Below are 62,994 nucleotides of genomic sequence, written 5' to 3' on the forward strand. Positions count from 1 at the left end.
GTTTAGACCACAGCACCACACGCTCCCTAAAGATGTCATGATGGTAACATCCTTTGAAGACTCCCATATGCCAGCTTGCAGTAGGGCAGGGGATCCTCAGGCCTGGGAGTCAAAAGTGGGTCTCCCTCTCTGATCCCTGGAGCTATCCCAAGGTCAAGCACCTTAACCAGGCCACATCCCTCACAGGTGTAGTTTGCCACCTCCTCAGGTGCTTTTGCTTAGCTATAATATGTTAGCTGTGATCATGCTTCTTCTTTGCCTAGATGGAAGATGGACAGTCGGATGTATGTGTGTGTTTTCACGGGTAGAAACCTCTGATTTATGTGTGCCTTCTGCACACGACAGGCATGATGGCATTCTGGAGTGACAAGGGCAGGCTACTCTGAGTAACCCAGCTGCTCCTACTACTAATCTGCTTATTTTCATTTATGAAGCCACTTCCCATTTTTAAAAAATAATCACAGAGCAATTTAAAAAGAAAACCATCAACAAGAAAAACATATATAGAAATGCTTTGAATTCTAATGCAGACACAAGCAGCGGTTTAAAACAAACAAACAAAGCCTCCTTTTAAAAGGCTTGTTGAGAAAAGAAAGTCTTCAGTAGACTTTGAAAAGATAGAGATGACGCCTGTCTGATATGGTCAGGAGGGAGTTCCAGAGAGTAGGTGCCACCACATTAAAGGCCTCATTCCTACAGCAGAGGCAGCAGACCTCCTGATGAGATGGTATCTGCACATGGCCCTCTCCTGCAGTGTGTTTTGTGAATCAATCCCCAAGGAAGTTCCCCCTGAATTATAATTTTTAAAAACTACTGAAGGAATCCATTTGAGGCAGACTGACGGTCCGCCAACCTTTTAGGCAAACTCTTGCACCCATGTTAACCCCAGAACTATTGATGGTTGGCTCGTCTTTCGATTCCCCCTGAAAGGCGAGACAGAACTTGAGTAAACTTGGGTCCCCACATAATAGAGATGACACTTTGTCCTTGTTTCCCCTGAGAGAAAAACAGAATGCCTATCAATACCTGCAAAGATGGATGGCTCCTCCAATGAAGGGTCAGCAGCTGTTGTTATTTTTAAACAATGCATGCGGCTGCTGAGGACACATCACATGCCACTCTGAAAAGTGTGCCTATAAAGTCCAGAACACTAGAAATTAAGACATGTCCCCGATTTTGATAGAGGGATTCAAATAAATGCCCCATTTTCAGACTGCTTTTCTATACAGTATAACAGAATTTTATGTGCCAAATTCCAGCTTCCTAGCTGATGGAGAAGTATTGTAACTATTTTGGGAAGTAGCCTAGAAGCATCTTTTGCAAGCATATTGTTTACTATGACACTATTGGAACAACTTATGGAGAATGACCCTAGTTCCTTGCCCTCCTCCATAGCCACAAGTATTTTCACTTCTGGAAATACATTTCCGGTAATGAGAATTCTGCTGAATCCATAAAAAAAAGTCTGAGTCCATGTTTAGTTAGGTTTGCACACCAGAAGAAAGAAGTAAAATTGCTCGAACAATATGTGTGTCCTGGTATCTTCTAATGCGTCATTCCAAGCTACAAAGCCCTATGTAATCAATGAGAGTCTTTAGGAGAGTTAAGGAGCAATGTCCAATTTCAAGGTAAGTAAACTGGAGAGTTTCCATTGACTTTAAAAAAAAAAACCAACCCAACCATTTAGATTAGGTCTTGCAAGAGTTTTCAGTAACCACCCTCTTAAGAACTCAGAGGTGAATGGAAAGCTGACACTGTACATTTCAGGGCTGGCTGAGGGTTTCTTCAGATCCTGCTTTATATATAAAAATCACTCTTCATTTTCTATCTTTAAAATGGGGAAGGGAAATCAATTACTCATCTTGCAGGGCTGATGTAGGAATAATAAAAAGTGGAGATGATAAAGTATTTTAGGGTTTAAGAGTGCCATGTGAATGATCAACAAATAGTAACGCTGGTACTGTAATAACAAAGTGTTGCAGCTTTTCAGGTACACTGAGACAAAGAACATAATTATTTTACTAAATTTTGTAGAGTAAATCAGTGGCAGAGATCAATGTTCCACTCATCGTCAGTTCCTGGCATTTCACACTTTCATGACACTAGACGGCGCTAGTTCTAAGCCTAAAATTACAATTCAAAGTGTAATTACTTCAGAGTAAATATTGCAATCAATGGGACTTGCTTTTGAACAAACATGGCAACAACTGGGAAGCAGGCACCACCAATTTGTGCAGGTTCGTGTCAAGGGATGGAGCATTTTATTCACAAATAGATTCACAGGTGGGAGTTGAAGAGATCGGGCAACCTGCTTCACCATTCAGCGAGCTGCAACTCTTCTTCAGAAGCAAAAGCAGCAGTACTGACACACAAAAACCTCCATCTTCCCTTTGCAAGTGTCAGACAGAGGCATTTGCTCAAACATAGATCTGCTACGTGGCAGAACACAGTGAAACTCATGGGTGGGGCATCAGCCTTGCATGCAGAAGGTCTCAGGCTCAACTCCTGGTATCTCCAGGTATGGCTGGGAATGTCTCAAATGCTGGACAGCCCCTGTCTGTCAGACTAGCCAGTACTGAGCTAGATGGACTAATGCCCTGGCTTCCTATGTTCCTGCCCCATGCAGGAAACAGCAAGTTGGGGTGCCTCCCTTCGAGTAGATGTACTCTTACAAGACACTGCCCTGATTCAAGCAACTAGACTACAGTTGCCATGTTCATCATCCTCATACCTGTCCATACATTGAAAGGAACACTTTCTTGGAGAACTGGATTTCCCGCAGCAAAACACTGTACCTCCGAGGCAGGGCCAACTTCACACCATGATGCAGCAATGCAAGAACACAGAGCTCCAGTATTTGTTTTGCAGCAGGAGCCATTATCAGTGGTAGACGGCTGGTGGGAGGTGGTTATGGGCCTGGCACAAGGTCACCCAGTAAGCATCATGGTTGATCTGGGATGTCAGCCCAAGACTTTAACCAAAGCTTAGCATGCTTTGCAAGCTCACTATGCTATGACTGTCACCTGATCCTAATAAAATAAGTGTTATGCTGTATACCTCTATGCTCTGGAATATGGGGTTTGGGTGGGTGTGTATGTATGTGTGAGCTGCTGTTTGGAGTTAACACACAATTCGGAAGCTTAGCTGAATCATTGTTAGAGGAGCACACTTTACCCTGGATATCATAACACCGAGACTCTGAGTTTAGAAAATAAGAAAGCTAAGTTTATTAAAGGAAGCACATACTTGATAAGAAAGATCCTAGTTCTGTCTGAGTAAGTTGGCGATACAAGGAACCAGAGGAACACATCAAGATGTCTCCTTTCCCAAGATAAGAATGAAGAACAGGGTAGAAGGAAATGAAGTCAGCAACCCTCAAAGCAGTGCTTTTTTCTGGAGGGGAGTCAAGGATAAAGGAAAAAGGGACCCCTGACCGTTAGGTCCAGTCGTGGAGGACTCTGGGGTTGTGGCGCTCATCTCGCTTTACTGGCTGAGGGAGCCGACATTTGTCCACAGACAGTTTTTCTGGGTCATGTGGCCAGCATGACTAAGCTGCTTCTGGCGAACCAGAGCAGCACACGGAAACGCCGTTTAACTTCCCGCCAGAGTAGTACCTATTTATTTACTTGCACTTTGACGTGCTTTCGAACTGCTAGGTTGACAGGAGCAGGGACCGAGCAACGGGAGCTCACTCCGTTGCGGGGATTCGAACCGCTGACCTTCTGATTGGCAAGCCCTAGGCTCAGTGGTTTAGACGTCAGGGGTATGCAGTACCAACACTTTTCTTTTTCAAATGTTTATAGTGTGGCACTCACTGTAACAACTTCATGGTGAGTACTGGCACCTTTTTCCTTTTCTTTTTAAAAAAACACTGCCTCAAAATATCAGTCTAGCCCCTGAGGGAAGGTCAGCCCAGGTTAAAGGACCACCTAGGAAACTTGGAGGTTCCTCTCTCTCTGCTCGTTCCCCTGCGGACACATCAGCCTCCAGCGCAAGCTGAGTTGCATTTTGGGCAGACTGGCTTCCAGCTTATGAACCTCAGCTACACTCCAGCCCAATATTGGCTATGCAATTTTGAAATGGCTTCAGTTTGGTTCCCTTTGTAAAAAAAAAGGCTGCAGGACTCCTGCTGGAAATGTAGCTGGAGGAGTTAAACGGATCACCTCAGTGTGACCAATATCACAAGTCATATGCACTGCGCAGGAAGTGACTTTTGGTGATCCAATCAATGCAACCCAAAAAAACACTGCAATTGTATGGCCCTCGGGAGAGGAGCTCATTGTTCAAAACTAGATCGAATCAAACTATAGCTGAAGAGTGAATGCCACCACCTGTCTCCGCAAAAGAAAACACTTTCACACGTCTCATACTAAGCACAGGAAATGAGGAACACCACCCTGCTCCAATTAATGTTGGATTTTGCTATGAAGCGTATATACAAGAGTATAAAAAACTCCAGACTTCACGGGGGGGGGGGGGGGGATGATTCTAGTTACCTTGTTCCACTATAAGAATAAATTTTATTTATTTATACCCTGCCCTCCCCAGCAAAGACTGGGCTCAGGGCAGCTAACACCAAATATAAAAACAATTGAAATCACTTGATGAATCATTTAGCCAGTCAGAACTCCTCAGCTTTCCCTTCACTATCTCTGGTTCCCCACTTATTTCAGCTGCTTCAAAGCCCATTTTAATGGCTCTGTGGTTCCCATTTGGTCATTTCCTGCAAACCGCAACAACCTGTCCCCACCTGATAACACATGGGACTTCAGAGGTGGGGCAGGTAGAAGTGCAGCTCTTGTGCAGTTGATCCCAGCCAGAAGTCCAACCTTGCTTCTTCACTATCTCCCCCGTGGGCCAACTTTGACAGGTGGGCACAACCACCTACTTGTTAGCCACCTGACATAATTAGGACATCAGGTGATGGACAGACAGGTGGTTCCTCCACATGTCAAAGTAGGCCGGGGGGGGGATAAAGATCTGGCCCACCAGGCCAAAAAGGTCCTGGCCCCTCTGTATCAGTATTGTCTACAATGCCTGGCAGTGGCTCTCCAGGATTTCAGACAGAAACATTCCCAATTCCGATTTGGAGATCCCAAAAACCTTCTGTATTCAAAGCATGCACTCTGCCACTGCACTATGATCCCTCTCCATAACTCATATCTTCCAATGTTACAGCAGCTCCCAACACTGCCATTTGTTGTGGAAAGAGGGGTTAATTTCAAATTGGAAATTAGGAAACCTGCCTTATACTGAGTCAAGACCACTGGCTCATCTTGCTCAGTATGGTCTGACTAGAAGCAGCTCCCCAGGGTTTCTGGAAGTGGTTTGTCCCAGCCTTACCTAGAGATACTGGGAACTGCAGCTTGCAACCTTCTGCATGCAAGGCAAATTAGCTACGGCCCTTCTCATCATCATTGTCAGCAAGCAAGCATCATGCTGGGTCAAGCCAACCTCAGCCTGACACCCATGTCTTGGACAGTGCAATAAGCAGAGTTTTGGACCATGTCTTGGACCGTGCAATAAGCATAGCCCTGCAGATGGGAGAGGAACTGGTGTTTTATAGGCTGAAAACCCACAATATGGACGGAGGAGGGTGGCAGGGGAGCGTCCCATAGCTGTGTGAGAGAGCAAGGGAACACGAAGCAGAGTGGAGCGCTGCTCTTTAAAGCAAAGCTACCCTGAGCCCATTCTTTTCCAAATTCCAGCCTTCAAACAAAACCAAATGTCCAGAGAAGCCTGGACCAGTGCTTCCCCTTTGAAGTCAGGAGAGGCAAAGCAAAGGAAGAAGGCCCAGCCCAAAGGCAAGGACCAGAAGAGCTCACAATGGCCTCTGACATCAAAGAGCACCTGGAGGATGACAAAGGAGCCTAGGATGCTCCCAGGGAAGGAGGCCCTTGGGTTTTGTATGCTAAGCATGTTTGCTGCTGCCGTGTGTTCCCGCTCCGATTGCCTGACCTTTCCCCCCTTCGATGTTGCTTCCTCCTGCCCTCTTGCAGCCAGGACTGTTAAGTGATTGGGTGCTTGCTTGTTGTTGAGCCTGCTTTTTTGCATTGGGGTAAAGGAGCTCTGAGAGTGTGCTAATTGTGCCCGATGATATATATATGCTGTGACACTAATTGTTTCCAGTACTAGGGGTCAATAGATTGTAAATGGCCAGCTGGAGGAAGAAGGGCACTTCTGAAGAAGGGGAAGTCACTTCTGTTAATTAAGAAGAATTGAATGGATGGGTCACTTCCATTGCAGATAGGATTAGGAATTATCTGTAATGGATAACCATCCAGAGCAAGATTAAAGGGCAGGGAGGTGAGGCCTTCTTCTGGACACACACAGAGGCAGGGTCTCCGCAAGAACTGTGTGGCTTTGGAAGTGTGAACACCAGTGCTCTATGCATTTGTTGCTGCCAAAGTGCTAATGTGTTACTTAGGAACGTTTTCAGCTCATAAGGAGCCCGGTTCATAAAGAGTTCTATCAACTTTTTCAATGAATCCACATAATGAGGATGCAAATGTATAATCAATCAATTAATCATTTTATTTGCATGACACCTTTTTAAAGTTAAAACCACGCTGAAGGCGGCTTACAACATATTAAAAAAATTACACAACCACAAACCCTACCAAAGTACTCATAAACAATAAACGTTACAAAGTACACAACCAAACCAAACAATTTCCACATAACATACAAAAAAAAAAAAGGAACAGGAAAAAAACCCTAAACCCGGGGCCAATATTTTGCACCTGAGAATATGCCCCACTGAACTCAATAGACCTTACTCCTGAGTAGAAACATACAGAATTTAGCTGTTAGTGCCTTGTAACGGGCTCCTTTAAAACATATGTTTAGCCAAGCTTTTCTGCAATGTGATTCGTAATTTTGATTTTTTTGCTTTGTACACTGCTCAGGTTTATCTGTGTATATAACTTTGTTCTGTTTTTACTTAGTTCTTTGGAATCTCATTGAATGTTATTGTTTGTACTTTTATTATTCCCTATGTAAACTTCTTGGAGATCTTTATTAGATTAAGTGATACAATATTTCAAAAGTAAATAAAATGCATGGCATTATTATTCTTACATTTAGAACATAATGGATGAGGCCCGTGGCCCATCTAGTCCAGCATCCTGTTCTCACGGTGGCCAACCAGACGGAAAACCAGCAAGCAGGATTCATGAATGAGAGCACTCTCCCTTTCTGCAGTTTCCAGCAACTGGTATTCAGAAGCATTGCTGCCTCCAAATGTAGAGCATTGCCATCATGGCTAACAGTCATCAACAGCCCTCTCTGTGAATTTGTCTAATCCTCTTTTAAAGCCATCTAGGTTGGTGGACAGCACTGCCTCCTGTGGCAGAGAGTTCCAGAGTTTAACTGTGAACTGCATGAAAAAGTACTTTCTTTCGTCCTGAATCATTCAGCGTCGTTGGACATCCATGAGTCGTAGAGTCATGAGAGAGGAAGAAAAACTTTTCTCTGCTTTCTTCGCACCATCCTTGCATATTTTCATATAAACATTGGTGTTGTCACCTGTCTCTTACACCGAACATCTACAATGTGGGGACTGTTGGCATTCACAAAGGAATGTTATCAGTCCCGCATGTTGTCTTTGAACTGGAAAAACCACCCACTTGTTTTCTCGGGAGCTGCTCATTCCACTTCTTTGGTTCTGTTTGCAAGACTTTGTATTTGGGTTTCTGGGTGTTCTACAGGAAGAACTAAATGACCAGAAAGGAACCAGGCCTGCTGTGCCTTTAACAGCAATTTACTGCGCAGAAGCCAGGAGACTGAGCTTTTCACAGCTTCAAGACAAATATATTTGCTAATATTTGCACATCAGGCTGCTCTTTTCATGTCAGCCAGAAACTCTCACTCTTCTATATTTTGGTTTCTTTTCCATTATTATACTGTTTCGCTGATTGTGTCTCCTTTTTTGATACTGCTCCTTTATTTCTTTATATTGAGCTTTTGTATACTGCTTAGAGACATTTAATTATTTAAGCTGTTTTGAAACACCTTTAAATAAATTAAAAATATAATTATGTATCCTGGCATGGGGAGAGCCATGGAAAAGGGTTAAGTCGGAGGGTGGAAGGGTATTTATTGATGGATGGATGGATGGATGGATGGATGGATGGAGACGAAATGGGCTGGTGGCAGAGGGATTTCAATCTGCTGCAGTATTGCCTACATGCTGATTGTTTTGTTAAAATACTGTTTTTTAAAACACGTACTGATAAAAACCGGTATGTACATTTAAAAAAATAAATCAGCAGCTGGATAATTTTGCAGCATGGAGACAAATATTTTCATCTAATATCTACAGATCAGCCACTGCAAATGATGCAAGAGCAAGGACTGGGTAAAAAATAAAAGTTGGTGATTCCATGAAAGTTCAGGAGTGAGACATTTCCTTCTGCTCCTCTTGTAGGAGAAACTACATCCCCATTTGCCTAGTCTGGAATGAATGTGTACAGCTCTGGGGTTATAACTATGAAACAGTGGACAATAAAGCACATTGGTTCCCAGGTGACACAAAAAGGCCAGGAATGGAAACAGGGATCTTGGAAACAGAGAAAGCACATACGTATACCCCAAATCTGTTAGTACTCAAAATAGCACTAAAGTGACACTATCTAGAGGGGATGGAGAAGTATCATATGAACCCTAGCAACAACTCAAAAGGGAGCTTGCACAAAGAAGCTCTGATTTGTCACAACACCTGCACATTCCTTGTGCAATAAGCAACTTCTGGACAGATGCACAATCCGCCCTTCTCGTATGGCTCTCAATGGATGCCTATTAGGCTGGCCATGTGTCCTCCTTTGCAGAGAACAGTCCTCTCGTTTGAAGGGCTTTCCTGTCCATATCCAGTTAAAATATACAAATCCATAAAACTGGATATCAGAAGCCTTGGAGTTAGCACCTGTTCATGTCTACTTACATTTTAGTTCTTATTCCTGAATTTGTATCTCCCTCTACAAATTAGCATGTGCAAATTATATGCAAACAGGCATCTTTTTATGATGCATCGCCTCCTTTTCTGGCCATGCTTAAGTAGCCACCCTAATGGCTGCCGGTTCAAAACTGAAGTCCCACATGTTCAAAACGCCTAAGCAGGACGATAAAGCCATAATCCTATGCACCTGTCCTTACTCTGGAGTAAGGCCCATGGGACTCACAGCAGGGCATATATTTCTGAGTAAACAGGCTTAGATCATGCCGCACCTGGAGCTTTAATAAAACCGCTTGCTTTCGATCGATCGTTACCAGACCAATCCTATGCATGTTTACTTAAGAAGGAAGTCCAAAGGAGTCCAGCAGATCTTGTTCCCTGGATTTAAGTGTACCTTGGGTTGCAGCTTTGCTTTGTAACCCAGTTTGCCTTAAATCACATTACTGATGAACCTCAGGGTCCCTTCCAACTCTATAGTTCTGAGATTCTTAGGTCCTCATCCTGAAAGGCAGGAGGCATCTGGGGAGCTAAAGGGCCTTGGTTGAGCTCTCCCCCGCCTTGGAAACTCTGAAAGGGTGCTTCACTTTCCCTCTAAGAATAACAATAACCAGTGTTTTTTTTCCGGGGGTGTGCACGGGTACGCATACCCCTAAACATTTTGTGAATCTTTGTACTTTTGTCTATTTACTGTATTGACAAAAATACTGTACTGTATTTATTTTTCCCGATTTGAACTATAAAATTGTGATTTTCTTGAGTCAAAATGAGAGCAACCCCAAACATTTTTTTGGGGGGGAGCACTGATAATAACCATAACGATAAGCTGCTCAGCGAGCAACGCTGCTACGGATTGGTATGAAATTATACAGGAAAATTCCAGGTCATTATACAGGAAAATTCCATGTCCCAGAAGCCTTTTCGCGCCCTGGGTCGATTTTGCGCTCTTCGCGGCCTGCTTCCTCCAGAGCGCGCTTGCTGCGGTCTTCCAGAAGCTCTTGCGCCGGCGCTTGCTCTCCGGCTGCGGGGCGGGAAGCGCGGGTGGCCGCGGCCGGGGCGCCCTCGAGCTCCGGCTGCGGAGCCTCCTGCCTCGCCCTCCCCCCGCGAGCCCCGCTGCCAGTGGGACAATGCCGACTTTTGCACCTCTAACCACTAAGCAAACAGACCTTGCGCTTCGCTCCACAATCCAAACACGCTTTATTGACCTGCGTTCCATAGCAACGGGGGCACACGAGACTTCCTCCGTCGCCTGCCTGCCTTGCCTGGCCAGGCTCCGGGTGTGGCTGCGGCGGCTTCCAGAGCTGCCGAGCAGGCCAGCTTCAGCTGCGCCTGCCCTTGGCGCCCTGCACCGCTATTAGGCGGTTATTAATCCCTTTTTAAAGAGGTGCCGGGGCTCCAGCTTGCCGGGCAGAAACAAATGGGGTTTGTTTTTCCATCCTATATTATGGCCCTTCCTCCCCCGCTTCTCCGCCACAGGTCTCCTTCAAAAGGGACAGAAATTCAACAGGTGAAGGTTTGGCCTCTGGTAGTAATGGGGGAAGTTGCACCTGTTGGATTTCAGCATGTCAGGCGGTGGGAGTGGGGAAGATGTTGATCCTATTGCAGTCGTTTGCTGCCAGGACTCGGATGAAACTCAGTAGGGAAAACGTGGCACTCTGCACCTGCCTAGAGGCAGTATTTTCTTGCTCCTTTTTACTCCAGTGCTGAACTGGTATAGATGACTTACTAGGCAGATCCTGCTTACTGGGCAACTACATACAGATAACTGGGTTTAAGTCACAAAGCACATCCTCTGCGATACTATGAAAACATATAAAGTGGTTTTTTTAATCAGATCAATTTAACCAGAGGTATTTATTTTATTTATGCTATCCGTATACCACTTGGTTAACAAAGTTAATTAAGGAGCATGCCAGTTTCTTAATTTGGAAGAACTAGCCATGTGATGAAGAGCCTGGGTTCAAAACCTTGCTGGGCTCTGACCAGTCGTGATCAGTCTAAGACGGCTTCGCAGGATCGTTCTGACAGTGGAATGGCACATAACTGCAAGTGGTGAAATCAAGTGCTCCTTTGAGGATGTAGGGGGTACAAATGTGGAAAAATACAAACTGAACTTGAACATAAGCACCCTACTAAATCAGTAGTCCATGTAGGCCAACATTTCCCCCCTTACACTGGCCAACCAGATGACCATAGGAAGCTGGCAAACAGAACTCAGCAGTCTCCTTCTCATGTTCGCCAGCAACTGGTGTTAAGAGTCAACCTGCCTCTTAGACTGGAGGTAATATAACCATCACGACTAGTGACCACTGATAGCTTTATCCTCCATTAATTTGTCTAATCCCTGTTTAAAGTCATTCAAGTTGGTGGCTGTGGCAACATCCTGTTAACTATGCACAGTGTAGAGAAGTACTTTCTTTTCTCCTGAATCTTCCAATGTTCAGCTTCATTGAATTTCCCCGAATTCTAGTGTTATGGGAGATTGAGAGAAATATCTCTCTCCATGTTCTCCACAGCATGCATGATATTATAAACCTGTCATGACCACCCCCCACCTCACATTTTTTTAAACTAAAAAGCCTCGATAACTTTGCCCCTTCACGAGTTTTCCCAGCCCCCAGTAATTCTGCTTTCTCTTTTCTGCACTTTTCCTAGCTCTACAATAACCTTTTTGAGGTGTGAGTGACCAGAACTATACACAGTATTCTTTTATTTTTATTTTAAAAACAAAAACAAAAAACCCCCCTTGGATATTAGCTGGAATTTTGGGGACCAATTTGGTAATCTCATAATCTCCATTTTTTAAAAAACAACCTTGTTCCAAATAGATCCGGTGAAATCAGTACAAACTTAGGCTTGGATTCCCCATGGATGCTTCTCACATGATAACTGTAGCATCGAGTTATGACTTGCACATGTGAATGAATCAATCATAGATACAATATCCCAGATAATTATTTTCCTGTCACCCAGTGTTGTATAATTTAGGGTTGCCATATTTCAAAAAGTGAAAATCCAGACACAAAAATTGTTGAGCTTCTTTTGCAAAATCTCAAGATACAAAAAAGAAGAAGTTTTGGAGCTATTTTTAAGGAAATTTGTCACTTCTGACATGGATTGCCATACATCAAGGTTTTCCTGGACATTTTTGACTGCTGAATCCTGGCTACGTTCAGGAAATTCAAGATATATTGCAGCCCCAGTACAGTGGTACCTCGGGTTACAGACGCTTCAGGTTACAGACGCTTCAGGTTACAGACTCCGCTAACCCAGAAATAGACCCTCAGGTTAAGAACTTTGCTTCAGGATGAGAACAGAAATCGTGCTATGGCGGCTGCGTGGCGTCAGCGGGAGGCCTCATTAGCTAAAGTGGAGCTTCAGGTTAAGAACAGTTTCAGGTTAAGAACGGACCTCTGGAACGAATTAAGTTCTTAACCCGAGGTACCACTGTATAATTTAAGCATGCCTCTTACTCCAGGTTGGCCCCCAAATAATTTACAATTTAAATCCATTGCAGGGTGCAATATAGTTGTACAATTCAATGTAGGAGCTGGGAAGTGAACTTGGGATGTTCTCCATGCAGTGCAGATGCTGTACCGCTAACTGTGGTCCTGAGTGCCTCATATAAGTTATCTGCAGATGTAAACCCTGTCTTTTCAAAGCATTTGCTGCTTGAGTACCACTTCCTGAACAAAATGGATTTGCTTCTTTCCAGTTTGCAATGCCACAAGAGATGCATAAATCTGAAGAGATGGCCTTCAGCGCCAACTTTGCGATCCCTTGTGCAAACAATTAGTATCAAGCCATTTCTTTGGAGCATTTCAGCTGCTCCTTATCTCAATCTTCCCCGCGATCTGTCATGTAAAACAGTGCTCCTTTTAATATATCTAGAGTACCAGGAAAACAAAGTGAAATATGCTTTAACCCCCTCCCCCACATTTTCTTTTGCCCATTAATATTTATCATTTGCTCAACAACATTGGTAATAAAAAAACAGGAATGACAAGAACAAACAAACAAACAAACAACAACAGAAGGCATTCCAGGCCCAGTTCCCTGAGATAGCAGTGTTTTTCATTTGCAAAGAGGAGTGTCAGTTGCGTGGCACCTACCACAAGCGTGGAAACAAAGTGAAGTAAATTATGGGGGTGAGGGGAATCAACTCCCCTCCCCTCCCCTGTTGCCGCACAATGTGGGTTGATCACAGTACATTTTGTACAAATGCGCAGGAAACCAAAAGGTGGGGTGTGGTGCTGTGTATAGATGTCCAGGTGGGACGCAGAGCCACAGTGTCCCCATATCGATTTCACCAATGAACCAGTGGCCTTTCCCACCAGGGGCTGGTGTGCATGTGTGCCTCCCCTTCAACGAAGGAGAGCAGGACGTATCCAGCTGCTCAGTCTTTTCTCCCCAGCGGCTGTCACTGTGCAGTGGCTGACACTAAACCGGGAGCACTCAACACTCCTCCATTGGGGCCAGAGCCGGTTGTCCCTGGCTGCATGGAGGACACTGGGCTCATGGGTTCTGATCCACTGTGCACACCCCCTGGCTGAGACTGTTGCAACTTCTTCTTGTTGATCTTCCTCTCCTTTGCCCGCCTGTTCTGAAACCAGATTTTCACCTGGGGGAAGAGGAAGACAAAATAAGTTCCAGCAACTTAGTGCTATAGACCCATGAGAATGGCTCTCCCATTATCCCACTTGAAGATACTGGAGAACTGAACCCCAGAGCTATGGTCCTTCTGCATTACGTGTTTCCTCAATGTGTACTAAGAAGGTACTTTATGGACTACAGCTAAGACTGCATTCTTGTACATGCTTACCTGCGAAGGAGGTCCACAAATACAGTGGGACTTACTTCAAGAAAAGATTCAGAGGATTGGGCTGTTTGAGCAAAAAATCTTCCTGTCCTGCAGAAAAGGACAGGGAGTGGAGAATGTGTAGAAAGAGGGTGGGCTCCTCATAAATTCCTGAGAATCTAAGCTCTCCTTTTCAAAGCAGAAAGATAACATGTTTTTCAGGGGGAAGGAGGGAGCAAACAAACTTGTATTGTCATGGAGATGGAACATAATTTCCATATTGGTAAGTTTGCATCTTCTTAGCAGAACTGATAGGATCCTGAATTATTAAATTAGAAGTATCTCTTTTTCTTCACACCAAAATGTAAAGATTACAGTCTGGCCCAAGTGATACACTTCTAAGCCCCTTTAATTCAGTGGAAGGGTGTTAAAGAGTGCATTCGGACATACCTAAAACACTTTAGTGTCTGCACTCTAGAATCGCACTCATCCCAGTTTGAGGCCAACCACAGGCCTAATTAGGTTCCCCAGCCCAGGTCATTTTTGGGCTAGCCACACCCATATTTCTCAGGCATTAAGTCCAAGCAGGCTAAAGGAAGACTGGACTCAGGAGAAACTGGTTCTGTAGTGTGGAAGAAGGAGCCAGTTACTCACAGAACACATTGGCTGATGGGTGTGGTGGTCCTACCCCCACCTTCTCCCAGAGCAGTTTTGCAACTTAAAAAAAAAGATTGAGGTTTACAGTCAATAAATATGTTTTCCCAAAAAGCACCCAGTGAACTTCTAGTGACATAAATGACGGGCACTTTTTAAAATATAAAATGACAGGACATGATCAATCTGAAGCACAACAGAGGGGTAGACATGATGACCAACCCACTGTTAGAGGATTTAGGCCAAGGGCTCCCAGACTGTGATCCGGGGACCATCAATAATCTGCAAGCTTCATTCAGGTGGTCTGCAGCATGTCTGTGGATTTGTGGTTGAAGATAAGAGATAGCACACTATTTGCATTAAATGCTTACACTGCTTTTAAACTGAATTTCAACTGCTTTTATTTCTTATGTTGTATCACTTTTTCAATTCTGTGGAATAGCATTCCTGTTGAAATACGACAGATGCTCACTAGGTGCACATTCTGGAAATAATTAAAGACATTTTTGTTCTGAGGTACTTCCAAGCTGGATAAATGAGTCTTTACCATGAGTGTCCACTTATTAGGGTTTTAAGTCTTGTTTTAAATGTATTTGTTATTGTTGTGCCTTTAATTGTTATTAATTATATGTAAATCACCTTGAGATAATAGTTTAGAAGGCCAGTAGTAAATTAATCAAAATGGAGATAACAATAACGACACTAATACTAAATGCATAGATAAGAAATAAAAGAAGCAATAAAAAATACAATTAAAAATCATACAGCATCTAGCACAGGGCATTACAATTGCTATCACAGTTAGGAAAAACATTAAGTAGTCCACCAATACCCTCAATAATTTAATTTTTTTTAAAGTAGTCAGTGGGTAAACATTAATTGTGGGGGGCAATGATTGGGAGGCTCAATTCACTGGACTGAAAAGTACACACCCTTGTTTTTAGATACATATGCACATAAACTTAAGCATGTTCTTAATTTTCCATGGAAATCAAACAAAGTCAAGTCTAATTCACTTGGACTGAATTGTGCTCCATGTTTATAAACTAATGTGTGAGCCTCCAGCGTTAAAATTTCAAGCAAACCAGGGCAATATTATTTATTTGACTATGACATGTTCTTCAACAACAGCTGTTGAAAAGCTAATAAAATATAAATATGACATTGTTATCAGGTGTTAAAATATAATATCAGAAGCAGAATTCCAAAATCTGTTGCAAGTCAATGCCTATATTTGGCGGGTATCAAAAGCAGAGAGTATATGTTCAGCACAGGAAATTACCTATGTCTCTAGATGACCTCCTTCCCACTTCAAGGGTCAGCCCTGTAGAAAAGAGCCTTGTCATGTGAACACAGGGAGCTGCCTTATTCTGAGTCAGAATTTTGGTCCGTCTAGTTCAGTATTATCTATATGTTCACCTTTCCCCATAGTGAGGAAGACCTAAGGTGCCCAAAAGTATGTTAGTTGTGGGATGTGATACATAAGTAGCAGTCAAGTACAACATTCCTTGTTTCCCTAGAGTGGACATGCGAGGGAATATCCTGGTTGGGATATACTTCCTTTTGCATGTGACTAGAGGTGGGTGTGACCTTACCTGTCCAGGTAATCTAAAGGACAAGGCATGCTGCCACTCTCTCTCTCTTTGACTTCCTGCATTTGTTGGAGCAGCAGCTTTTTAGCTAGAGACACTGGAACTATCTTCATATGGGCTAGATCCACATGTATACACTTTGTAACTAAGTCTGCCTTCAGGGATCCAACTGTGAACTGAATGAGTGAGTAAACTACTTTAATACACTTTACTCAAGATTGTGGAGTGTTTATTCTTTTAAGAGGGATATAAGGGAACTTACAATGAATCTAATATTGAGAGGCTTAAACAAGCCTGCAACCAACTATCTGCTGTGCTTTTAAAAGGGGAATGTAAAACTCTGCTAAATTATAGAACTTGCTAGCGCAAGTTAGGAAGGATATTAATAAACAACATATCCTCTCCTGCCTCCCTGAACATTCCCACATTAGTGACCCCAGTTCCAAGTATAAGATCTGTATTGTGTTGTATGGTTACATTTTACATATATATTTTTCTGCTGGCATTACACATATTATATTTTTTATTTAATTTTTACAGAGGTTTCTGTCCTGTAAGGATTTGCTGACACTTTCTTAGGGCTACCAATGACTGTATCTATCTTCTTGTCAACCAAAGCATTTGGGATATAATAGCCTGTTGAAAGAAAAATGCTATGCATTCTTGTGTTTTGATGTTGTAAATAGCCCTGTGATCTTCAGATGAAGGGCAATATAGAAATTTAAGAAATAATAATGTTTATGGGTAATTCTTGTACTTCTCTATTTTCAAAACAGACTAGAACCAGGCAGCCTTTCAGACAAGGGACTGTCCTCTCTAAATTAGGAGACATGCCAACGCTACCTGCATAAGAAACATCCTTTATTCAATTATGGGGGGTTATAATAAGCCTTCCATTTAAATTTCTCATTACTCATTACTTTAGGAAGCTTACTAAGGGGACAGGATGAGGCATATCTATATTTAGGATTGGAAATTGGCTGGGCACGCTGAACATTAGTTTCAATTTAGAATGGTTTGCTCATGGGGACTATTTTTTTCAAAGTGGTTAAGCTGGGTTTCCCTCACCCCATTTTAAGGGAATATATATTTGGAGTGGGAAACTAATGGCAAGCTCAAAACAGGAAGAGTGGGAATGGAAAATAAATCCCAGGTTTATATCCAAAATACAACCGCAGTAGCAAACGGATATGGTACATTAGAGCTTAGCTGATTTCTTACGGCTTTCATGGCCAAACAGGGACTCTAGAAATCAATGCAGCCATCATCAAAACACCAGCCCTTATATAAGCGACAGAAGAAAAGAAAAGCCATTATGCACATGGGAGCCTGACTCAGAACTAATGCATTTCCAGGAAACGCAAGGACACTCGGAACAGGGGTGGCACTCAGAAAAGCTAGAAACACAACTCTCTTGGACTTTGAGAACGAAGGTGTGTGACTTTTGTAATATCTGCAAAGACTGCACTTAGGGAGGCTGCCTGGAAAGTCTCTTAAGGTGATCGGAATGGAATAAACAAACTCTCCCTCCTGAGCATGTTGATATATACAAAGCAGCCTCATAACCCAATATGTGAACTGGATATATGAGCACACATGGAGTTGTCATTTCCGCCTTAAACCTAAAACACTGTCCAGGTGTGCCAAGATTCCATGGACACCAAAGGGATTTAAGCAAGTTCTCAGTGCTGCAGCTAGGTCATTTCAGACTCTGGACTTAAGGGTCAGAATGCCTCGTGAGCGTAGGCAGAGCATACCTTCTCAGCACTGAATAACCACAATAGATTCTCCACACTGCTGTAGGATCACAGGAAAAACATTCCACATCAGAGGTTCTTTCCCCATCTCCCATCTTGCATGAAATGGGAAATGAAATAGTATAGGCAGTGAAATGGCCCTCATCGCTTTTAGATTGGCCACATTGTGTTGAAACTTTAATCCAATATTTCATATGTTTCTGGAGCTAAGCCCAGTGGCTTACTTTGGTGAGCCAGTAGCCACTTGTTTCAAAGTAGTGCTGAAGATCTCTTAAAACTAGGGAAGGGGACCTGTGTCCCTCCAGATATTGATGCCAAGTTAAATGCATGTAAATTGTGCACAAGTTAAATGCATGTAAATTGTGCACAAGTTAAATGCATGTAAATTGTGCACAAGTTAAATGCATGTAAATTGTGCACAAGTTAAATGCATGTAAATTGTGAATATGTGTATCACTATTTGAATGAAAAGCAAGTGCAATTCTCAAGCCATGGACTCCAGAAAGGGGGGGGGGAGGCGACGACGACAAAGGGACTTGCCCTCTTTGTGCATTTACCTACTATATTTATAAAGCCTCATTGAGTGTATCAATACACTCGGGAGAAAGTCCAACCGGTGAAAATAGAATACTCGAAAGCAAAAGAAAAATGGTTAATACTGCTTAAAATTACAAATTATAATCTCTACACACACACACCCCTACCTCATTTTTATGTTTTGCCCAGAAATCATATCCTCTAAGGAGAAAGTGATGATACCTCTGGGTTTTGTGTAGTGAGTGAGAGTAAAGCTACATATCATATGCTGAAAGGCACTTTTATCTTGGATGACTTCTTAAATTCCATAGCCAACATCTGATTTTATAAATAGGTTATGGGCCAGTCAGGAACCTTGCTTGCAGTTTTGATTAAAGGCATTCAATTCTCTCTCTCTCTCTCTCTCTCTCTCTCTCTCTCTCTCTCTCTCTCTCTGTGTGTGTGTGTGTGTGTGTTTAATCACCTGGGCCTGATCAGGTCTATCAGACATTAGACCTTGGGACCTTTTCATACAAAAGTCTTCAGTGCAGCCCACAACACTCCCAACACATTCCGCATAAAATTGTGAAGCCACACAATGAGTGCTCGCATGGAATGAGTGCTCAGCCACATACCGTACCTGTTTTGGTAGTTGGCTCTTGGGGTGACAGTGCTACGTTGCACAGCAAAGAAAGTCCATGCGTACATAACAACTTTTTTTGTTATCATGCTGAATGTTTAAAGAACAAATAACCTGCCAGAACTAAAAGGTTAGTGATGCTTTAAAAAGGGGTGTGTGTGTGCGGATTACATCTAATTGGAGTGGATTGAACGGCTTGCCATCAAATTCATGGGGGGTTGACACTGTTCACGAAACATTGTGATGTGGTCTCTGCAGGGTGGTCTGCCGACCAAAATGTGACACCAGGACACTTGCCCTAGATTGTGGCATTCTCTTGGAGATAGATACATTCAGGGAAATCCTATGATTACAACTGATTGAAGTAACAGAAGTGCTGATTTGCTCAAAATCATTTCCTTTGACTTGAGCTGGTTGACTCTGGAGTGAATCTTTGTACAAAATACTGGAAGTGTAGTGAGTTGTTCAAACCCCCATTCAGCCTTGAAACCCAATAATCTCCACCAGTTAGAACCTCATAGGGTCATTATGAGGATAAAAATGGGAGGTGGGAGAGCTTAGTACAAATGCTGTGAGCTCCTTGGAAGTGAGATGATATAGCCATGTAAATGAATGCCCCTCACTTCCATAGAACTTAGCCTCATACCTACCTAACACTTTCAGCACAAGGACTTGAAAGGATGTTTTCAAAGAGGACACATAAACATGCCTTTTAACCCGCATTTCTAAATGCATGCATTTCTAAGTTCATGCAGATGAGAAAGCCATTTTGAAATCAATTGCATGCTTTAAATCAGAGGTGGGGAACCTGTGGTCCTCCAGATGCTGAGGATGCAACCCCATCAGCCCCAGTCAGCATGGTTAGCGGTAAGGGATGATGAGAACTAGGACCACCCCTGCCATTAGACAGAGTGAGGTAGCTGCCTCAGGCAGCAGATTTTAAGTGTCCGGAAAAGGAAGCAAATTATTAAGTTTATTTACTATGATTTTGCTCTCCAAGAGGCACTTAAGGGATTTATTTGCTTCAGATGCTAAAATAACTTAGCTGGCCTGGGGTATTGTATGGCTTCATCTTTTCTGGAGCAGGAAAAAACATTGAGCTAGCCCTGATGGGAGTTGTAGTACAAAAAATTATAGAGGACTAAAAGTTCCCTGCTCCTGAACTGAATAGTGTTAGGGTTAGCATTACAGGAGGAAGGGGTATAAACAGCTGCAGTTTGTTGGAAGTTTTGTTCCTCTTCAATCAGACCTTTAGCTGATTAATATTCTATGGGCTTTTGAATGTGTTTGTGGGAGCGGGTTTTTTTTTGTTTTTTTTGTTTTGTTCTAACTATTTAGTTGTGCTTTTATCTTGTATTTTTATCTTGTAAACTGCCCTGAGATCTTTGGATAAAGATAGTAGTAGTAGTAGTAGTATTTTAGCAAAAAAGAAGTATAGCACAAAATATTTTATAAAATACATTTTAAAGTTAGATTTATATCTTCCAATACGAAAGTGAAAGCTGTGGTTTACAATTCCCTTGAGCCAAGCAATTTCTCTCGTTCCTTACAGAATCCAGCTTTGCCACTTAGCGTATACACAATAAGCAGCCATAGCCAGCTCCTGGCTTGCTGGCAAATATACCTATAGAATAAGGCCTCTCTAGACAGAAAGGCCAGAGCTTAATGGGAGAGCACATCCTTTGCATACAGGAGGTCACAGGTTCAATCCCTGACTGGAAAACACCCCTGTTCAAAATCCTGGAGAGCTGTTGCCAGTCCGTATCACCCTTAATGACTTAGGTGGACCAGTGTCTGATTCAACAGACGGCAGTTTTCTAAAGACACCATGTGCAGGAAGTCCCATGCTTTTGTTCTTGGAAGGACATTAGCTGACATACTTTTTTAAAAAAACATGAAGCTTTTAAGAGAGCAGGTGGCACAATGAGTCAGTGCATCTGGCTGTTAAACAGAAGGTTGGTGGTTCAAGCCCACCCAGGGGTGGATTCCTGCATTGCAGAGGGTTGGACTAGATGACCCTTGGGGTCCCTTCCAACTTTACAGTTCTATGATTCATGGGAGGACCTTGGCCTGACTGCTTAATGGATTGTACTGATAGGTTTTTTTATGGACTGAAGCTAAAGCACAATGGCAAAGAGGATTTTCTGGGAGGCTGCAGGGGCCTTGGACATCTTACAGAGCAAAGAAATAGCCAAAGTCGCACCTGTCTCTCTGACAATCCCAGATTGGCTGCCAGTTCAGCTTTCCTCCGAATCGTGATGTAGCGGCTGTAGTGAAACTCCTTCTCCAGCTCCAGCCGCTGGTGATCTGTGTAGACCACGCGGTACTTGTCTTTCGTCCTGGTTTTCACTGAGGAGAGAGATGCATGTCCGTTAAAGGAAGTGCGATTGCAGCACCATTGCTTTGGAGCATTCTTTGGACGGTATATTTGGAGAACGTTTGGCTTTAGCAAGAAGCTAGCCCCTGTGAAAAATCCCCATTAGTCTCTAGCAACTGAGGCTTCTGTAGACAGTTGACCAAAGCAAAACAAAACAAAACATTTCAAAATATCCCTGCTTGGCATGTTCATGCAGGAGGGCTTCCAATGACCCTGGGCCTTTACGGTTTCCAAAACTTAGCTGTTGCTTATTTCCACCCCATCCCCCAAACACAGCAGGTTAGAAGGGATCCCTCTTCTTCCTGATAGTTTAAATTATAAGCCCTCAAACGTCTGGCTTCAAGAGGAAGTGATTTTCAAACAATGCATGCTTGTAAAAAGGAGGCAGCTGCTGGGTTTATGGCCCCCAAGCCAAACACACACAAAAACACAACCGTAAAGCAATGCATTGAGGGGGGGGGTGCACCTTGATTTGTGCATCTATATTATTATTTGGCACTCTGTAATTTGGCCTGTTATGACTTCTACAAACTTCTACTTACTAGGAATGGAGTCCCAAAACTTCAATAGAATTAATGGGTGGTATTGCACTAAGTGTACTCAGAGTAGACCCATTAAAATTAATGGAACAAACTTAGTCACATTCATTCTACTACTTTTGAGTAAAACCTAGTGGAGTGCCACTTCTCCAAGTAAATGTGTTTGGGAGAATAGCTCTCTGATATGCACAACCCAGATAAACAGGCACTTTAAACTTTAGTGGGAGGTATTTAATGCACATACTTCATTTTTCATTTTACTTTCAACATGCTTGAGTTTGGTTAGGTCTTGTCTCTGTGGTTCAATCCAGTGGGAGATTCTCCTGCACTTATAAACCCCCTTGAAATGAATTGAAGCTGCAGGCAAGCATAGTTCATTTCATGTGCGTAGTCTCACTAGATCATTTACAAAGTATCAAAATAAGCCTAGGTACTGTGTTGTTTTTTTGGTAAAGGCTTGTTAACAGTTTTACCTTTGTCCCCAAACAGATCACTTCATATTGGAGATCAAAGTATCAGTCATTCAAATTGTGCTTAACTTATATCACAATAATAAACATTTTTAGAACCTGGGAATCAAGTCCCAACCGTTTCATCACTTATACAAATATGTATAAACTCAGGCCTCCCCTTTCCCAGGCCTGATGCTCAACTCTCTGTTAAGCAGTGCTGTCTTAAGTCACAACCAAACTGATGTTTGGCCATTTTAATTCCCACTTATTTCAAAGGCGTGGGTGGGAGAGTTAAATACATGTTTTGCCCTATTTCCAATGAATTATATTTCATAGAATTGTAGAGTTGGAAGCGACCTTGAGGATCATCTGCAATGCAGGAATATGCAGCTGCCCCGTATGGGGATTGAACCTGCGATCTTGGTGTTATCAGCACCACGCTCTCACCAACTGAGCTACTTCATTGCCTTTTCACACAAACCACCACCAACAAATTGTGTGTCAGTGTGCAATTTATAAAATATATATAATTCATTACTTGGTCAAGTTGTAATGTGCTATACTGTTTATTTTCTCATTAAACTGCATATCACATATATCACATTTCCCCATAAACTATTCCCTCTTTAGACATGGGCTATCTACACTACTAAGATAGGAGCGTATACGGTAGTTTTGTGGTATTGTGGGGAGAGTCACAGTTGAATTGGATGTGGGGTGGTGGAGGAGGAGTGTACACCTCTAGTAATGGAAATTTTACACACATAAAATCTGCAGACACTCCAAGGAGGAAACTCACACATTTCTCACACATCTGATGTATGATGTGTTGTCCTTAGTTTGCAGGTGTATACATGGGTACAGAGGCGAAAGATGTAAACAATGGGGCCAAAGGTCATGACATGCAAGAGGCATAATAGTCTGCAACATTTCAGTGCAAAGATCAAGTGCCTATAAAGATAAGTACGTTCACAAAATGGTCATTTCCACAAACACACTACAGTACAATAAATCTATTCACATTTTAAGGAGCCACAAGACTGTTGTTGTTTTTCCTGGAAAAGACTAGCATGATCCCCCTTCTGGAAATGGTGTTGCCCTGCTCTCCAAGTGGGTAAGCAAAGGCTGTTTGTTTGTTTGTATTTAAACTGTGAGGCAGCTTCTTCCTGGAAAAGAAAGTAGCTGGCTGGTCCTTGAAGGCAAGAGCTCTGAAACGGAATCCACAAATTAAAACTTCGGATACACGTACTTTGTTATTTATGAGCAGTCAAATACAAATCCCCATTAAATATGACTCTTTTTTGGCAGAGGCTGCCTTGCCATGGTTATCTGTGCCCTGGTAACCTTTAGATTAGACTGTGGCAGTTCAATGTAGGTGAGGCTGCCTTTGAAGGTTGTCCAGAAACAATGGAGATGCACGATAACTACCTTTATGGAATGCTTTCCCCGTGAAGGCTTGCCAGGCACCCACTTTGTAACCTTTTTGGTGTTAGGCTAACTGAGCAATCCAAACCAGGTCTACGCAGAGGTTAAGTCCCATTGCATTCAGTGAGGCTTACTCCTGGGTAAGAGAGGCTAGGATTGCAGCCTAAGACATAAATGCTTACCCAGACATTTGAATCTTATGTATGCTTTAAAGAGTTTCCTCTGTTGTATTTTATATTTCATTGATTGTACACTACCCATCAGTTTCTTAGTAACATGAAGGGTGGTATAAGAATTGTTAAGTGTCGATTAGGAATATACCACACCAGCTCTTGAACAGTTGCACTGGACCCTAGTTCATTTGCAGGGCAGAATTCACAATGCTGGCATTGATGCTTCAAGCTCTTCCTGACTTGGCAACTTGAAGGACCTCCTGCCACCACACCAAACTGTCAATAGACGAAGGTCATGATCATGGAAGGGTGTTCTGCAGGTGCCTTCATCAAAGGAGGTGAAGTGGATGGGACCAGGAAATACAATCTTCTTGGTGGTGGTACTCCACCTTTGAAATCTCTCTCCAATGAGAGCCTTTTTAAAACTTGGAATTAAGTCACAACAATTTCCTTCCTTTCTTCCAAGGCACCTATATTTGGCTCCGTGTGTGTGTTTTTAAAAGCCCTAAATTTGCGTTGATTATAAATCACACTCTTTCCTGTTCTATTTCTATTATTATTTTATAGCTGTAGTTATTTGTATTATGCTATTTTAATTTCATGTTGTTTAAACTGTGCCTTTTAAAAATTTAATTGAAAGGTGAGATCAGAGCTTATTAGTAATTATGAAGTGATTTATGTGGCTCTATAACAAGCACTCTTGCTTATCAATAAAAGTCCATGTAAAACAACTGACTTCTTTCCAAAAAACATGGAGGCATCAGTGCCATTCACAGCAAAAGGACTGAATTGATTTAAATATCCAGGCAGGCACTATCTGGCTGGGAGATCAGCTCTTTTCTCCTGCAGTTTCAAGGGATTGGAAAGCTTTGATTTAAACACTGCCATTTGTAAATGAGATAAACCACAAGAAACAAGATTCTATAAGGAGGGTTCTACTCAGAAGGCATTCAAAAGCCGGCTTAGGAATGAAGCTTAATTTACACCAGTACAGTATTTCTTATTGCAAGTCATGTACTGAGATGGCAACAGGAAGGGACAATCCACAAAGTCAATTTTATGACGAATGTAGGAGCTCTACAGTCATTTAGGCCTGGGATTTTTCAAGCAGAGCTATACACAAACACATTTGGGCCAGAGTAAGAAGGAGTGACTTCTACCTAAATTTCCATTTCCCCTCGTTTGAAGGTTTATCTATAGATCTATCTCGTTATAAAACGTAAATGCAAGAACTTGCCAATTCCAGTACTTTTCTACATTTTTTCTCCTCCTAAAAAACCCCCCTGACTGCCCCATTCCCTGGGGAATTTATTCCCAGGACAGCTGGCCAAACCAGGAGCATAAATTGCGCCATGACAATTTCAAATTCACTGCGCTTCCCAAATTCACTGCGATTCCCAGGCAGCCCTCCAGCGCGTCTGTTTGCGCCTGGCCTTTGGTCTTTTCTCCCGCTTCTCGTTTAACTGGTTCTCTTCTTAAACAGACCCCCACCCGCACCACAAATAAATAGAGAGATCTGAGCTTCTTCTGCCTGCCTGTAGGTGTTTAATGGCCGGCAGGCTGGCTTTGGTGAAGCTAAACAAAAACAAAAGGGGCAGAAAGGCGCGGCCCCTGCAGCCCCCAGACAAAAGCTTCCCCGCCACGAAGACAAGGCTGATCAGAGGGAGCTCCCTGGAGCCGCTCAATGGAGAACACGAGCGCCGACAATGCGCTACAAGGCGATCTTATCAAAGCGAGGAGCCTCCGGAACGCCCCCGAATCGCAGGCGCAGGCGGGTTGCCTGGAACAAATGGGCGGCAGGCGCTTTCATTCTCCCCTCGCGCTCTGCGCGGCGCATTTGAATGGAGACAGGCAGGTCCCTTCCCCTCCCCACTGCGGGAAAGGAAGAAAGGGGTTCGGAAGAGGTTGGGCACCTTGAATTCAAATGCATCTGGGGGTGGGAAGCAGGGAGGGGGCTCCTAATAAAACGCAGAAGACCTACTCTTCCCAGTTTCAGCCAAATTGCCCCCTCCCTTTGAAAATAAAACGAAAAACACAGTAGATGGGGTTAGGGTAGAACAGAACAAAGGAGGCGGTCTTCCACTGGGCCAAAAAACCATTGTTGCATCTAGCTCAGTGGTGAGGACACTGGCTGGCAGCAGTTTCTTTCCCAGATGCTGGGGAGAGAAGCTAGAGCGTTCTGCAGGTCCAAGCTCTGCCTCTGGGAGTTTATAATATGACTCTTCTCCAATGCAGGGAGATGCCGAGCCTGGTGGATCAGGCCAATGGATCCATCAGCGTGTTTTCACAGCAGCCATACAGGCTGGGCCACCTACACTTCCCCCGAATCTGAGCAAAGTTGGAAAGGGAGAGAAACATATGGCAACCACTTTTCCCAAGCCACAAAAATGATCTTCTTCTTTTGTGAAATTATTTAATTTTCAATTACAAAAGTCCAATATACGCCATATTCTATCAATACCAAATAGCAATCCAAATACCAATCAATTACACAGCCAATTATACAATTGATGTGGCCTCCCACCTGTTGTACTTCAAGGTCTGATTCCCTTTAATTTTGCCTCCAGACTATTTTTCAAACCAAATGCAATCCACTCTTGATAAAATGACAGTCTTCTTTAAAACTTTTTAAAACCACAAGCCCATTCAGACTTGGACTTGGCGTCTGGAAATCTGTTCTCCTAAAATGGCAGAAGCATTTCAAGGCAACCCTGAAAGGCACCCTATAAATATAGTTTGGGGTTTTGTTTTGTATTTATAAGCAATAATCATTTTTAAAGGGTCTGAGCACGTGCAATGCACATTTTCCACATTATTGATAACAACAGCCTGAGCTATTGTGGTATCTCAAGTTTGATGGGGTTCTTAATAAGATGGAAGACCCAGATCCAAACCACAACTTTACAGAATTGTTGTCCAGGTTAAAATAATGCAACTATGTAACTATGTTGAGTAAAATCAATCAAGGACCAATTAAGGCTTTTGAGGGACTGAACCCCGGCACCTCAGTTCAAAACTGGAGCGCAAACCCAGCCACACTGTTCCACGGATGAAGTCACTCATATCATATATCATATCATCATATATCAGCCTTCGCCAACTTGGTGCCCTCCAGATTTTCTGGATTACAACTTCCATCAACCTGGGAGTCCAGAAGATCTGTGAGGCAACACTTTTATGAAGTCTGATACACAGTATATTCACACAAACTTCACTGCTTGTAGTGACTTTCCCCAGCGAATCCCAGGATCTCGCTAACTGCGAGAGAGATTCGGAAGACAAATGATTTAAGACAAAATGAACTGGTAGAATTGCCACTTTTTGTTTATTTGTTTGGGTTGCTGTTGTTTTTAACCCCAAGTCCTTATGCTTTTTTAACACCTGGTGAGTGACACCCCAAACATTTAAGAGACCAGCCATTTCCCGCAACTGGGGGGAAACTTCGTCTGCTTGGGAGCAGGGCATGAGCAGGGGAGGACGACAGCCTTTAAGAACCAGGTAGAGCTTAGAGAAGAGAAAATAATGGCCCTGATCCACTGGAAAGTTTCCCTGGATTGTGTCGGAATGAAGATATGTCAGTTAACCATTTGCAAATATTTTGTCAGGCTCTCAAGACAGGAGAAAAATAATAGAAGCCTCTTTCTGACTGGATTGCTATCTATGTATTTAAGTGATCTCTCTCTCTCTCTCTCTCTCTCTCTCTCTCTCTCTCTCTCTCTCTGGGATTCTTAAGGGTGATTGCCAATGTTAGTTATACTCAGAGTAGACCCATTGAAACCAAAAGACTTAAGTAACTTTAGTCCACCAATTTCACCCTAACAGTACAATCCATGTCTACTCAAATTAAGTCCTATTGCATTTGGTGGGGCTTACTCCCAGGTAAACCTGATAAAGACTGCAGCCTGACAATTTTGCATTGCATTATGTAAAGGTGCATTTAAAGTGTTTAGTATTGTACTAACATTAATGTTATTAGTGTGACAGCACTCTCGTCTTTGGGAAGTCCCTGCCTATTGACAGCAGACAGGCCGCTTCACTGTACCTTTTTTCAGCGCCTGCTCAAAACATTTTTGTTTAGGCATCCAGGTTTGTTAAATTTTGGCATGTGTTTTAATCTGGTTTTTAGTTTATCGCTAAAACATCGTATTTTTTTGAATGTTTTAAATAGCTGGTTTTAACTGTTTCCTCGACTTACCATTTTTATTTTTGTAAACCACTTTGTAGTGGGGTTGTTTTGTGTTCTGGTTTTTACAATCAAAATGCATATACGTTTTAGGAAATAAAGAAATGAAAGAGATTCTGTGATCACCATGTGGGAGCCACATAAATAATAATGCCTCCTAGAGAGGACTGCAGAAAATCAACCACTGGTTTGCTTGGGGTGAAGATATGGGATGGGTGGGAGAGAGATTTTCCCCGTTGATCTACTGCGGAGAATTTTGCAATCCACCCAAGGGCCTGTTCCCACTCTCAGCTGCCACAACCACCAACGCTCCCCCCCTTCCCCCGCCCAGGAAAGAGAGAGAGAATGAGAGAGGAATGGCAGATTTCAATATTGACTGCGAAAGTTTCTGTTCCACCTCCCTCTCCTTTCTCTTCTTTTCCGGTAAGGGGCGGTCAGGGAAGGGGAAAGCGGGGAACAATAGCAAGGAAGGTGTATATCAAAGCAAGATAGGTTTAAAGCCCCCTCCTCATGACAGATGAGGGTCTGCCAAAGAGAAGGGAGGAACAATATTAGCATCACAAGTAAGACGAAGGGGGCGCCTGCAGGACCCTCTTGCCCTCTGCGACCTTTTCCTAGGGCATTAGCATCCGAGGTCGCTTCTAAGGTTGCTATCCTAAGGACACTCACTCAAGAGTAGGTCACGCTGATCTCAGTGGGACTTACCGTACTTCTTAATAAGGATTGTGAAGGGTGTGCTGTAGGATCAGCCTTCCCCAAGCTGGTGCCCTCCAGCTGTTTCGGACTATCTAGCTGAGATGGATGCTTTAGCTGAGATTGCAGAGGGTTGGACTAGATGACCCTTGGGGTCCCTTCCAGCTCTACAATTCTATGATTCTAACTCCACTCAACCCCTAGCCCAGCATCTGCTTGTAGGGCCTCAGAATGGCAAAGGCCAGCACTAGATTTAGGGTGGTTCCTTTAGCCGAGAGGGCACAAAATACGTAATAAAAATAAGAATAACCTATATTTAGATGGGTACCTACCATAGCTGTCAACATTTCCCTTTTTTTAAGGGAAATTCCCTTATTCCGAATAGGATTCCTCGCAAGAAAAGGGAAAAGTTGACAGCTATGGTACCTACGGAGAAGATCCATGTAAAAAGCAGCTGTAACAAAAGGAATTATTGTGAAAATAAGAAATATTCAGGGTATGTGTGACTAGTTTTGTCCTCACTCAAGGCACCATATTACCAGTCTGCTCTTGCAAAGGCTACTGTAGATGCAGGACCTCCTGCTACAGCCGTGATTTCTATTTATTATTTCCAATCTACACTTTCATTAAAAGAATATCATGGTGGTATGGAAAGTAGAGTGATGAAACCAGCAAAAAGCACCCACAAAACTTTAATAAGTACCAACTGGTTAAGAAGAGAACATATTGCAAAGGCCCTTCTAAAACAATGTAGTTTTCAGAGCAGCTCTGAGAGAAGGATGGAGTGGTTTCTGGCAAACCTGCACTGGTGGGGAGTTCCACAGGCCCTGGATCAATCTGTAGTGAAGGCCAACCCAACCTCAGAGGTGCAGGGAGCCACCAGAAGTGTCCCATCTGAGCATCTCAGCTGACTGAGGTGGAGCATAAGGAATCAGATGGTCTCTAAGGTCCTTTGGGTCTGAGTTGTTTAGGGCCTTGTGAATTAACACTAGTACCATGAATCTATTTCCCATTCACCCCCATCACTTTTCTCTCTTTCTCTCTCATGGGGATTAATAATGCAGGCATATAAAGTCAGCCAGTACTTATATGTGAGTGTTATTAGTCATTCCCACATTGCAAAAAGTGAGTTCATGGCAGAGCTGAGGTGTATGTTGACTAGGTCTCATTAATGTATTGGAATTCAGATTGTTATATTCTGGTCTAACTAGTTGCACTCAAACACACTTTGGGGTGAGATATCTGTTTGCAGCAGGATCCTGTGCATATCTACTCAGAAGAAAGCCCCATTGAGTTTGATGTAGGGTTGCAGTCTCCATGCATTTCAAGGGCATGGTCCAGTCAAAGGGGAGCAATTTCTTGGCTCTCAGTGGGAGAGTCAAGCACATATCCTGTTTGGTTTCAGTGGGACTTGCTCACATGTAAGGCTGCAACCAGAAGTTTGCAACAAACTAATAGAGGTAACCTATGGGAATTAAAATTAATGGTACTGGCAAGCACTTCCCTAGGTCCCAAAGGAGAAGTGGGGACCTTTCAGATGTTGTTGGATCACAACTCCCATCAGCTCCAGCCAACATAGCCAACATCTGGCGGGCCACAGGTTCCACATCTCTAAATTAGGAGGGGCAAACAGTCAGATCCTAGATACGTTTACTCTGGAGTAAATACCAAGCAATACAACTTTCCAGGGTTTCAGAGAGGATTTTTTCTCTGAACCTTGGGACACTGAAGGGGGGGTTGCATACCAAAGAAATGCTACTTCCCATTGTGTTCAAATGTGCTTACTCTGGAGTATGTACAGTCAGAGGCAATGGTAAGCCCACCAAGACACACACACCTCAGCGATGCAGAACAGACTTTGGAAAGGAGGAGGAGATCTTTCTTGAGGAAAGGAAGCAGAGGGATTGCATATCGCTGGCTGGGTGGCCAAGCCCTGGTCGCTGCCCTACGGGGCTGCAGAGAAGAACTGCCCAGCGGCGGATCACCTCCTCTCTGCACGAATTATTAGCAGCCCAGCGGCGATGGGCATATAAAGGTATGCACTGCCCAGTGAGTCAGAAATCAATGCACAACCAACCGCGCGCACCGGCCAGTGATTTAAGGACGAAGCCCGGTATCAGCTCGACGGGAAAGCGACCTGCAGGAAGGCCAACGTGCGCGGAGGAGCGCAGGGGACCCCCGTTGCCTCTTATTATTCTCAATCCAGAAAAAGTGCTAGATCAAGCTGATCCCACGAGATCTTCAGATCAGCCTCTTGCGTATAAGAACGATGCCTTTGCCCTTCAGTTAAGAGGTTAGGAAGCCAAGCGGCCTCGCACAAACTGGATCGCACTTTCCTCTGGCAAGGAGCCGGGGAATCGATCTCTTCACTACAAGCTCAGGCACATTTTATACCACAGGACCCTCCGATGCTGTTGGACTCCAGCTCCCATCAGTCCCAGCCAGCATGCCCAATGGTCAGAGAATAGACTTGTAGTGCAATAGTCACAAGTTCCCCATCTCCACGCTGTGTCCTAAAACAGTTCTCACGAAACTTGGGTCTGGGCTGTACCGCTTCAGACTAGGTGGGGGAGGGGGTCCCCATCGTGGCATGTTCATCTGTAGAAAACAAATCTCTGCCGGGAGAAATCTAGCAGTTCAGGAAGAAGGCTGGGCGAAAACTTCCCAGCATGCTACTCAAGGAATCTGTTTTTCATATGGGCGATTATTCCCTCATCCAAAATCTGAAGTGGGTACAACCCAGGCAATAGCCCTTGCATCTCAGTGACAACTATAGACTGCTTCTGAATTCTTAGTCCAATGTGGATCCGGGTCATTCAATGTGCGCCTGTGTCTTTGAAGCTGCAAATACCCTGATTTTTTAAAAAAAGAAATAAACCACCGGAAGTTCTCCTGCGCAAGCGTAGTTGAAAATTCAATGGGAGCAGCAGCGCAAAGCCTTGCCAAACTCGGATTCATTTTTAACGCGTCTTGCTCAAGAGAACTTTCCAGTCGTTGAGGCTGGTTCCTTGCGCGTGTCTGCACTTCCCAGTATGTTTTGTCCTGAGACTGAACCTTCGCTAGAATTAGTGAGCTCATCAGAAGAACATTAGAAGCAAATGGACCTACATTCGCACTGCAAGAACATGGAGACTTCCAGGGCCTCTGAGATTATACAACCAGTTTCCATTAAAGCAAATCTTTCAGGGTCAAGGCAAAACAAGAATGCATTAGGTTAAAATTAAAATAAGAGGTTCAGTATTGTTCTGACAATCCGACCCTACATACATTTTATCTTTTCGTGTGAATAATTCTACCCCTTTCTAAACTCTCAATATTTTATCCACGGGATTCTGAATGGATGGCTGTATCATGGACTTCAAAACACTGCTCATGGAAATTGTATAATTTACTAGCTCAGCCCTAGGATAGAAACCGGATCCTACAGGCATTACTCAAGAGTAAACCCCGGGGATTTTCATGAAGCTGCCTTCTGTTTCGGATTAGTAGAAGGATTAGAGTTTTAAAACCGATTCCAGTCCGGCTGAATTCCAAAACGTGTGCTCAAGACGGCCCTAAATAATGCGCCTCACGCTTCAATTCTAAACTTAAATTCAACTGCAAGTAGATTACATTATTTGATTTTCAACTGCTCTTCTTGAGTGCTTTCACTGCGGGTTACCGCTTTCCCTTGTCGGTAACAATGTATATGCGAATTTAGTGGTTTTCTTTTAAATATTGACAATAAGGAACAAAGGTTGTTTTTTTAAAAAAGGAGTTGCATATTTGCTCTTCAATACCACCACCATCACTGCCCCCCCAATTCGCAAATACACCAAAGTTTCCAAAGCAAGGCTCCCCCACTCTCTGCGGAGCCGCCAAGCGGGAAGTCCCAGAAAACTCCCTGCTTTCTACGGTCGCGCGTCCCCTGCGCAGGGCAGCAGCCGATGCGTCGCTCAGATCCCTGAACCACACACAGTCAGCAGGTCATCCGGCTTCAAATATCACTAGAGAAGCAACGTCAGCCGAGGCCCTCTCCTGCTCCTGGTCTTTGATCCTTGCTCCCGGAAGGGTGTTCTCAGTTGTCTAACGCCAGCAACTTGACGCGTAAAGAACAGAGGTCCGCGCATCGGCCTCAGCCATTAGTGGCCGGCTCTCTGTTGTTGTTACACACACACATGAGCTAGATTCTCCAGCAACAATCCCCCACGGAAATCCCCACGCCGCCATTATGGTACAATCCGAAGCATATTCACTCTGGTTTAACTCCCACTGAATTCAATGGGACTTGCTTCCTATCCAGGCTGCAATCCATCATAGACGTTGCCCACAGCGGGGACTTACTTCCGAGTGAACATGCCTGTGATTTGCGCTATTAAGTGTGTTTTTTAGGATTGCAGCTTTTCGGGGGTTCCCGAGCTTTTAATTTCTGTCTGGGTCATGCCTCCCGCGTTCATCCATGCCCTCTTACAGATGTGGAACAGATTCAAGTCTCCGGGGCGCTGCGCATCGCCACAGTATCCCTTCCTTACAAAAACCCAGCGACGAGAGAGGGGAGATAGCTACCTATTCTGCGAAGCTGGATGGAGACACCGGTCCGGGGACCACCGACAGCTAAAACCACAGATCTTCCCGCATCAAGTAATCCTGGCCTCACCTACCCTATGATCAAAGTTACGGTAAGGAATGTCATTAGTACAATAGGTGGAGCGCGTGGAGCGCTCGAAAAAACCCTTACAGAAGCCAAATTATTTATATTAGCGACAAAGGTGCATAGGATCTGCCTTATTCAGAGTCAGACCATTGGTCGCATCTAGCTCAGTGCTGTCTACACTGGCTGGCAGAGGCTGTTCAGGATTTCAGACACGGGAGATGCCGGGGATCGAACTCGGGACATTCTGCATGCAAAGCAGGTGATCTCCCACGGAGCTATGGCCCTTTCCCCGAAAGAAAACGTCGGTGGGAAACCTCCCTGCAGATTGGAAAGGCCTTAGGGGGACAGTTCCTGCCAGCCACAAATTTCAGCTCGGCGGCAGTGCTTGGATTTATATATGGGGCTTGACCTCGCCAGGTTGAGAAGCTCCATGAAAGGGAAAGTCCCATTAATTTGCAACGGGACGGATTTCCCAGGAAATGTGTGCGTGTGTCTCGTGTGCTTAGAATGGCAGTTTTAGTGCCCACATGCTTCAGTTTAACTGGCTCGGGCGATAAAGATGCCTGTCTCCAATCAGATCTGCAGTTTTGTACAGTCTGGAAACTCACCAGCCCAACAAGAATGATTCCCGGAGGAAATGGACCAGGATGGAGAGAGTCTGAGAACCTTTCTGGTGACAGCCCGGCTCATCCAGGCTAAATCTGTGAAATAGTTTAAACGATATTGGAGAAGCGCAGTTGCAGAGGAGATCATGAACGCGCAATTTCATTTGGAAGGAAGTGCCCCTGCTTCCCACGGGATTTACTTCCATGTAAATCCTGAGCTGGGATCCTGGCACAAATGTAGGGCATATCAATTCAGACGGGGTGGATCTGAGATTCATGCTCCCTTAAGGGCAAAACACCCGTTGGTTTTAAGAACTGTAGAGAGTCACGAAGTTCAGTTTTGTGGATTGCAGTTTGTGGATTTGCAGCCTGTTAGGTTTATTTGCCGCCGCCTTTTACACTCAGATCCGAACCAGAGAATGTGCTGGCTCGCTCTTGGTTCCTTTGCCCACCATTAATGAACTACCTCCCCCAATATTTAATGCACGAATCTGACTCAATCCTGGCCTCGTCAACTCAGGATGGAAGTCCCGCTGCTTGGGATTTACTCAGTGTAAGCAAGGCGTACAGCCTTTACCTCCGAGCAAATGCCTTTTAAGGGGACGCAGAGGTATAATAAATTGACAGGGCGAGGTATTCCCAGCACGTAAAGCGCCACTGACGCCAGCGGACTTACTTCCGAGAAAGTTTATATGGAATCTGGAGTAGCGCGTGGCTTTCAAACTTAGCAGGAAATAATATTCGTTTTTAAACTGTCACGGCCTTAGGCTAGCACAGGAAGCCTATTGATTATGACATTCGTTTTAATGGTTCGGCTTTACGAGGGAACTGGATACTAAAAGCAAGCAGGCGCGCGCAGGACAGCCCAACCCTCTGGCCTCTCAGCGCTGGCGATCGGCTCCACCATCCCTGCAAGGCACGCCAACCCTGGATCCAGTCCGAATATATGCTTATTTCCAAAAGAAGGCTCCGTAGGATGGCTGTCTCGCTTCAATTCGAGAGAGACTCTCACACCAGGTCGTCGGTCCCCGACCAAATACCCCCACACCGGGCTCAGTTTGATCGAGGTGTGCGCGTCACCTTAACCCTTGAAACCAGCAAGGCCAGCCGCGGTCCCTTCCAGCGTCCTTGCTTTCTTAATTCTTCCATCTTTCCCCTCCCACGGCAACCGTGCCCCGGCGCTGGTGCAGAGTGGCGCTGCGTCCCGGTGCGCCTGTAGGTGATGAGGTGACCGGGCTTCCTCCAGGCCTGCGCCCCACAGCCCCTTCCTCCGGACACCCAACGAGCCGCCCCTCCCTGCCCCTTCTCCTTCCTTACCGGGTCCCCCTGCCGTGGGTTTCCTGATCCAGTCGCAGGGGTTCCGCCTCTGGCCGCCCGGAGAAAGGTGCTCGGCGCCGGGCGGCGAGTTGAGCGGCTGCATCAGCCCTCCGGAAGCGGGGACTCCGCAGGGGGGCGCCGGCGGCCCCTGCGCAGGGTGGTGGTGGTGCGGGTGCGGATGGTAGTCCCCGACCGGGCTGTAGGCCAACCCTGCCGCGCCGGAGGGTCCGTGCACGGCGTTGGCGGCCGCCCCAGGGACGCCCCCCTGCCCGTAGCCGTTCCAGTCATCGCGCAAAGGCGCCCCGTAGGCGCCGGCCCAGGGCGATCCCGGGGACTGCGCGTTGTCCAGCCCAATCCCGGCGGGCACATGGTAGGCGCCGTAGTCCGAGTACTGCGGGGCGCCCACGAAGTTCTGCGCTGCCGCCAAGTTGAGCCCCCCGGCGTGGCGCACCGAGCCCGGGTACATGGAGGCGCCGTCTTTCTCCAACAGGTAACTCACGTACATGGTGGCCGGAGGCGAGGGGCTCTCCTCCACATACTGCTGCGAGGGCGCCGGCGATGGGCTCCTGGCCTCCCTTCCCTGGGGGGGGGGGGGACCTGGTGCGTTGCGAGGCTCGGCGCCCACCCCGTGGTCGAGGCGCCCTCCCTGTGGGCGCAGAGAAGCCGAGAGCGCAGCCGACGCGCGATGGTCAGGGAGCCACCGGCTCCATCGGCCGGCCAGGCTCGCCGCGCTCGGGACGAGGCTCCGCGCTGTATGTTGACAAGGCGCTCTGAGCAATGGCCAGGCCAGGCCCAGCACCCAAGGCAGGTGACGTGGGGAGGGAGCGGGAGGGAGGGGAGAGAGGGAGGGAAGGAGGGAGGGAGGGAGGCACCCGGGTAATATAGCTGCTCCAAGCCCCCAAAGAAGATTTGCATTTAAAAAGATAAGGCAGAGGGCAGCGACCTGATCACAGAGACATATTCGGGCCTTTATTGTTTAAGAGCTTCCTTCTCCCATTGCAACCTGGTGCACTTTAACCTCCAATCACAGGTTCAAAGAATGGGAATCCGAAGAACTTGCAAAAGGGAGAGCGGAGCGAAGGGGCGGGTGGGCAGTGGGCGAAGGTGGAAGCGCACCGAGGGTCTGGAAAAAGAGCGCTTCCTAAGAATAAAAATAAATGATGCGCCTCTTTTTGATGTGAGGTCTTGGAAAAGGCCTAAGAAGTTGGCAACGCTGAGAAGTGCCTTCCAAAGGAAGAAAACAGAGGATCTGTGCTGGCCAAAACAGAGAGAGGTTTCCAGGCCCAGTTACGCAGCCTCATCTAAAGGGAGAAAGTTAAAAGCCTAGGAAGTGGGGACGTTAGGCTAGAAAACGGATTGGCCAGACTCTCTCCATAGGTTCGAAACTACTCCCCCCCCCCTTTAAGTGTTCCCTTAACATTTTAAAGCCCGTTTACTCATTAATAACCAATTGCCAGGCTAATCTCGGATAAGGAGGCGGCAGGCACAAAACGCCAACGCGTCGCACGATCCCAAAAGAGAATTCAGAATGTCGAGGGATTATCTTAATTTCTTTAGGGTTTTGTCGTGTGGCAAGAAAGCCCCCGATTCCCTTATCAAGGTGCGGACCTGAACACATTTAGGAAAGTCCCGGGTTGCACTCACGGAAGAAAAACACACACATTGAGGCTCCTTACAGACTATGCGTTTTTTATTTATTTTATTTTATTTGTTGCTTAAAAGTTACCAAGGGCTGGTCCTATATATTTTTCCTGGTACAAAGCTATTGAGATTATATTTGACCAGTCCGTTCCATAGGCTTCCCGCCTCTCTGAACCTGCCCATGAAAAGAGTGGCTTTTATTTATATATATTTTTAAAGCACCCGAATCCAAGGCAAATTTTTAAAGAAGATCAGTTGACTCTCGAGCCAGCTAGATCAAATGGACAAAAAGAAAAGAAAGAGGCAGAGAGTCGATGTTCTTGGGGCGAAAAGGTAGGAGAGTCAATTGCTAATCAATTTCATACCATTTAAAACCGAAAGTTTTTTACTTTTAAACTAGGCTGATCTGACTGTATATTTCAGTACTATTCTATGGAGAGATGGATCTGTTGTTGCTGCTGCTGTTGTTTTACAGAAGAAGTCCCGAAGAATATAATTCTAACAAAGGACAGTCTGTCAATATACAATGAAACCCGAGCAGAAACTGACCTTCTCAAGACACCGAGAAGGAAAAAGACGAACTTTAAGTCCATCAATTTGCACACACGAAGCGGGAGGGATGAAGAACGGAGGGTGGTACTTTCAATCTTCCCAATAAAAGAGAGAAAAATGTTGGTCATTGAGACTCTGGCCTGATTTATTTTGTTAACCCCATGAACTGATCCGGTTTCGGGCAGCTTCTAAGCCCGATCCAGATCGCAGAGCCTCTGCGGTGTAGATAGGACCAGGCCACTTTGATATGAGCATTCTGCCGCGCGTCGCGGCGCAGACACAAGTCGCCCTTTGAAGATGCGGCAGGCGGCCCCCGCTTCCCCCGGCTCCCCCTCTAAATCCCAGCAGATTCACTCATTGTTTTTATGCTTTAACTTTTCACCTTGAGCCGGGGACAATGCGGGGAGGCGCAGGGTACATTTGCATCCCTTTAATACACACAGCAGCCAAATCTTTTGCTCAAACTGCCGGCGGTGGTGGAAACTTTCCTCCGTTCCCATCGCGGGCCGGCGGACACGAGCGCCAGCCCCTTCGTCTCCTTCTCGACCCCGGCTAGAACAATCGTCTGCGGGGAACCAGCCGCAGCTGAGATCGCGGAGGTGAAGTCGCCTTAGGGGCAATGAGGCGGCGAAAGCTGTGCAAAGGGCAGAATCCGGCCAAACCAAAGGAGGGGGAAAAAGGAGGTGTGGTATGCATGCTTGCTTAGAAGTGAGCCTCACTGTAACTACAGGATCGCGCTGTTCCTGCGCCGCCAGCTTTCGTAGGCTCTCAGCCTCCAAAGCGTATGTCACAACATAAACGTAATGCAACTCGATCCTATATGATGCGTGTGTTTATTGGGAATTCCCACGGTGATAATTGACGCCCGGGTGCATAGGATAGCAGCCTTGCAGCGCAACCTCACGCGTGTTTGCTCGGAAATAAGTTTGCGCACCAAGCTAATTCCCAGGTAGCGAGGTAAAGGATTGCGGCAAATAATCAAGTATCCGCAGTAATAAGTAGACGTAGGATCGCGCGGTCTGTCTGGTAAGGTTTTGTATAGATACAGATGCACTCACATATCACAGACACAAACACACACAATTACTACTACTATTTATTAAATTTGCATACCACCCTTCATTTGCAGATCTCAGGGCAGTTCGCGGGGGGAATACAAGATAAAAGCACAAAATCCATAATAAAAACAAGAACATAACAAACCAATAACACCCCCCACACCATTAAGTTTAGTGGGAAAACGAGACTAACACTGGTGGCACAGCCAGACAAAGTTAATCCAAATTAAAGTCTTGAGCCTCGGTGTATGTTTCGAATCGACATTATTTATTAGCAGCAGCAGTAACGCAGCACCATCGACCCAGCTTCATTCACGTTTAAGTCGCACCTCGATGGGCAGAAATGAGCCCAGATATGCCTCCTGGGAAATAAGTAGAATATTTCCGAGTGGCGAGCCACGTGCTTCAGAATCGCAACATTTCTTATTGATCGTTTGTAGTTCTTATAATAGCTGCTTTATTGTGTGTGTTTTTCATGGCGTAGTGAACTGCTCTGAGCTCCGTGCTCCGGCAGAAAGGCAGCTGCTGAAACCTTTAAATCATAAATAAATAATATTGGATGAATAATTTGGAGATGCAGGGCCACACACACGCCTTTCGCTTCTCCCTGCACTTCAAGTAGGTGCAGGATATACGCGCGCACGAAGTGTTGTAACCCGCCTTGGGGCTTTGTGAACAAGGGCAGAATTGTAAGTTTCAGAAATGAAATAAAAGAGCCCCGTTGATTTGAACGGGGCTTCCTTGAAAGCTAGCAATGTGCAGGGCCGTGTTTGTACGCTTAAGACCCCCAGCCAAGCCATTAAGATTTTTAAAGCTATATTTTTAAAAAACTGTGTATGCTCATACTGTATACAGCTACCGATCATTATAGCTGCCTATCTACACGCGCTGCGCTATCACGCGATCAACTTTACTAACCTCTCAACTGTCTCTCTTTCCTCCGATTCATCAAATGCAGCTAGCCAGCTGAAACAAATGCTCAGTTCAATTTCAAAACAAACAAACAAACAAACAAACAAACAAACAAATATTGAATGAAGATAATAGAAGGCCACAGTCTCCTCTCCTTATTCTAGACCACCTCCATTGATTTTTTTGCAGAGCTGCTGCGGAATAAATGAATGGAGAGTTGCAAATAGATTTCCTGAATGAAGAGCGCAAACAAGACATTTCATTCATTGGAGGGATCAAGAGGTGTGAATAAATGGTCCGATATTCTCAAGATGGCAGCTAGAACCTCCGAGGAACTCTGGATTTGAATTTCCATTTGTAAAGCGATTTGTTACTTGACGCTCTTAGATCTCGGCTCCTGTTTATCTGCCTGAGGCACAGAGAAAAGTCCATCCTGCTTGGCAGAAGGTCCCAGGTTCCTTCTCCGATGTCTCCAGGTATGGCTGCAAAGGATTTCATGCTGAAACCTTGGAGAGCTGCTGCCAGTTGATGTGGGCAATTCTGGGCTGAATGGACCCATGGTCTGACTTAGGGTATAAGGCAAATTCTCTTGTTCATCGAAGTGATTGCAGCAGCTGGGATGAGCTAACAAGATTTCAAGGAAGGAAAGTCCAATCTACATTTATTTCTTGCATTTCACAGAATCATAGAATTGTAGAGTCGGAAGGGACTCCGAGGGTCATCCAGTCCAACGCCCTGCAATGCAGAAATCTCAGCTAAAGCGTCCATGACAGATGGCCATCCAACCTCCAAGGAAGGAGAGACCACAACCTCGCGACGGAGACCTCTCCACTGTCGAGCAGCTCTTACAGTCAGAAAGTTCTTCCTGATGTCTATATCCCACCTTTCTCTCCAGGGAGCTCAAGGCGGTATACAGCGTTCTCCCCATTTTATTCTCACAACAACCCTGTGAGGTAGGTTGGGCTGAGAGATGGCGACTGAGCCAAGGTCACTCGCTGTGCGTCCTGGCCCAGTGGGGATTTGAATTCTAACCACTGCTCTGCACTGGCTCCATCCATAAGAGGAGTCGAGTGTTAAGCAGAGATGAGAGACAGGAATTCGGCTTAATAATGGAAATCATGGGGCTGAGCACACCTTGACAGGCACATGGACACGATGCACGTCTACCAAGTGAAGCTGGTTTATTTTGCATGGCTTCTCTATAAGAAAAATTTACTATTTGCAAAGACACGGAAGGCATATCAAACACTGCCTCTGAAAACGGGTTTAATAAGCACTTGCCTCTTTCTGGGGGAACTTTTGTCCTGTGTGGCCAGGGGTATGTTGACAGAGCATGTTCAGCACAGCTCAGAAACCTACAGTTCCCAGAGTTCATGGAGGAGAGAAGCGACTACAACAGCTAAAACAGGTCTAACAACAGGGATGGGGAATTTGTTTTTGTTTTTTTTTTAATATTTTTTTATTAGGCATTTAAACAAAACATATTAGCTTACAACATATCATCCTTAATCCCCCCCCATTTTCCCCCTCCCCCCTAAAACAACCCACCCCCGACTTCCCTCACTTCCAGTCTCTGGTTTCTTTGCAGATGCTATTCTCTGCATGTTACAAAATTGTATGAATCCTTAATTTATCTGACTAGTTATTATCAATAAAGAGTTTGTGTTTATTCAAAGCCTGCCAGGGAGTCCAGTTCACTTTGTTGCTTCTTTAAGTACTTTGTAAAAGGTTCCCATTCATCTTTAATGTCACAGTTATCCTTGTCCCGCAATTTATGTGTCAATTTTGCCAGTTCATCTGTTTCTCTTGCCATTGTTCTTTAGTCAGGTTTTTTTTGGGGGGATGGGGAATTTGTGGCTCTCCCAAGGTTGTTGGACTGCATTCCCTATGAACCCTGACTATTAGCCACACTGACTAAGGCTGATGGGAGTTGGAGTCCAACAACCTTTGGAGGGCCACAGGTTCTCTAGCCCTGTGATACAGAATGATAGAATCTCAGTTGGAAGGGGCCACAAAGACAATCTAGTCCAACCCCCCTGCAATGCAGGGATCTTTTGCCCAATGTGGGGCTCGAACCCATGACCCAGAGATTAAGAGACTTACGTTCGTCCAACTGAGCTATCCCAGCATACATATATAAAATGCATGTAAGCCGGCAATGGAAAGATGAGTTCTTGGAGTCCTCAGCTACATGTTCTTAACCGCAGGAACTTGCATGGTGCACTGAAACCACTGCTTGGAGGAGCACGCTGTGACATTGATGGAGACACACTGAGACTCTGAATATGGAAAACAAAAAGGCAAAGTTCATTACAGGAAACACAAGTTAGGCAGAAAAGACCCTGATTCTAGCCAGGGCGGAGATGCCAAATTAATGCATGTGGAAAGTGGGGGAGGGGAGAAGAGAGGGAACTGCCAGCATCTAAATCTTTTTAATACAGTATTAGTTTGATCTGTAGCAATAAGCAGGTGGTAGCTTTAGAATCAAAGAGTTGCAAGGGACCTCCAAAGGTCATCCAGCTCAACCCCTCCCACCGATGTAGGAAATTCATTACTACAAGCACCCAGCCTCTACTTAAGAGCCTTCAGGAGGAGAGTCCACCATCTTCGGAGCTAACATTTTCTACCATGGAACAGCTTCAGTGGTCTGGACTTTCTTCCTGAAGTTTAGTCTAAATCCCTTCCTTTGTAATTTGAACCCATAGGTTTGGGTCCTACCCTCTGGCGCAACAGAAAAACAAATGTGCTCCTTCATCTCTGCGCAGCCCTTCAAATATTTGAAGTTGGCTATCGTATCGTCTTTTAATCCTCTCTTCTTCTCCAAGCCAAACATAACCCAGCTTCTTCAAGCTTTCATCACAGGACTTGGTCTATTATTTGAAAGACCGCCTGCCTCAGCAGGAACCTGCCTCAGCCTTGAGATACATCTCAGGGGCCTTGCATGTGGGCTGCCATCCTGATCTATTATTGAGAACCAGTGTAGTGCAGTGGTTAGAGTGCTGATCTAGGGCCTGGCAGACCAGAGTTCAAATCCCCACTCAGCCATGAAGTTCACTGGGTGATCTTGGGCCAGTCGCTCTCACTCAGTCTAATCAACCTCACAGGGTTGTTGTAAGGACAACATGGAGTGAGGGAGAAGTATGAAGGGCACACAGAAGGAAATATGAGCTATACATGTAATAAATAAATAAGAAAATAAATATATTAGATTGGCAGGAATCAGAAAGTCAGGGCCTTTTCTATAGTGGCCCCACGCTGGTGGGATTCCCTCCTGGAAACACTGGCTTCATTTACAAACTGCTTTTTATTATGTGGTATTGTTTTAACTGCTGGTGTTTCAGTGTCTTCATCTCCCGGATTGTGGGATCCGATGAATTATGGTTTCCATGCAAACCTTCCATGTGACAAGGTTTGATCCTGAAAGGCACCCTCCTTCACTGTTTTTGCATGGCTGGGAGGTATCCTTGAACTCTGGCTATGCTTCTTGTTTGCTTGGATGGGAGGACAGAGAGGTGTGTGTGGAAACTAGCCTGCTGTACAAAGGTGAAAAAATTTACAACCATCGCTCTGCCCACTTTCTCCTTCGGCTCCACCCACCCCTGGCATGTGGCTCCTGGAAGGTTACCCAGGAGGGGATGAAGAAAAGGTTGCCAGCTCCCCGACTGGTCACTGTGACAAACAGAATGCTGCGCTACCCAACCTTAAATCTCAAACCAGCAAAGCAGCCATACTTCCTGTGCTTAGGACTGGTGCCCTCAGGGCAGGACTTGGGGGCAGGAGTAAAGGGCCCCACTCAAGAGGATGAGCAGCCCCCCACAAGAATATTAAGAGGGGTCCCCAAACACAGTAGGATTGAGAGCCAGTGTGGTGCAATGGTTAGCATGTTGGACTAGGACCTAGGGGAGCAGGGTTCGAATCCCCACACACCCATGAAGCTCACTGGGTGACCTTGGGCCAGTCACCATCTCTTAGCCTAACCTACCTCACAGGGTTGTTGTGAGGGGGAAATGGGGAAGAGAACTATGTAAGCCGCGTAAGAGATCTTTGGAAGATAAAGGTGGTACAACCTTTGGTTTACAACCATAATCCGTTCCAGAGGTCCAGTTGTAAGCCAAGGTGCGCTTTCGCCAATGGGGCCTCCCCCCCCCAAAAAATTGGTTGTAATCCAAAAAAGGGACACACACTTCCGGGTTTGAAGCGGTTGTATTCCAAAACGGTTGTAATCCAACAGGGTTGCAAACCAAGGTACCACTGTATATAAAGAAAGAAAGAAAGAAAGAAAGAAAGAAAGAAAGAAAGAAAGAAAGAAAGAAAGAAAGAAAGAAAGAAAACAAGGATTGACTGGCTACCAGTTGAAGATATTTGCATTATCACCTGTAAGAGGAAGCCCAGCCCCCCACAAGAATATTAATAAGGGCCCCCAAATGCAGCTGGATTGAGAGCAAGTGTGGTCCAGTTGTTAGACTAGGAGCTGGGAGACCAGGGTTCAACTCTCCCTCAGCCATGAAGCTCACTGGGCAACCTTGGGCCAGTCACTTCCCCTCAGCCTAACCTAGTCTCAGGGTTGTTGGGCCGATTAAATGAAGATCTAAATATAAATGCAATAAGCAATAAGTGTGATGTAAGATTAACGGCATCGCTGGTTCTTAATATTAGATCCACGGAGTTCTTATCTGCCCAAGTCGTGCCTGGAAAAGACATGGCGCCACCATAAATCAGTCAACCCCCAACTTTACTCGCGAGGAATTCCCGTTGCTTTCAGCTCAGGGAGTTTATAGCGTAAATCCTTGGCCCTTGGGAGAAGGAAGAAATTAGCATGCCTAGGATCTGGCTGTAGCTAAAGTCCGTGGAAGAAATCATCTCATTTAAAAAAAAAACTGCGATAACAGGACTTGATCCTCTGGAATTAGCCAGCCTAGACAGAAAAAAAATTACAGGAAGGCCCCCATTTCTCAACAAAAGCGCCGAGTTGTTTTTCCTTGCTGAAAGTGGGAGGGGGGCTTTAGAGCTTTCTTTTTAAAGTCCCCCCCAATCAACACTTACCCCCGCCCCTCTCCACCTCTGCCAGGACTAAAGGCTTACAGCAGACCCACGAAAGCCGTGTCATGTAATCGGCTCTGCCGATAAGCGCGAACAAAGCAGATCTATTGGTATGTGTGCACTGGATGAAGCAGCAATAAACTGGAAAACAAGGCCATTAAACTGACAGAGATCGGGACGCAGCGTATTGAAAGGGGACAATTGCATGCACGCTTTAGAGCAGCTGCACATGGGGGTCTCCATTCACTTGTATTTAATAATGCTGCTGCTGACGTCACAACCCTCCTTGTGAATCAAAAATAACTTAGAGGAGAGAAAGAGAGAGAATCCTGCGACCGATGGAGGGGAGAGAAGATTCGCTTTGGACAATCTGGTGTTCAGTCTCTTGCGAGCGTCTAAAACAGCGGGGTTGTTTTCCGACTATGTTTGCACGGGCCTGGTCTGCACGAGGCTCAAACACTGAAAGACACACAGTCAAAACCTCTGTCCTAGTATAAAAGCGGAAACCAGGAAACGCGCTCTGTTCATGCTCAGTGATACTTTGTTCTTTCTGGAATTCTGGGTTTGCATACAGATTCCGCCGTTCACTGAGCTCTGGTTTATCATCTCAGCCTGAATGTGACCCGACGGTCGTCCGCATCCGAGCCGTTTAAATGGAATTAGTAGGATGATCAGAAAGCGAAATGAAAAGCACCTTTACCTTCAGGTACAGTATGTAACTTCGGGAAATGAGTGAAAGGAGGAGGGTTTGCTTCGCTGGACCTTTGGAGTGTTTTCTCATTGGTTTCTGCAGGAGTTGGCGACTTCACCTTAGGGCTGGAAACCTGCCTACTCACACTTACCTCAACGGGGCTTTACTTCTAAGGAGGCGTGTAAAGAAACGCACTCTAAGACGACAAGGCTAAGCATATGACCTACCAAGCAAATCTCACTCAAATCAAAGTAGTTCCCTCGCCCCAATACATGTTTAGCAGCGTCAACAGGCGCTCACTTCCTGCGCACGACTCTGGAACTCCCTTCCACTGGATACTTGCTTGAGCTCAAGACTGGTCGAGGAAACGTTGAAAGCCCAGACAGGCAAAAGGCAAAGAAATGGATGTAGTTCATTCTTCGCCAACCTAGTGCTCTCTAGACGTTTTTTGTTACATGCAGGGAATGTAACAACAACAACAACAACAACAACAACAACAACAACAACAACAACAAATTTATTATTGATACCCCGCCCATCTGGCTGAGTTTCCCCAGCCACTCTGGGCAGCTTCCAATCAAATGTTAAAAACAGTACAGCATTAAATATTAAAAACTTCCCTGAACAGGGCTGCCTTCAGATGTCTTTTAAAGATAGGATAGCTGCTTATTTCCTTGACATCTGAAGGAAGGGTGTTCCACGGGCGGGCGCCACTACCGAGAAGGCCCTCTGTCTGGTTCCCTGTAACCTCACTTCTCGCAATGAGGGAACCGCCAGAAAGCCCTCAGCGCTGGACCTAAGTGTCCGGGCTGAACGATGGGGGTGGAGACGCTCCTTCAGGTATACAGGACCGAGGCCAAAAACATCCGGAGGGGTGGCGAAGGCTGGTTTGCTTTATAAATTTATATCCGGCTTCTTTACTGCCTTCGGCTGAATCAAAAAAGAGACGAAGAGCTTTGGTAGAAAACAGTCTGGTTCTGTGCGTGCTTACTCCGGAGCAAAGCCCATTTGAGGGTTAAGTAATGCTAGGAGCGCGCCTGCTGACTTCGGATATATACGCTGCCACAAGTATACACATTTATCTGCTGAGAATAAGTTCCACTGAACTTGGTGAGACTGAGTAAAATGTGCATAGGATTGCTCCGTAAATCTCTCAGAGGAGCTGTCCAGCTCCCGAATAAACAAGCAGAGGATCAAGCTGCGCGCTTGTTTAGGATTGGGCGCCAAACCTATGAGGGTTTCGGTTCTGCGCTTCTGTTGACATTCATGGACTGCCTGGCAAACGTTATTTGTGTAGATCGCTGCTGTCCTCGCCACGACATTTTGTTAACCCTGCTTCTCCACAAAAATTGCGCCCGGTGCGTAAAAATCGAAGGACAACAGCACCGATGAAAGGCACAACGCAGATCAAGGCGCAAATAAACGTCAGCATTTCAATAAACATGTCAACATTTGTATACTGGGGCTGAGTGGATTATACTGGGGGAGCGAGTGGACACACACGCAAGTACGTTTAGGGTCAGGATTAGGTGTGTGCTTGTTGTTTAGTCGTTTAGTCGTGTCCGACTCTTCGTGACCCCATGGACCAGAGCACACCAGGCACTCCTGTCTTCCACTGCCTCCCGCAGTTTGGTCAAACTCATGTTGGTAGCTTTGAGAACACTATCCAACCATCTCGTCCTCTGTCGTCCCCTTCTTGTACCCTCCATCTTTCCCAGCATCAGGGTCTTTTCCAGGGAGTCTTCTCTTCTCATGAGGTGGCCAAAGTATTGGAGCCTCAGCTTCAGGATCGGTCCTTCCAGTGAGCACTCAGGGCTGATTCCCTTGAGAATGGACAGGTTTGATCTTCTTGCAGCCCATGGGACTCTCAAGAGTCTCCTCCAGCACCACAATTCAAAAGCATGTGTGTGTTTAGGTGTGTGTTATTAGGTGTGCCGACGGACGCCCAGTATATTGGGGTGTGAGATCGCGCCATTTTGATATTGTGTCTAGTATCCTAACAGCTATAAACAAGTCTCAGGGGGTTTGGTACATAGGTGCCAACTCCTAGGGGCCGAGGGGTTTCCAGTCCCACAATAAAATATTTGAGGGGTCCGCTACCGCCCCCCAGTTGATGGGCATTGTCATTCAAATAGTGTCCACGCACCATGTCATGTGATCAATCATTAGATTGTAAAGTTGGAAGGGACCTCGAGGGCCATCTAGTCCAACCCCTTGCAATGCAGAAATCTTTTTTTTTTAACCCAACACGGGACTCAAACCCACAACCCTGAGATTAAGAGTCTCATGCTCTACCAACTTGCCCCCCCTTCCCAATATTTTATTCAAGTTGGCCCCGCTACTCTGTTATATACTTTTCGTTGTTCCCAGGGTTGTTGTTGGGTTTCGTTTTTAATCCAGGGAGCGCTTTGTTCACAGCGCCACACGTATATCTGGGCCCTCCCTGCCTTTGCAGATGGCGAGAGGACCTTTGGAGCTGCTCAACGCCTGCCGTTGCCTGGGAGCTGCTTGGAATTAAAGGGATATATTCCTCCAGGTAGAATGACAGAGAACCAGTGCCGCAGAGAGAATATTGATCCGAAAGAAGGATGATCCACAAGGAGTGTGTGTCTGTGTCTGTGCACGCTTTGACTCCCAAGCCAGGTGCAATTGTTCCCCCCCACGCCCCCCCCCCACACACAAAAAAGGAAATTAGAGTTGCTGTACCACAGGAAAAGAGGAAGGGATTGTTTGTTTACTACATATTTATGAAATACCTTGTTTTCCAGCCTTGTTTTCCAGGGACATCAGGACAGCAGGCATGGTTTCCACACACACACAGTCACACCATATATTTAAAGCACATGGCTTCCCTCAAAATATCCTGGGAACCCACAGAGCTGCCTCCTCAAATATTTTATGAGGGGGGTGGGCAAAGACCCCTCGTCCCCTAGGGGTTGGCTCCTATCCCCATAATATATCCCTCCGCCTTTGATATATTTCTGCAAGTGAGCTGGAAGAAGAGGAGTCATGATCTGGTGCCTATCCAATGGTACAAAGGGAAGCACTTTTAAATCTCTTCCATCACACGGGAAGAGCCAGGTAGGGGCTTGCCTACTCAGAAGTAAGCCACACTGCTTTCAATTGGGCTTATTCCCAAGTAAGCAGATAGCGGATTGCAGGCTAATAGCTCAGTCTTGACCATGTATTCTGAGAAGTAAATCCTATAGACTTCCTTGCAGACACCTCGGGCCTGTCAATGTCTACTCAGAAGTAAATCCTATAGAATTCAATGGGGTTTACTCCTGGGTAAGTGGAGTTAAGATCACAGTGTTGTCTCTCCCGTCAAAATCAAAGGAGCGTTGTTATTATTATTAATTGAATTTCTATACAGCCCTATACCCGGAGGTCTCAGGGCGGTTCTATTGGCTAGACCGTGGCTTTGACGTCCTTTGACTCTCTTCTTCTGTTCTCGGTTCGTAGTAGTCAAATCAAATACAACGTAGAACAACCTCCACTGAATATTCTGTGGAATATTCTGTGGAATATTCAGAATATTAGAGGAATACCTAGTCAAGTCGCATTTAACTGAACTGTTTCAGTCTCCAAACAATTGTGGCACTACGATTCAATTATCCTCGTTTTATCTGGGGGTTGGCTTCGCTTTCCGGCGAAATTGTAGTACAGTACTAGGGTTTAAGGCTAAACATTACACATTTGTCTCCAAAGGTACCAAAATCGCCCGGAGAAGTCGTCAAGCGTCGCTTTAAACCGATTGTGGAAAGTGAGATTTTCTGCTCTGGGAATAAGATTAACACGGTAGAGGTCAAAACACGCTTCCGATCCGTACCGTAAAGTTTGCAAATGCCTTGACCCCGGAGGCCAGTAGCTCTCGCAGTTACTCGGCTAGCTGACTTTCCTGTCTGCTGTGAAGCTGTTGAATGAGGGAAATCTATTCACTGAGAAGACCTTTCAGGCAGAAGTGATCCACAAGCCTCAAGTCCAATGTTTTTGAATTTTTAGCTGCCTCTCCCTCATCCAGCGCTGGCTGCCAACGTGCCAAAATCGCCTCCTCGAATCCTGTTGATCTCCGCAGGATTCTCGATCCGGCCGAAGGCTTAACTTGCCATCTGTCGTGGATCCTTTAGCTGAGATTCTTGCATTGCAGGGGGTTGACCCTTCCAACTCTACAATTGGATGATTCTGTGCCACGGAAACCGTTCAGGCTTTACGCGTACACATTTCCTTACTTATTTAAACCTGCCACTGTTCGGAAATATTGCGACCCTATGCAAAGGGAAATGGAAACAAACTTCGATATGCAAAGTTAAAACAGGCCAATAAAATAAAATAGAAATCCTCCTTTAAACGCGCCCCCCTCGCCAACTTAGTTGGGCCTGTGTAAAGGTACAACATGGATCGGAGTCGTCTGTCTCTTTGCCTGGATTTTGCGCTTTTATCTGCTCCACTTGGTCACGGCGAAGCTAGCATGCAGGCAAGAAACTTATACCAGGAGGGTAGCTAATAGCTGGCTCCTTCCAGATGTTGTGCACTGCAATATCCTAGCCAGTGACGCCAATGGTAAAGGTGATGACAATTGTAACCCAAAACGTCTGGAGCGCACCCCACATAGGCTACCGACGTTTCTACACACTACTTGGAAGTATGTTGCGTTTATGGCACAGGATCTCCCCTCCCTTTCTGCTGAGCACAGAGGTAATTGTATTGTTGAAATGTACACCCCGCATTTCAATACCATTTAGCCTTGGGAGAGGAAATACTGCTTATTTATCAAACAGCAGAGTACAACAACAGCTGAGTACAAGGATAAATCTCTCCGGGAATCAAACCTGCATTTTAAAAAAAAAAGTAAAATAAAACAAAGCGTTTAACATGAACCCCCCCCCCCCCAATTTCACTTTCGTACGTTTCTCTACGCCCCCACCCTCCAAATAAACTGGGGCATCGCATCTGGCAAGGAAAGGTGAGGCTGTTTGGGTTTTTCTTGCCAGAGAAGCGTTGGGCTTGGTGTGGTGGGTTGAATAAGTATGATAAATTCCGCAAAGGATAGCGAAGCCATTCTACTGCGAAGTGTCTGTGTTCTACATCGGAGTTATATTCGATAAGGTTGGGGTATGCGCCTGTTTCACTTGGTTTCTGGTGGGATTTGTGACGAGTGAGGGGCAGAGCACGACCCCCCTAAGATTATTCTGCGACTGCTTTCCTCCGTCGCGAAAGGCTGAGCTTTCAAACGGCACGTGCGCAGGATCCAGCCTCCCGAGGCAAATCTCTCCGTACAGCTTTTTACGCAGCCCGATCCAAGCAAGTTTCCTCGGGAATAAGCGCTACTGAAGACAAATTATATTCAATAAACCAGCATGGCTTTACCGGGAGCTTTTGCTGGCTGAAATTCTGTTCTCGAAATTCCCTTGAATTTCGAAATCCCCAAATAGCCTTCCCCAAACTTAAATCATCCTCGGTAGAGGCTGTGTGCTTGCTTGCATTTATGCATTTACTGCCTCTTTCGCCAATGAATTCAAGCAGGCACACATGGTCCCCCCTCCTCATTTAATCCCCACAAACAGCTCTGTGAGGTAGGTTAGGCTGAGAGGCAGTGACTCACTGGTCCAAAGTCACCCCGTGAGCTTCATGACCCAGTGGGGATTTGAACTCTCACCTCCCAGGTCCTAGTCCTTCACTCTAACCACTGTGCCATACAGGCTGGTTGCAGTCACTGCAATGAGGACGTTTGGGGACACGAGGCTGGAAAAGGCGCAGCCAGTGGGGCTGGAGGTGTGGAGTAGAGAGGCGCCTTCTTCATCCCAAAGCAGGCAGCTACCTGGATACCAAAGGTCTGGACAAAGCAAGGGTGTCACAGAACTCTTCTTCAGGCTTTGCCGCAATAACAGCTCTGTGTAACTCCAAGGCTTGCTACTCCCAGCAGCACGCGAGAAAGTGCTACCTGAGAGCTGTTTTAAGCGTCCTGCAAATAGAAGATCAATTAAACTGGGAAATCTGAATTTCTAGAGCTATTTACTGGAACTTCATGGCTATTAATATTAGGCAGGTGCCGTTGCCTCATTGTTTTTGGCAACAGCTAAAAACGTTTTTGGTTAGGCAAGCGTATTACATGCAAGTTTATTACGTTTATCTGTTGTTTATATTTTAATGCATTTAAAGTCCATTTGTTTTTAACATTTATCCGTACGTTCGCTAAATATTTTATATTGTCTCATAGAAACTTCCTACTTTCCCCGCATTGAGCAGTATATAAATCTTGTCAAATAAATATTTTAAAAAACAAACAAACCCCAAAACTTGCAAATGCCAATGAGCTCAGAGAGATTTACACGCGATGAAATGCGTTTTGGGAACTGTACGAAACCAGTAACTAAATCCCACGTGCAGCTGGATACTATGGAACTTGTAGACCCAAGTGACTTCAGCGAGGGTTTACTCTACGTAAGTGTGCTCGGCCTGGCGGCTGTGGAGCCAGATCCTACCCGCGTCTGCAGTCTTCCACACATAGGTGCCAACTTCCTGGGGCCTTGGGTGTCCGAGCACCCACAAACACAGTCCCCATGAAGGGGCCAGGCAGCCACAAATTTCGGCTCCAGGGCCCATGCACGCTGCATAACACCCACGGCCCCGGGCACCCAAGGCCAGTCGCGGGGCCAAGCAGGCACTCCTGCTTCCACAGATTATAACGAGGCTTGCGCGCAAGCTTTGCTACGACCCACAATGGCAGGTCGGAGGCAGCAATGCTTCTGAACACCAGTTTCTGGAAACCGCAGGAGGGGAGAGGGCTCCCCTTCCGGGGTCCTGCTCGCGGGTTTCCCAGGGCATCCGCCTGACCACCGTGAGAACGGGATATTGGACTAGATGGGCCATTGGCTTGATCTAGCTGGTTCCTGCTGTATAAATCACTGCGAACAGGGCTTCAGCTGCTGGCTAAGGGCGTGAGTTGCAAGAAGGAAGCTCCCGTTTCAACTCTCACCTCCCTCGGGGGATTTAGTAGATGCAAGGCACTCTGACACGCAGCTCCAGCCTGCTGCGAATTTGTGGGACAGGAGGAATAACGCTGGTCGAACTTGCAGGGCTGTTGCAAGAGGCGAGGCGAGTCGGACCCTTATGTTTCCCTCCCCTTATGATCTTGATTTATCAGCCACTTTAAAATGAGGCTGCATTTTAAATTGCATTTTAACCTGTATTTTAAATCTCTTTTCCCCCTATTATGTTTTTACTGTGATTTTATTGGTGTTAGCCACCCTGAGCCCAGGGCTCTGGCCAGGGAGGGCAGGGCATAAATAAAATTTATTGTTATGCGGCATGCTCTGAGCCCTTGAAATGGACTTTGTGACCCACTAAATTCCCCCTCTTCCAAATAGGAGCCTCTTGCACACACACTCTTATGCCACCCTGGCACTCCACTTTCTGCTTATAGACCTGTTGTCCTCTCACCCAACCCTAGGCAACTTCAGGAGACCAGGGTTCAAATCCCGACTCCGCCATGAAGCTCACTGGGTGACCTTGGGCCAGTCACTCACTGTCAGCCTTGCCTACCTCACAGGGTTGTTGTGAGACTAGAATGGAGAGGAAGAGGAACCACATGGGCTACCTGGAGCACCTTGGAGGAAAGTGGGCTATAAAGACCATAAATAAAAACAAGCTGAAGAAGCCACTTCACTCCTCTGACCTAGTGAATGTCAAAGTCTTTAGTCTAACCTGGGGCTATTGCTAAATTTTATTTGGCCCCCCCTCATCAACACGGCTGTATCTCTGGAATTCAAAGTAAGGGGGTGCTTAGCAGGCAGCGGAAGCTCTTTGGGGGGGGAAATGCATGAACTGAACAGAGCTGTGGATCTTCCTCTCTCCCCACTCTAATTGTGTATCTCCATTGAGGACCAGGCACTTGCGAACAACAGCAGGAATGTTTATGGCCTTTCGGCTTCCGGAGCCTCCTGGGTTATGGTTGTCGGGACAACATGGGCCTCGCCAGTTAATCTAACATGGGGCCAGCTCAAGCTTTGCAAATGAACCTAAGCCAATGCAGAGCAGAAACCCAGGAGAGCTGGAGATGATGGGAGCTGCAATATTAATTACACCTGAACGCACTTTCTGTAACCACCTTTCTCTTCGCAAAAGCTAAATGGGAGAGAAAGGGAGGAATTGCTCCATGCTGGTTAAATCACCAGCAGAGCCACACATCCCTGGGGGGGAATCATTTACTCTCTTGCTTGGGCTCTGGTAGGGTTGAGCAATGTCCCAGGGGAGGTTCGCCAGAGTCCTGGCCTGAGCATAAAATGCAATCGGGGTCATCCAGCGAAACTGAATGTTAGGCAGATTCGGAACAGAGAAAAGGAAGTGCACTACAAAGCTAAGAATCCCAAGCATGTTCGTATTACTGTCTCAGCGACGTCTATGCTGGCTTGGTCATGTCCACAGAATGGAAGAGATGGCAGGATCCCCAAGGATGTGCTCTATGGGGAGCTGGCTTCAGGTACCAGGTCCATGGGCAGACCAGCTCTGCTCTACAAAGATGCCTGCAAACAGCTGGAAACTTCAACCCTGCTATGTGGAAATCTCTTACAGACGACCGCAGTGCCTGGAGACAGGCAGACAGGTTGTGCATCCACAGCAGCGACCAGAGGAGGAATGACCATTGGGAGGAGTGCAGAAAGAAGAAACAATTATATTATATTATATTATATTATATTATATTATATTATATTATATTATATTATATTATTATTTTATTTTATTTTATTTTATTTTATTTTCAATATTCATAGATTACATATTTATCCATCCATATTGCCTCTGATATAAATTATTTATAAAACATGTCCACCCTTTAAAAATTCAGTAAATAAAATCTTGATAGGAAAAAAAGACAGAGCAGAAAAATAAAACCTAAAAGCAGAATAAAGCCAGCAGCAGATAACAGTATCTGTGTAGCAGATCTAAAGAGTACTTAAAAAAAGACAAAAACCAAGACTGAGAAGCCTGGAGGAACTTTAAGTAAAGCATTCCCAGCATTGAAATCACCATTTTGCAGGTGCCAGGAGAGCTAGGGTGGGAGTTGCATAATCTGAGTGCCAGCACTGAATACACCTTCGCTCTAGTATATGGTTACCAGATATTTTTCAATGAATCCAGGGATACTTAAAAAAATATATTAATGACATGCTTTATAATCTCTAATTACATCTATACATCAGCTGTTTTGCTGTCTTGAGAAGTCCTGTGGAGGAGAGAAACCTGGGGGGTGGAGTTGGAAGCAGAGTCTGAGAATACGATTGTGGGATGATCACAGAATCACAGATTTGGAAAGGACCTCTATGGGGCATCGAGGCCAACCCCCTGCAATGGAGGTATCTCAACTCAAGCAGCATCAGCTTAAAAGAACATAAGGCTGCCCTGCTCCAATTTGACTTCTGCAGTTCCCGGCCGTAGGGGACACGCTCTCGTTTACGCTTTCTCTCACTCTCAGCTGCCTGGCTCTGCACCAGCTCTGCCGCCTTTCCAGTTGGCTGAGGGCTAGCTGCAGTTTCCAGATCATCTGCAAATATATGGCATTTTTCAGGAATCCCACAAAGCATGGTTGCAAGGCTATCTGTGTTGAGATAGGGTTGTGATTGGCATATCAGCCTAAGCTGATAGAAGGTGCTCTGAGCTACTGAGGCCACCTGTGCCTCCAGCTCACTACTGGATCCAAGATCTCTCCCCCCCCCCCCCAATTATAAATGTGATCCTTCAGGGAAGGGAAGGGAAAACTTCTTCAGCTACTTTCCCTTCTGGGTCACCTTCAGGGGGTGGGGGAAAACCGTCAGTAGTGGGTGGGGCCTGAGGCAAAGTGTGTGGAACAGCAAATGCCATTTTTAACTTTTGTGCAGTAAGTTAGCCTCTCCTGGCTCCATCTTGTCGAAGAAGAAGCATAATGAGAGATCAAGGATGTTTGCCAGGGATGCAAAAACTAACCAGCCAACCAACAAAATCCCAAGGAGGCTGCTAAGGGTTGGTGAGGACGTACTAGCCTGCAGAGTGTCCCAAGGGCCCAGGAAGGGTACATTTGAGTCCCACTCCTTTAGGGAAAGGGCACCCCAAAACAGGTTGAATATCACTGAGCAGAGCAGACAAACTGCTCACTCGTAATTCCTTTGCCTGGTCAGTAGTCCAGTTCAGGGGTCAGCAAACTTTTCCAGCAGGGGGCTGGTCCACTGTCCCTCAGGCCTTGTAGGGAGCCGGACTGTAATTTGAAAATAAAAATAAAAATGAATGAATTCCTATGCCCCACAAATAACCCAGAGATGCATTTTAAATAAAAGGACACATTCTACTCATGTAAAAACACGCTGATTCCCGGACCATCCGTGGGCCGGATTGAGAAGGCGATTGGGCCGCATCCGGCTCCCGGGCCTTAGTTTGCTTATCCATGGTCTAGTTCATATACTTATTCAGAAAAACCATTGCCTCACCTGAATTAGAGGGAAAAGACAGATAGAGCTTTGCATATTGGTGACACCTCACTCTGAACATGCCAGATGACCTCTCCTGTGAACTGTAAAGAACATGTGAATAACACAGAGCCCTCTGGTGCCCCATTGCATAACAGCCAATGGAAAGAGCTGGAATCCCCCAACATCACTTTTTAGAACTAATAATAATAACAATATTCATTCATTCATTCATTCATTCATTCCCCGACCATCTGGCTGGGTTTCTCCAGCCACTCTGGGTGTCTCCCAACAGAATATTAGAAACACGAAAAAACATCAAACATTAAAAACTTCCCTAAAGAAGGCTTCCTTCAGATGTCTTCTAAAAGTCAGATTGTTGTTTCTTTCCTTGACATCTGATGGGAAGGCGTTTCACGGGGCGGGTGCCACTACCAAAAAGGCCTTCTGTCTGGTTCCCTGTAACCTCACTTCTCACAGTGAGGGAACCACCAGAAGGCCCTCGGTGCTGGACCCCAGTGTCCAGGCTGAACGATGGGGGTGGAGATGCTCCTTCAGATATACTGGGCCTTCAGGTATACTGGGCCCAAGCAGCTGCAGCACTGCTGAGATGTAGTACCTCCAAATCCAGCCCAAGCAGCCAGCCTATCCAGAAAGATACCAAGGTCCACTTGGGGGTCTATGAGAATCAACAGGACTGTAACTCACCTGGTTCCTCTCTCAGCAAAGCCCACCCCCAAAGGCCAGCCAAAGCAGTTTCTGCCTGGAAACGAAGCCTGAAGCCTGTCTGGAACAGACCTAGAAAACCAAAGGGTTGCAAGAAGAGCCCTGAGAGATCAGTTCAAAGGCCTATTCAGCCCAACCTTCTGTTCTCACACAGTGGCCAACTAAAGGCCTCTGGGAAGCCCCCAAGCAGAAACGCTTCATCCGAGAGTGGCTGGAGTATAAGGAAGGACATTTCATCCCAGCAGCACTGTGAGGGAGGGGTGGGGGTGGGTTTAAGTCTTTCCCTACCAGGATTCTTGGCTGTCAAAATCGACTCCTTCCTCACAAGCCGGCTTTCCCACCCATTGAGGGAGGAAATATGGAGTTCTGCAGAAGATTCTGGGAGGAAAAATGACAACCCACCTTAAATTTTGCACTGGAGATAAACCCAAGGCCCAATATCTGCAATTAGACTTGTCCCTGTTATTTAGCTACTATTTATACACAGCTTTGTGAGAGAGGATGCACTTTCTAGGTTAAGAATTGCACAAAAAACACCTCTCCAGGCAAACTGAAGATGGCTTCTCCTTTATCGAGGCAAATATTTTTGCCTTCAGGAAGTCTCACTCAGAAGCGCACGGATGAACACGCACACACAAGCGATTGTGAAATCTGTGTAGCCTAACCAGGAGAAGAGATAATAAGAGTGACCTATATACGTATGTCTTATTAGAGATGCGGCCAGATCCTTCCTGTTGACAATAGAAATTCTCAATCATACAAGTTCTAATCAAACCAAGAGGAGGTTTCATTGCTATTTTTAAAAGCCTGGTGAGTAATATCCATCAAAGGCTATAGTCCTGATCCTTGTTATCTTGGAGTAAGTCCCATTGAATTCAATGGAACTCATTTTTGAGTAGAAACATTTCAGATGGCGTACTTACAATGCAAGTCCATTGATTTCAGTGGGTCTACTCTGAACATGACTAATGTTAGATTTCACCCCATATAGTTTTCAACCTCATGAGCAAAATAAAATAAAAATGCTTTGAATTAAAAATAGATGCTACTATTGGTGCCCTCAGAGTTTCCTTCTCAAACCCAAACCTACAGACACCTACAGACACGATACAAACAAATTGAGTTTCTAAACTCCTCAACTGGTGGGGAGTTTGCATCTGAAATAGTTTCCCCTCTGCACCTTGGTCTCCTGCCATGCATACAATTTATGAATTACACCTTTTTGATCAAATTAGAATCCCTTTTCAATTTCTAGTACTCACAAAATGTGTTTTCAATTTAATGGACTTGCAAACCAAGTTATGTTGTAAAAACTTAACAACCTTGTGTCAAGAATGTAAGCTTGTAGCCCTCAAGTTGTTGAATAAAAACACATGAAGTTAGCCTTTGCCTTCTTCTTTTTAAAAAAAAATTATGAAAGGTTTTCTTGGTTTACAAAAGTACATGCCTTGTCTCTTTTTTCAGGTCTTTCTTACAAATCAGTTACATTTGTTGTGAGACATTACTGTTGAGTGCAGTATAAGGTTGAGGAAGAAGATGGGGGAGAGGAAAGGTGGGGTGGTGAGGCTAGTATTCTTTTATGTAGTGTACGCATGGGGTTTTGTGTCCACGTCAACTGGGTAGGTTCTCTTTCTATTCATTTATTCCATTTCCTTGGTAGTGAGAGCTATTGGGGGCAGGGTGTGGTTGGTTGTCTGTGGTTGTCTGCCGTGGGGTTTGTTTGCATTTCGTGGGGGGGACTTGTTGGGTCAGGTGAGCCAGATTGATTTGTATGCTATTGGTGGATTCTTGTTGCTGTCTTGTTGGGCTGTGTATGTGATAAAGGGGAGCCAAACTGGGGTGAAGGCAGGCATCAGTTAGCCTTTGCCTTCTTGCAGGAAATACAAGATTCTTGGCAAGACTTAAAGTCCTACAGTTGGATATGAAGATGAAATCACAACAAGGAAATCAGACCACTGGTGTATTTTAAGAACGTTTTTGGTCTTTTTAATATCTCAGAATAACTAAGGTTATCCATGCAAGGCAGTTAGACTACCCCTCCTGCTTTTTAAAGGAAAGGTTTTTGTGTTTCTGGCATGCATTTTTTTAAAAAAAGTAATTTATTGGGCACCTTCTGTGCCAACTCCTGCTAAAAACTTTCCCATTCTGCCAGGCCAGTGCAGGCAATTAAGATCGCATCCCCCAATGGGTTACTGATCTCTGTCTTTAACTTTTTTGTTTTTCACTTTGTTTTCTTTCTATGGTTTTAACGTATTTCTTTGCTGTTATAAGCCGCTTTGATATATTTTTGTGCCAAAGCGGTATATAAATATTTTTATAAGTAAATAAGTAGCAAGACAGATGAATGACAACAGAGCATGGCTTGGCACACAGAGGAGGGAAGCTGCCTTGCTCCCATCTTCCATGTTCTGCACATTCTAGACGTTGGCTTAGATCCTAAGAAAAGTTTACTTCAAGGAGATACAGAGAGCAACTGTGTCTCATCCTGCCCACCAGTCAACACCAGTCAATTGGACCTCCCTGTCTGCACAGAATATTGTGAAGGATGCGCTGCTTAGGTATAGGGATGGGGACATTTATTTAGGGAAGGAGGGTATTTGCATCTTAGGCTCCAAGTTACCCTGGCTATTTCATTTTATTTTTTCACCTGCTGATGCCCAGCAATGGCAGCAAGCTCAGGGGAGCTCTCTGGGGCTGTCTTCCCCTCCCTCTCTCCCTCCCCCCCCCACTTCCCTTGGGGGGGTTTGTTTGCAAGTTCTATGTTTGAACCACTCCCTCAATGCCTTTGGTGGCCTAGGAAGAGGAGAAGAAAAGGAGGGAGCTTGTGGGAAGAGCAGCCTGTGGAATTTATGGCTCCCCCTAAGCACAGGCCAGATAAGAAGTTAAAAAGCATCTTGGGCCTTTTCAAGACGGCTGCCCCCAGGGCTTTGATGTAGATTATGTTGCAGAATAAGCCAATACTTTTATCCTGGGGGACGAAATTAGGCTTGCTGAAATACAGGCCTCTGGGGTCGCAGGGCCTGCTCATCCGGGAGGAGAAGCAAATTGGTTATGGAGCTGGCACAGTTAGGCATAAATTAGCGAGCTCAACAAACCTACAAAAAAGAGAGAGATAGAGAGAGCGCGCATATTTAATTCATTTGGCCCAGAAGAAGGCATATAATTCAGGAGACAGTGAAGGTGTCTCTAGTGGCGTAGTGTGGGTTGTCGGCACCCGGGGCAAGGCAAGTAATTTGCGCCCCCTAACCCGTGGATTTGCGCCCCCTAACCTGTGGATTTGCCCTAACCCCAGATGTTGCGCCCGGTGCGGCCGGCCCCCCCTGCACCCCCCACGCTACACCACTGGGTGTCTCTTAGTACCTCACCTTCCTGCAAGTTTTTGGCTTCTGAAGCTGAATTTATTTATTGCCTATATCCCACGTTCTTAATCCAAGGAGCTCAAGACAGCGTACACGGTTATCTCCCTCCTCATTAAATCTGCACAACAACCCTGTGAGGTAGGCTGAGAGGCCTCCTGTGAGGTAGGTTAGGCTGAGAGGCTGAGAGGCCTCCTGTGAGGTAGGTTAGGCTGAGAGGCTGAGAGGCCTCCTGTGAGGTAGGTTAGGCTGAGAGGCGGAGAGGCCTCCTGTGAGGTAGGTTAGGCTGAGAGGCCTCCTGTGAGGTAGGTTAGGCTGAGAGGCGGAGAGGCTCACCCAGTGAGCTTCATTGTTGAGTGGGGATCGGAACCCTGGTCTCCCAGGTCCTAGTCCAACACTCTGACCACTATGCCAAACTCACCTTCAATGTACATATCTGTTTCTTTAACCACAGAAAAATAATCTACTATAAAGCTCATAATGACCCACTCTCCAGGGAGTATTATGTCAGTATGACTTGGAGAAGGGGAACCTTTTTCAAACCAAGGTCCACATTCCCTTCTGGACAACTTTCCAGGGGCCACACACTTATTATGGGCGGGGCTAGGGGCAAAAGTGGGTGGAGCAATGTATATGACTCTTATCTTCTTCTTTTTGTCTTTTTTTTACTACAGGCTATCCTTGCAAAAGTCAGAGGTTTCTCCATACAGAGGTTTCCATGCCCTCAGTGCAAATTGCCTTCTCCCAGAAAACGCAGCTCTCCCGAAGCTGAATTTAGCAAGGGAGCCGATGATAAGCAAGTTGGATAGCTAACCAACTTGAAGGAGAAACTTGTTGGGTGATCATCAGTGTAACAGTTCAACTCCACACCATCCTCAGTCTTCTGCCAAAGAGCTTTAACCAAAAAAGAAAAGAGAGAGAGAAAGAACAAGCAAGCCCCTTCCCCCAGGGTAGATCTCTCCCTCCCAGAAAGAAGTTCCAGGTTGTTTTCTGCAGTTTATGACACCCTCAGCCTAAGCTCATTTCCCAGGAAGTGAAGCCCCCCTGGATTTCAATTGAACTTCCTTTGAAGGATGTTCCACACAAAAGGAGAGCTCACAGCTTGACAGCCGAGCCTGATAAACTCCTCAGGCAGCAACTGAGGCCTGGTTTCCAGGATGAAGCAGAGTGAGGTGGTATTACAGGGGTCCCCAAACTTTTCTTGGGCCCAGAAGCACACCTGGAAATCTAATAAAATACCCATTTCACAGAAGAAAACCTGCTGATGCTCAGAACCAACTCTCCTGCAAGCAACAGGCAAATAACACCTCCCACCCCCGAAAAAATAAATAAAACACAGACCAGAAAAACCACCACCACTAGACAACTCTCCCCTCAACAGGCAACACCCCACAAACCAAGAACAGCAACAACAGAGCACTTTTTTTTTTAAAAAAGGAGACAGCCTTGGAGGGGCATGAATGAGACCTTCAGGGGCAGTATAGCTGTTTCTCACTCCCGTAATGATAGCTCCCCTGCTCTCAGGGAGAATGAAGCTCTGAGGATGGGCAGCACAGTTACTTTGGAAGGGACCTACTCCTTTGGGGACAAAGAGCTGAATCATTTTGTGCTGAGGATGCTTCAAGGGGTGGAAGGACCCTGGTAGTTAATCAATAAGGACATAGATAGTTGGGTGTGTGGCAGGCATACAGACCACAGGGTGAATTGTCTGCCTGGTACAAAGGTTAAGGATGTTGCCCATCATCTAGATAGCCTGGTAGATGGTGCTGAGGAGCTGTCAGTGGTCATGGTGCATGCTGGCACCAATGACATGGAACAACATAGTCTTGAGGGCCTGGAAACCAAGTTTAGGTTGCTAGATAGGTAGAATGGTGAAAGCCAGGACCTCCAGTTAAGGTAGCTTCCCCCCTGAAATGCTACCAGTTCAGTACTCAGAGACAGCTAGACAGGTGCGGCTTGGTAGTCTCAATGCATGGACCAGGCAATAATGTCAGGAGGAGGGGGTTGTATGGAACTGGGGAAAAAGATTTCTGCATTCTGGTGCAATGGGTGACTAATAATTCTGGTTCACGCATGGCTATAATCTGGAAAATGGTGTGCTGTTCCAAGTCTCCTATGACTTAGTGAAACTAGCAGCAGATAGGTCATTTTGAACAGCTAAAGTCTTGGAAAATTCACAGTCCCTGACCAAGACATAGAGATGTTCATACTGGTTGCAGAGGCATCCACATGTGTATGGGGGTGGTACTTGCAGCCACAATCCCCACACTCTTCTAGACATACTGACTGTATACATCAGGGATGGGGGAACTGCGGCTCATCTCCAGTCTCTATAAACCTCAGCCAGCATAATCAGTGGTCCTTGATTCCCACTGTATGCTATAGGATGTACTTTGCTGCATTGCAAGGGGTGGCTAGATGGCCCTTAGGGTCCCTTCCAACTCTACAGTTCTGTGATTCTTAGAAGACACACGTGCAATTGTGCTAAAGGAAACAGTACCTTGCCCAGGTGAATCCAATGCTGTGCTGGGATTTGAACCCAGGTCAAAATCTGCCATGCTGCCCAGCACAGCACATAACCTCTATTTACTGCTTGGCATTAACTACAGCTTTGTAGTTTCACCAATTCATTTCACCATTTCACATTAACTTCAGATAGTCCTCTAAGAGTTGAAATATCCCTTTGTCTCTTTTCTTCATGGGTGATTTTTTTCTCCCGGGGGGGGCGCGGGGGGGGGGCGTTGTTTCAGAAAACATAAGCCAGTGTTTTACTACTAAGCAATGGGCAATAAGCAGAATGGCAAATATAGGTGGAGTAGCTAAACCTGAGCATTGACATCTATGGCCAAAAACACAGACACAACTCATTGGGCGAGATCGGACAAGACATGTCTGCCTGTGCTTTAAATGTGCCTTAAGTGTGCTTTAGATGTGTGGTGTCAATGTGACACTTATCATAAGGTGCTCCTCTAGACATAGCTGTCAACTTTTCATTTTTCTTGCGTGGAATCCTACTCGGAATAAGGGAATTTCCCTTTAAAAAAGGGAAACGCTGACAGCTATGTCCTCTAGAAACTGGTCTCTAATCCGAAGATATTTGTGGATTTTTCATTAGAGCTATTTAGAGCGGGAGAGGTGGCAGAGTCTATGCACAATTTCACCCTCTGTGTAAATCCCTTTCTCCAAATCTCCAGGAAGCTTTTTGAAATTGGAGGAGTTTAGGAGCACCTTTTAAAAATAAAACTTAAGAGGATGAGGTTTAAGAAAAACAAGTTTTG

At 45.5% G+C, this 62,994-nt stretch overlaps 1 protein-coding gene and 3 long non-coding RNA genes across 5 annotated transcripts; 2 read left to right on the forward strand and 2 right to left on the reverse strand.

The window, feature by feature from the left end:
• Positions 1-10,785: 10,785 nt before the first annotated feature.
• Positions 10,786-36,152, reverse strand: CDX2 (caudal type homeobox 2). Of its 2 annotated transcripts, XM_028726395.2 has the most exons (3): positions 35,305-36,150; positions 21,111-21,256; positions 10,786-13,571 (listed from the first exon to the last, which is right to left on the reverse strand). In XM_028726395.2, the coding sequence occupies exons 1-3, from the start codon at positions 35,807-35,809 to the stop codon at positions 13,371-13,373; spliced, it is 852 nt and encodes a 283-aa protein (XP_028582228.2). In that variant the 5' UTR covers positions 35,810-36,150; the 3' UTR covers positions 10,786-13,370. The 2 variants fall into 2 exon arrangements, with proteins under 2 accessions (XP_028582228.2, XP_028582229.2); XM_028726396.2 differs by lacking the exon at positions 21,111-21,256 and having other exon boundaries at positions 35,305-36,152.
• Positions 36,153-36,647: 495 nt separating this feature from the next.
• Positions 36,648-41,145, forward strand: LOC144327478 (uncharacterized). Its single transcript, XR_013392538.1, has 2 exons — positions 36,648-37,278; positions 39,514-41,145. It is a non-coding gene; the product is annotated as an uncharacterized LOC144327478 (long non-coding RNA).
• LOC144327477 (uncharacterized) lies at positions 38,803-39,612 on the reverse strand. The gene is made up of 2 exons (XR_013392537.1): positions 39,474-39,612; positions 38,803-39,087 (listed from the first exon to the last, which is right to left on the reverse strand). It is a non-coding gene; the product is annotated as an uncharacterized LOC144327477 (long non-coding RNA).
• A 3,102-nt stretch (positions 41,146-44,247) lies between the features above and the next one.
• Positions 44,248-49,594, forward strand: LOC144327376 (uncharacterized). The gene is made up of 2 exons (XR_013392459.1): positions 44,248-45,213; positions 48,907-49,594. It is a non-coding gene; the product is annotated as an uncharacterized LOC144327376 (long non-coding RNA).
• Positions 49,595-62,994: the final 13,400 nt, after the last annotated feature.

The sequence above is a fragment of the Podarcis muralis genome, chromosome 4 (assembly GCF_964188315.1).
Source record: "Podarcis muralis chromosome 4, rPodMur119.hap1.1, whole genome shotgun sequence".
NCBI lineage: Eukaryota > Metazoa > Chordata > Lepidosauria > Squamata > Lacertidae > Podarcis > Podarcis muralis.

What these genes read in the sequence shown, in the direction of transcription:
- CDX2 (XM_028726395.2), bottom strand. Translation starts at nt 35,809, where the DNA reads ATGTACGTGAGTTACCTGTTGGAGAAAGACGGCGCCTCCATGTACCCG. An exon ending in ACCCACGGCAGGGGGACCCG is followed by an intron (nt 21,257 to 35,304) that starts GTAAGGAAGGAG and finishes CTCTCTCCTCAG; the next exon opens with TGAAAACCAGGACGAAAGAC. An exon ending in TGGGATTGTCAGAGAGACAG is followed by an intron (nt 13,572 to 21,110) that starts GTGCGACTTTGG and finishes CTCTTCCCCCAG; the next exon opens with GTGAAAATCTGGTTTCAGAA.